Source organism: Lolium rigidum, chromosome 7 (genome assembly GCF_022539505.1).
Source record: "Lolium rigidum isolate FL_2022 chromosome 7, APGP_CSIRO_Lrig_0.1, whole genome shotgun sequence".
Lineage (NCBI taxonomy): Eukaryota > Viridiplantae > Streptophyta > Magnoliopsida > Poales > Poaceae > Lolium > Lolium rigidum.
Genome location: NC_061514.1, coordinates 243,708,185 through 243,779,325, shown reverse-complemented (window position 1 = coordinate 243,779,325; position 71,141 = coordinate 243,708,185). Strand labels below are relative to the sequence as shown.

At 42.7% G+C, this 71,141-nt stretch overlaps 4 protein-coding genes across 4 annotated transcripts; 3 read left to right on the top strand and 1 right to left on the bottom strand.

Moving 5' to 3' along the window:
• The first annotated feature begins 30,498 nt into the window (after positions 1-30,498).
• Positions 30,499-37,296, top strand: LOC124674768 (protein FLX-like 1). The gene is made up of 5 exons (XM_047210824.1): positions 30,499-31,013; positions 33,227-33,459; positions 36,378-36,541; positions 36,837-36,913; positions 37,008-37,296. Exons 1-5 carry the CDS (start codon positions 30,534-30,536, stop codon positions 37,101-37,103), a joined length of 1,050 nt encoding a protein of 349 aa, XP_047066780.1. The 5' UTR covers positions 30,499-30,533; the 3' UTR covers positions 37,104-37,296.
• A 588-nt stretch (positions 37,297-37,884) lies between these two features.
• LOC124676575 (protein LURP-one-related 7-like) lies at positions 37,885-39,469 on the top strand. Its single transcript, XM_047212618.1, has 3 exons — positions 37,885-38,351; positions 38,902-39,114; positions 39,198-39,469. Exons 1-3 carry the CDS (start codon positions 38,115-38,117, stop codon positions 39,321-39,323), a joined length of 576 nt encoding a protein of 191 aa, XP_047068574.1. The 5' UTR covers positions 37,885-38,114; the 3' UTR covers positions 39,324-39,469.
• Positions 39,470-41,053: 1,584 nt separating this feature from the next.
• Positions 41,054-46,121, bottom strand: LOC124675022 (SH3 domain-containing protein 3-like). The gene is made up of 10 exons (XM_047211083.1): positions 45,948-46,121; positions 44,639-44,761; positions 44,326-44,395; positions 43,445-43,593; positions 42,508-42,609; positions 42,221-42,418; positions 42,065-42,127; positions 41,900-41,989; positions 41,745-41,819; positions 41,054-41,457 (listed from the first exon to the last, which is right to left on the bottom strand). Exons 1-10 carry the CDS (start codon positions 46,005-46,007, stop codon positions 41,341-41,343), a joined length of 1,047 nt encoding a protein of 348 aa, XP_047067039.1. The 5' UTR covers positions 46,008-46,121; the 3' UTR covers positions 41,054-41,340.
• Positions 46,122-46,293: 172 nt separating this feature from the next.
• On the top strand, positions 46,294-55,874 carry LOC124675385 (mitotic checkpoint serine/threonine-protein kinase BUB1-like). Its single transcript, XM_047211459.1, has 14 exons — positions 46,294-46,430; positions 47,201-47,360; positions 47,451-47,608; positions 47,699-47,792; positions 49,818-49,928; positions 50,009-50,096; positions 50,314-50,417; positions 50,498-50,569; positions 50,681-50,770; positions 50,925-51,082; positions 54,980-55,034; positions 55,119-55,253; positions 55,345-55,466; positions 55,578-55,874. The coding sequence occupies exons 1-14, from the start codon at positions 46,309-46,311 to the stop codon at positions 55,765-55,767; spliced, it is 1,659 nt and encodes a 552-aa protein (XP_047067415.1). The 5' UTR covers positions 46,294-46,308; the 3' UTR covers positions 55,768-55,874.
• Positions 55,875-71,141: the final 15,267 nt, after the last annotated feature.

Sequence of the window (71,141 nt, the reverse complement as noted above, 5' to 3'; positions counted from 1 at the left end):
AGCTTGACGCGCGAGCATCTTCCTCGCCATGATGTTCGCCTTGGTCTCCTTGCACCACGCCAGTTGATCCTCGTCCATGTCCTCGGTGCGCATCATCATGATCTCCCTGTCCTCGTCCAAGAGCTCCTTCATTGCCTTGGCTTCTTTGAGTGCGATTATCCTCGATTCCAGTTTAGCCTTCACCTTGGCATCTTCCCACCTTGCTTTCACCATGGCAAGCTTCACCTCCTTCTTCTTCTCGGTGATGAGGAGTTTGGTCTTCAATGTCTTCATCGTCAATGTCTCCTTGGACTTCATGAGTTGATCCAACTTCTACTTGAAGCTAGTTGCTTCGCCTTCTACCTTCATCCTGATAGAGCAAATGTGTCTGATCTTTCGATGAGATGAAGATAGATCGATTTGTTGGTGGAGTTCGTGCTTGACGATCCGACTACACGTGCAAAGCTCGTGCGCCAATGCAATCGCTAGGACAATCTCCGGGAGTTACTGATCTTGCAGGAGCACGATCAGCCTAACCAGAAGGTCTTAATTCCTACCTGAAATCCAGAACAAGTAAGAACTAAAGATGCAATCAGAATATTATGAATAGAGATGAAAGCTTGATTGATAATGGTGAGATTCTGAATAGTCGGTCTTGTTCTAGACGTTGGCCTCAAAAGAAGTACACGAAGTTGCAGCAATTGGCTAACTTTTAATCTAATCAAAATCCGAGTTGTAATGACGGCTACAGATGGATATATATGGGGGAAGTGAAGATATTTTCGTCCAACCAGCTAGGGTTGGCCAAAAACACACCTAAATGGGCCTTCCTCCACTTATATGGCCTCTTAAAATCCCCTAAAATACCTAATCCAAAAATACATGGGTCTGGCCATTAAATAAGGTGACACAGCACCAAAAATAACTCTTTGGACGAATTTATGATGGGGTAACTTGTAGAATTCTTCCAAGCATCATTGCTTCATTATGGTGGCTTCAATATTCTGAAATCCTCGCTTGCAACGCCATCCTGAATCCTTGCAGGCATGCTGCCATCTCCATGCACGTTCCTAATCCAATGCTTAGCATCCATGCTAGATCCATTCCTAAATAATATAAATACATTTGATTTAGGCAGCGTCATATTCTCATATATATTAGGAAGGATTCCTAGTAACGAAGGTACCTGATAATTTAGTTGAAACAAACAAGCTCTAGTGAGAGGTCCTTGTATTTGAAGTTGAATGGATCGTAGCGAACAAGAGGGGGTGGGGGGAATGGCCGCTATGCAATTTTTGTCCTTTTTCAATTTTAGTGTGATGCGGAAGTAAAGGTGATAGCTTTGATGTTAGAGGTGATCCTAGTATAGTGCAACAAGCAAAGGAACCAAGCATGATAGTAAAGATAAGGAGCGGGACAACGGGGGGGGGGCGGAGACGAGGCAAGGTTTGTTTCCCGTAGTTCCTCCCACAAAAGCGAGTACGTCTGCGTTGAGGAGGTGCTAGCCTCACACAAGAGGCTAGACGGCCACACCCCGAAGGAAGGCCTCACCTTCTTCCTCAAGAGAGCTCCAGAAGGGGGCTCCCCCTTCTCCACTAAGACACCGGTCGAGGCGGTGGTTCCTTCACAAGGTTGGGGCGGTATTGATGAATACTCTCTTGGTAGATCAATAGATCGGGGCCTCCTCCACCACTCCTCCAAATTTGGGCAAGATTGATTGGGTAGGTGGGGAAACAGCCGCGGAGGCAGCAGTACCCGTCGAAGCAGAGCCGGAGGAGGCAACGAGACGCTGAAGTCTCGCTATATCCTGCTTAGTGAAACCGGTGGTGACATGCGCTGAAGGTGAAGCACGAGGAGGCACACCCCGCTGCTTCTGATAGCAGTCAGACTCAAGGTGACCAGGCCTCCGACAGTGAGTGCAGAACCGAGGAGGACGAGGGTGAACCCCACCGCGAGAAGGGCGGGCTCCTCCAGAAGCAACAGGCGCTGGTGTGGGTAGAAGCGGCGGTGCAGGTGCAGTGGGAACTCGAGCAGCAAGAGCAGAAGGTGTCTCAAGCAGTCCAGCACCGCGCAAACGAGTCTCCTCAGCACGAAGCTCAATCAACACCTCTGAGATAGGAACACGGCCTCGAGCAAACAACTGAGCACGACGGGGCTCAAACTTTGGACGAAGTCGAGACAGGAACTCATGGATCCTCTTAAAGCCCATATCTGAACGTAATATCCGGCAACACTAGAAAGTACCACATACAACACTGCGAAGGGAGTCAAGCTGGCGCCAGATCGCCGCACTCTGGGTGTAGAACTCATCAACAGTAGAGTCACCCTGCTGAAGATCATGCTCCTGACGCAACACAGACAAGTACAGAGAATGCCCAAGGCTGATAGAGCTGACGAAGGTGAGACCACATCTCAGCAACAGTAGCGAGGCCCATAAACTCAGAAGCAAACTGTGGCTGAACACTCTGCGAAAGAACAACGACAGCTCTAGCATCCTCATCACACCACTGAGTAAAAGTAGCCAGACTATCACGTTAGGAGCCAAGAGCCTCTGAATAGGCAAGTACCTGCTCCTCATATGCCTCATCAGCAGCAGTCTCGGCAGACTTAGCTGCGTCCCGATCAGCCTGAGTAGCATCCTCAGCAAGGGCCCGTGGCACGGACGGCGGGGTAGGAGGCACATGAGAAGTGGGGTGCGGCGGACAAGAGACCTCGCCGGTAAGAACACCCCACAGCCGAAGACCACGCATGTGAAGGCGCATAAAGGCAACAAACTCCCCATAGTTGGTGTCGTCAAAGATCACTGGACACCGAGGAATACTGACATTGCCAGACGCGGAGGACGCCATGATTTTTTTTGAACCAGATCTAGATCTGGCCAAACTGGGCAGAGTCAGCACCAGCTGCAGCGAGATCAGCCACGGGCGGGGCGAGCCGGGGCGGAGCAGGGCCGACTGGAGGTGGGTGATACGTCCATTTTGCATCACTATTTTATATCATAATTTACTGTTATTCATTGATATATTTCATATTTAGAGATGATACTTATGTTATTTCACCTTTTTGCATGTTTCATGATTATTGAAAAATCACTCACCGGAGTCAGGATTCTGCTGGAAAAAGCGCCGTCAGAATGCAATATTTCTGAAGATCAACAATTGACGGAAATTACACCAAAGATCTTATTTTTTCAGAAGAATAAGCCATCCAGAAGGAGGAGCCGAGGAGGGCCGCCATGGGCCCCCCCATAGGTCGGCGCGGGCCCTGGCCTGGCCGCGCCGCCTGGTGGGGAGGGGGCCCACAGCCCCCTTCGGCCGCCTCTCTTTCGCGTACTTCTTCTCCCCGAAAACCTAAGCTCCAGAGAATAATCGCGAGGAGACATAGCCGCCTCTGCGGGGCGGAAAACACCAGAGAGAAAAGAGCTCTCCGGCAGGCTGAAATCCGCCGGGGAAATTCCCTCCCGGAGGGGGAAATCGACGCCATCGTCACCGCCATCGAGCTGGACTTCATTGGGATCATCATCACCATCATCTCCACCACCGTCACCGTCATCTCCACCGCTGCACCTTGTCACCGCTGTAACATCTAGGGTTGAATCTTGATTGTTTGGTAGGGGAAACTCTCCCGGTATTGATTACTCCTTGTTATTGATGCTATTGAGTGAAACCATTGAACCAAGATTTATGTTCAGATTGTTATTCATCATCATATCACCTCTGATCATGTTCCATATGATGTCTCGTGAGTAGTTCGTTTAGTTCTTGAGGACATGGGTGAAGTCTAAATGTTAGTAGTGAACTATGTTGAGTAATATTCAATGGTTTGATATTTAAGTTGTGGTGTTATTCTTCTAGTGGTGTCATGTGAACGTCGAGTACATGATACTTCACCTTTATGGGCCTAGGGGAGTACATCTTGTATTCGTTTGCTAATCGTGGGGTTGCCGCATTGACAACAACCTGAACCCCCGTTGGTATGTCGATGCAGGAGGGATAGCAGGATCTCAGAGTTTAAGGCTGTGGTTAGATTTATCTTAATTACTTTCTTGTAGTTGCGGACGCTTGCAAGGGGTATAATCACAAGTATGTATTAGTCCTTGGAAGGGCGGTGCATTAGCATAGGTTCACCCACACAACACTTATCAAAACAATGAAGATTAATCAACTATATGAAGCGAAAGCACTAGACTAAATTCCCGTGTGTCCTCAAGAACGTTTGGTCATTATAAGTAAACAAACCGGCTTGTCCTTTGTGCTAAAAAGGATTGGGCCACTCGCTGCAATTATTACTCTCGCATTTTACTTACTTGTATTTTACTTATCTGCTATATCAAAACCCCCTGAACACTTGTCTGTGAGCATTTACGATGAATCCTTCATCGAAACTGCTTGTCAACACCTTCTGCTCCTCGTTGGGTTCGACACTTATTTATCGAAAGTACTACGATACACCCCCTATACTTGTGGGTCATCAAGACTATTTTCTGGCGCCGTTGCCGGGGAGTGAAGCGTTATTGGTAAGTGGAATTGTTTTTATTTCTGCCTGCTGCTATAATTCATTATGGAGAGGTCTTCTCTTGAATTCCTCTTTGGAAAATCTACTACTACTGCAAAGGTAGTGGATGAGGCGCCAGGTGAGAAAGAGGTTCCATACAAAATACCTATGAAAATTATTGAACGTGTTGTGGATAACCGCTATGAAGGGGATGGAACTGTCCATCCCGGAGATCATTTACTTGTTTTTACATGAATTATGCGGGTTATTCAAATGTGCAGGTATTGCTATGGATGAAGTTAGGAAGAAACTATTCTCTATATCGCTGTCTGGTAAAGCAGCGCATTGGTATAAATTGCTAAAGAATAGGGATTCTCTTGATTGGGAGGATATTGTGCCTTTATTTTATTCTAAATTCTATCCTCCAAGTGAAATTCACAAAGATCGGAACTGCATATATAATTTCTGGCCTCATGATGGAGAGAGTATTGTCCAAGCATGGGGGAGATTGAAGTCTTTAATGCTCAAATGCCCCATTCATGAGCTTCCTGGTAATATCATCATTGATAATTTCTATGCAAGACTGTCTTTTCAAGATAAAACCTTGTTGGATACTACTTGTTCTGGATCATTTACACGCAACAAAGAAGAGTTTAAAAGGGACCTTCTTGATCGGATTCTGGAGAATATTGAAGGATGGGAGAACGACAAAGATAGAGAGTCAGGTATAAACTATGATTATAAATGCATTGAAATTTTTATGGATACTGATAAATTTCGTAATATGAGTGCTACTTATGGTCTTGACCCTCAAGTTGTTGCAAATTTTTATAAAGCTTTTGCCTCTCATTTTGAATTGCCTAGGAAGAATTTTGATAAGTATCATGAACCATACAAAGATAAAACTGATTCATTTATAAATAAATGTGCTGTAATTGAAACTGTTGATCATATTCTTCCTGAAGCTTATATTGAAAAAACTCCTTTCCCTGCTAAAATGAAGGAGTATTCTGTTATAACTAGTGCGGTTAATAAAAGTGCAAAGAAACCTATAGAACTCGGAGAACAAATAAAGGTTGAACCTCGCTATTGCAATAGTTAAAGATCTTGTGACTGAAAATGTAGAAGATGGTCATATTATTTTCACGTGAAGATGCTTCTAATATTGTTTCGCATCCTAATAAGTCTAGGAAAGCCGAGTGTTCCTATGCTCTCTGTTAGAATTGGTGATCATTCTTATTATGGTTTATGCGATATTGGTGCAAGTATTAGTGCCATTCCTTATGAGCTTTATACGGAGATCATGCATGAAATTGGTTCTTGTGAACTAAAAGATATTGATGTGGTTATTCGGCTAGCTAATAGAGAAACTATCTCTCCTATTGGTATTGTTCGAGATGTGGAAGTTCTATGTGGTAAGATTAAATATCCTGCTGACTTTTTGGTACTTGGTTCTCGTTGCTAGTAAGTCTTGTCCTATTATTTTTGGTAAACCTTTTCTAAATACTTGTGGAGCTGTTATAGATTGCAAGAAGGAGAAAATTGTGACTAAATTTGTCTGGTGAATCTTATGAGTTTAATTTCTCTAAATTTGCCAAAACTCCTTATAAAGCTGATTTGCCTAATAATGATTTTAGAGTTGAACAGTGTGCGTCTATTGCTCTTGCTCCTAATAATCCTTTGCAGCAACATATGGAGGATAGTGAGAGTGAAGTCTTTAGGGAAGAAAGGAATGAGCTTGATGAAATTTTCCTTCGTCAACCTATTCTTAAACATGACTTGCCGGTTGAAGATTTAGGTACAACACCACCACCAAAGGAATATCTTGTTTTTGATTTAAAACCGTTGCCTGATAATTGGCTACACTCTTGATGATTTGAAGGGGATTTCTCCCTCTATTTGCCAACATGCTATCAACATGGAAGATGATGCAAAGCCTGTTGTTGAACATCGGCGTCGTCTAATTCCTAAGATGAAGGATATGGTAAGGAATGAGGTATTAAAACTTCTTGAAGCTGGTATTATATATCCTATTGCCGATAGTAGATGGGTTAGTCCTGTGCATTGTGTTCCTAAGAAAGGAGGAATGACTGTTGTGCCTAATGATAATGATGAGCTCATCCCTCAAAGAGTAGTTGTAGGGTATAGAATGTGCATTGATTATCGAAAAGTTAATAAAGTTACTAAGAAAGATCATTACCCTTTACCCTTTATTGATCAAATGTTAGAAAGGTTGTCTAAAAATACTTATTTTTGCTTTCTTGATGATTATTCTGGGTTTTCACAAATTGCTGTTAAAACTAAAGATCAAGAGAAAACCACTTTCACTTGTCCCTATGGAACTTATGCTTATAGACGTATGCCTTTTGGTTTATGTAATGCTCCTGCTTCTTTTCAAAGATGCATGTCTGCTATTTTTCATGGCTTTTGTGAGAATATTGTGGAGGTATTCATGGATGATTTTTCTGTCTATGGGAATTCTTTTGATAATTGCTTGCGAAACCTTGATAAAGTTTTGCATAGATGTGAAGAAACTAACCTTGTTCTTAATTGGGAGAAATGCCACTTTATGGTTAATGAAGGAATTGTATTGGGACATAAAGTTTCCGAGAGAGGTATTGAAGTTGATAGAGCTAAAGTTGAAGCAATTGAGAAGATGCCCTATCCTATGGATGTTAAAGGTATTCGTAGTGTTCTTGGTCATGCTGGATTTTATAGGAGATTTATTAAAGATTTCTCCAAGATTTCAAAGCCTCTTACTAATCTTTTTCAAAAAGATGTACCTTTTGTTTTTGATGATGATTGTAAGGAAGCTTTTGAAACTCTAAAGAAAGCCTTAACGACTGCTCCTGTAGTTGAACCTCCTGATTGGAATTTACCTTTTGAAATTATGTGTGATGCTAGTGATTTTGCTGTAGGCGCTGTTCTTGGACAGCGAGTAGATAAAAAATTGAATGTTATTCATTACGCTAGCAAAACTCTTGACGCTGCTCAAAGAAATTATGCTACAACTAAAAAAGAATTATTAGCTGTAGTTTTTGCTTGTGACAAGTTTAGATCCTATATTGTTGATTCAAAAGTTACAATCCATACTGATCATGCTGCAATTAGGTACCTTATGGAAAAGAAAGATGCTAAGCCAAGGCTTATTAGATGGGTGCTTCTTTTGCAAGAATTTGATTTACATATTATAGATAGGAAAGGTGCTGATAATCCTGTTGCTTGATAATTTATCTAGATTGGAAAATATTGCTTATGATCCTGTTCTCGTTAATGATAGTTTTCCAAATGAACAATTGGCTGTAATAAAGGTGAGCTCGCGAGATAGTCCTTGGTACGTTGATTATGCTAACTTTATTGTTTCCAAGTACTTGCCTCCGACCTTTTCATCTCAGCAAAGGAGGAAATTCTTTCATGACTTAAGGCATTCTTTTTGGGATGACCCACACTTATATAAAGAATGAGTGGATGGTATTCTGCGAAGATGTGTTCCCGAATATGAACAACAAGAGATATTGAGTAAGTGTCATGGTAGTGCTTATGGAGGACATCACGCCGGAGATAGAACCGCGCAAAAGGTTCTACAATCAGGTTTCTATTGGCCAACTCTCTTCAAAGAGCAAGAAAGTTTATTTTATCTTGTGATGAATGTCAAAGGGTTGGTAATATCTCCAGACGCAATGAAATGCCTATGAATTATACTCTTGTTATTGAACCATTCGATTGTTGGGGATTTGACTTCATGGGTCCTTTCCCTTCTTCGAAGGTAAGACTCATATACTTGTCGCTGTTGATTATGTTACTAAATGGGTGGAAGCCATACCCACAAAAAGTGCTCGATGGTGAGACCTCTTTAAGAATGCTTTTAGATATTATTTTTCCTAGATTTGGAGTTCCTAGATATCTTATGACTGATGGAGGTTCTCATTTTATTCATGGTGGTTTTAGAAAAAACTCTTGCTAAATATGGTATTAATCATAGGATTGCTTCCGCTTATCATCCTCAAACTAGTTGGCAAGTAGAATTATCAAATAGAGAGATTAAATCTATCTTGCAAAAGACTGTTAATAAATCTAGAAAGAACTGGGCTAGTAAATTGAAGGAAGCACTATGGGCTTATAGAACTGCTTATAAAAATCCTATGGGTATGTCACCGTATAAAATGGTTTATGGGAAAGCTTGTCATTTACCTTTAGAACTAGAGCACAAAGCTTATTGGGCTGTAAGAGAACTAAATAAAGATCCTAAACTCGCCGGTAAGAAGAGATTGCTACAATTGAGTTCTCTAGATGAATGGAAAAGTGAAGCTTATGAAAATGCTAAACTCTTTAAAGAGAAAGTGAAGAAATGGCATGATAGAAGAATTATCAAAAGAGACTTTAATGTTGGGGATAAAGTCCTATTGTATCGGTCTCGTCTCAGATTTTTTGCAGGGAAATTACTCTCAAAATGGGAAGGACCATAAGTCATTGTCGAGGTGTATCGTTCAGGGGCAATTAAAATTAGTTCTCTGCAAGGCAATGCCACACAAGTGGTGAATGGACAAAGACTCAAGCATTATATCTCTGGTGATTCTTATAATGAAGATGTTGATGTTATTCGAGTGGTGACTCCGGAAGCTTTCATCAAAGGTCAAATTGACAGTTCTGCAGAGTTCGACTTTGAATAGGTAACAGTACTGGTAATAAAAAGTCCGCGTTTAACTTTCCGAACAATGTTTTTGCTATTTTTGGAAAATATGAAAAATTACGAGATCGAAACGGAGTGGAGGAGACGCACGAGGGCGTGCCCCCATAGGCCGGCGCGGGCCCCAGCCTGGCCGCGCCGCCCTATGAGGACGACCCCTCGGTGTCCCTCTCCGACTCTGGTTCGACCTGGTACTTTCCTTCTATCGTGAAAATTTCTGCTATATAATCCCCCGGACCCCTGGAGGTCCGTATATCGTTTTCTCGTCGCGTTTTGTTTCGAGCTGTTTTCTGCCAGGATCTGCTTCGGATCTAGAGCCAGCATGTCTTCGTCGGGAACTCCGAAAGATAGCTTCTTTGAGGACGTCGTTAATCCATACATGAACGAGCTGAAGATGCACCCCAAGGAATTGCTACTCGTAGATGGAGAATTGCAGATTGAAGATGTCCGGGGTCCTAAAGGAGAAGGAAGTTTGGAGGATAGGATGGAGAAATTAGAACAAGAGGTCTTCAACTACAAGAAGATGGCTGAGCGTGAAGTGGACATCTTCCACAAAATTGTGTCTGAACTTATTGATGGACACAAGAAGGAGACTGCAAAGCTGTGAGACGATATCTTCTCGCTTCACGACACTACCAACAAACTCCAAGCTCAACTCTATGATGTTCAGAATCAAAACTGTGAGTATGAAAACAGGTTTAAACACATAAGTTATGCTGCTAGTTTCAGGATTCCGGAGACCAAGATGTCGTTTGTTGATGGAGAGCCTCTTCCTTGGAATTCTGATGATGGAAAGAATTCACCACCGCCGAAGGAGTAATTCATCATTGGTATTGGCACCCCCTTGGTTTGTTCCAAGCTTGGGGGGAGTGCCGCGGTATCACATCATCACTACCTTTTACCTTTTTACTATCAAGTAGTGTCATATCATGAGTAGGGAAGTTATCATATAAGATGTGTTGCAATATGGAAGTATCTCTCTTTTAGTTGGTTACCTATGTATCCCTTGGTGTGAGTTATCGTTATGGAATATTAATGAGAAGTTTTATCATTTACATTTTGCACACCTTATTTTAGTTTGCAATCTCTATTATATGATTGATCTTGTTGTTAAGTATTGGTATCACTTTGGGAGCATTGAGTAAATCTATTTGGTTTTGGCAAACTTAGCATTGGTCAATAGCAACAACACTTTGAGTTTAAGTAGAAAAGAGGAAATACATGTAGATATGTTATTTCATGATCTTTCTTTCTTGTTAGCTCCTAGCTTAGTATTCTGGAGTTAAAATTGTTTGTGCTTACTAGGAAGATGCATGATTGTTTCTATCACATGTATATTTGTTTGTTTCCCTCAACTCTTATGCTTGCTAATCAACCTTGCTAGTCAAAGACTCATACTTGAGAGGGAATGCTTCTCGTGCATCCAAACCCTTAAACCAAACCTATGCCATCAGTGTCCACCATAACTACCTACTATGTGGTATTTCCCTGCCATTCCAAGTAAATACTTCATGTGCTACCTTTAAACAATTCAAAAGTTATCATCCCTTATTTGTGTCAATGTTTTATATCTCATGAGGAAGTATGTGGTGTTTTATCTTTCAATCTTGTTGGGCAGCTTTCACTAATGGACTAGTGGCTTCATCCACTTATCCTATAATTTTGCAAAAAGAGCTGGCAACGGGGTTCCCAGCCCCAATTAATTAACTCTCATTAATAATCTTCTTCACATGTTTTGCTCGATTCATCGGTAAGCAACTTAATTTTGCAATAGACACTCCTCCATGGTATGTGAAATGTTGGAAGGCACCCGAGGATTCGGTTAGCCATGGCTTGAGAAAGCAAAGGTTTGGAGGAGTGTCATCCTTAAATAAACTAAAGTACATGTGTAAACAAAAGAGAAGGGGGACGATCTACCTTGCTGGTAGAGATAACGTCCTTCATGGGAGCTGCTCTTTGGAAGTCTGTTTGGCAAGGGGGTTAGAGTACCCACTACCATTCGTTGACAACAACAAACACCTCTCAAACTTTACTTTTATGCTCTCTATATGATTTCAAAAACTTAAAAAGCTCTAGCACATGATTTAATCCCTGCTTCCCCCTGCGAAGGGCCTATCTTTTACTTTATGTTGAGTCAGTACACCTATTTCCCTCTATCTTAAGCAAGCAATTGAGTTGTTGTTATCAAACCATTTATACTGTGATCTACTTAATCATGCCTTTTATTCTTCCTTGTTTAGTACAAGTTTTATCTGAATGAATATAGCTTTGAAGGTTATCGATGATTATGAGGAAATTATTATGATTGACTATGCAAGTTTTGCCATATAAGCTTTAATATAAGAGCGCTGCTCGATAAATAAGTACAATCTGTCAATTGTTCTCTGACCAAGAACGAAGTTTGCCATCACCAATTATGATCTCCTATGCACCTTTATTTGTGATTTCCTTCTACTTGTTTCAAGATGAATTATATGAGGAGGTTCTGAATTGGAATGTTTTGTGTGAATTTATATGATGCTTCTTGTCTGTATTTTATTTATCGACTCTTCACTCCATAAACATGTGGTCTTGTTTACTGAGCTCAGTTTCGCTTGGGGACAAGCGAAGTCTAAGCTTGGGGGGAGTTGATACGTCCATTTTGCATCACTATTTTATATCATAATTTACTGTTATTCATTGATATATTTCATATTTAGAGATGATACTTATGTTATTTCACCTATTTTGCATGTTTCATGATTATTGGAGAATCACTCACCGGAGTCAGGATTCTGCTGGAAAAAGCGTCGTCAGAATGCAATATTTTTGAAGATCAACAATTGACGGAAATTACACCGAAGATCTTATTTTTTCAGAAGAATAAGCCAGCCAGAAGGAGGAGACGAGGAGGGCCGCCATGCCCCCCCCCCATAGGCCTGCGTGGGCCCTAGCCTGGCCGCGCCTCCTGGTGGGGAGGGGGCCCACAGCCCCCTTCGGCCGCCTCTCTTTCGCGTACTTCTTCTCCCCGAAAACCTAAGCTCCAGAGAATAATCACGAGGAGACACAGCCGCCTCTCCGGGGCGGAAAACACCAGAGAGAAAAGAGCTCTCCGGCAGGCTGAAATCCGCCGGGGAAATTCCCTCCTGGAGGGGGAAATCGACGCCATCGTCACCGCCATCGAGCTGGACTTCATTGGGATCATCATCACCATCATCTCCACCACCGTCACCGTCATCTCCACCGCTGCACCTCGTCACCGCTGTAACATCTAGGGTTGAATCTTGATTGTTTGGTAGGGGAAACTCTCCCGGTATTTATTACTCCTTGTTATTGATGCTATTGAGTGAAACCATTGAACCAAGATTTATGTTCAGATTGTTATTCATCATCATATCACCTCTGATCATGTTCCATATGATGTCTCGTGAGTAGTTCGTTTAGTTCTTGAGGACATGGGTGAAGTCTAAATGTTAGTAGTGAACTATGTTGAGTAATATTCAATGGTTTGATATTTAAGTTGTGGTGTTATTCTTCTAGTGGTGTCATGTGAACGTCGACTACATGATACTTCACCTTTATGGGCCTAGGGGAGTACATCTTGTATTCCTTTGCTAATCGTGGGGTTGCCGGAGTGACAGCAACCTGAACCCTCGTTGGTATATCGATGCAGGAGGGATATCAGGATCTCGTAGTTTAAGGCTGTGGTTAGATTTATCTTAATTACTTTCTTGTAGTTGCGGATGCTTGCAAGGGGTATAATCACAAGTATGTATTAGTCCTAGGAAGGGCGGTGCATTAGCATTGGTTCACCCACACAACACTTATCAAAACAATGAAGATTAATCAACTATATGAAGCGAAAGCACTAGACTAAATTCCCGTGTGTCCTCAAGAACGTTTGGTCATTATAAGTAAACAAACCGGCTTGTCCTTTGTGCTAAAAAGGATTGGGCCACTCGCTGCAATTATTACTCTCACATTTTACTTACTTGTATTTTACTTATCTGCTATATCAAAACCCCCTGAACACTTGTCTGTGAGCATTTACAGTGAATCCTTCATCGAAACTGCTTGTCAACACCTTCTGCTCCTCGTTGGGTTCGACACTCTTATTTATCGAAAGTACAACGATACACCCCCTATACTTGTCTATGTTCGGAAAGTTAAACGCAGACTTTTTATTACCAGTATTGTTACCTATTCAAAGTCGAACTCTGCAGAACTGTCAATTTGACCTTTGATGAAAGCTTCCGGACTCACCACTCGAATAACATCAACATCTTCATTATAAGAATCACCAGAGATATAATGCTTGAGTCTTTGTCCATTCACCACTTGTGTGGCATCACTTTGCAGAGAACTAATTTTAATTGCCCCTAAACGATACACCTCCACAATGACATATGGTCCTTCCCATTTTGAGAGCAATTTCCCTGCAAAAAATCTCAGACGAGACCGATACAATAGGACTTTATCTCCAACATTAAATTCTCTTTTGATAATTCTTCTATCATGCCATTTCTTAACTTTCTCTTTAAAGAGTTTAGCATTTTCATAAGCTTCACTTCTCCATTCATCTAGAGAACTCAATTGTAGCAATCTCTTCTTACCTAGCAAGTTTAGGATCTTTATTTAGTTCTCTCACAACCCAATAAGCTTTGTGCTCTAGTTCTAAAGGTAAATGACAAGCTTTCCCATAAACCATTTTATAAGGTGACATACCCATGGGATTTTTATAAGCAGTTCTATAAGCCCATAGTGCTTCCTTCAATTTACTAGCCCAGCTTCTTTCTAGATTTATTAACAGTCTTTTGCAAGATAGATTTAATCTCTCTATTTGATAATTCTACTTGCCCACTAGTTTGAGGATGATAAGCGGAAGCAATTCTATGATTAATACCATATTTAGCAAGATTTTTTCTAAAACCACCATGAATAAAATGAGAACCTCCATCAGTCATAAGATATCTAGGAACTCCAAATCTATGAAAAATAATATCTAAAAGCATTCTTAAAGAGGTCTCACCATCAAGCACTTTTTGTGGGTATGGCTTCCACCCATTTAGTAACATAATCAACAACGACAAGTATATGAGTGTTACCTTCTGAAGAAGGGAAAGGACCCATGAAGTCAAATCCCCAACAATCGAATGGTTCAATAACAAGAGTATAATTCATAGGCATTTCATTGCGTGTGGAGATATTACCAACTGATGTCTACGCACGCTTCTATTCCTGTAGACAGTGTTGGGCCTCCAAGAGCAGAGGTTTGCTGCTGCAGCAAGTTTCCCTTAAGTGAATCACCCAAGGTTTATCGAACTCAGGGAGAAAGAGGTCAAAGATATCCCTCTCAAGCAACCCTGCAATTACGATACAAGAAGTCTCTTGTGTCCCCAACACACCTAATACACTTGTCAGATGTATATGTGCACTAGTTCGGCGAAGAGATAGTGAAATACAAGTGATATGGATGAATATGAGTGGTAATAGCAATCTGAAATAAAGATGGCAGCAAGCAAATATGTAACAGAACTTGTTGGAAACGGTGTTTCAATGCTTAGAAACAAGGCTTAGGGATCATACTTTCACTAGTGGACACTCTCAATAATGATCACATAAATAAATAAGTTCTCTTCTCTTATGCTACTTCAAACACTCTCTTGTTGGATAACAAACACCATTCATTGTGTAGGGCTACAAGAGCTCCCTCAAGCCGGAGTAAACAAGCTCCACAACATTCGAATTCATATTTAACTAACCTCTAGAGTGCATAATAGACCGTTGCAATTTAGACCGAGTACTAACATAGCATACACACTCGTCACCTTTAAGCTATGAAAGGGGGAATAGATCACATCAATACTATCATAGTAATAGTTAACTCCATAATCTACAAGAGATTACAATCATAACCTACGCCAAGTACTACATGATGCACACACTGTCAACATTACATCATGAAGGAGGAATAGACTACTTTAATAACATCACTAGATGGCGGTGGTGTCGATGGAGATGCCTTCCGGGGGCAATTCCCTATCCCGGCGGCGTGCCGGAACAGAGACTTCTGTCCCCCGAATATTGGCTTTGCGATGGCGGCGGCTCTGGAACTTTTCTCGTATCGTGGCTTATTGTCTTAGGGTTTTCGAGGCGGAGAGAATATATAGGCGGAAGGGCAGCCTCGGAGGAGTCCTGGGGCAGCCAGACCATAGGGCCCCCCCCCTTGGCCGCGCCGCCAGGTGGGGTGGGGCCCCGGTGGCTCCCCTCCGGTCCCTCTGCGGCTCTCCGGAAGCTTCCGTGAAATAAGACCCCGGGCGTTGATTTCGTCCAATTCCGAGAATATTTCCTTTGTAGGATTTCCGAAACCAAAAACAAGCACAAAACAGAACCGGCACTTCGGCATCTCGTCAATAGGTTAGTTCCGGAAAATGCATCAAAACGATATAAAGTGTGAACAAAACTTGTAGGTATTGTCATAAAACTAGCATGGAACATCTGAAATTATAGATACGTTGGAGACGTATCAAGCATCCCCAAGCTTAGTTCCTACTCGCCCTCGAGTAGGTAAACGATAACAAGGATAATTTCTGAAGTGACATGCTACTTACATAATCTTGATCATACTATTGCAAAGCATATGAGATGAATGAAGTGATTCAAAGCAATGGTAAAGACAATGACTAAACAACTGAATCATACAACAAAGACTTTTCATGAATAGTACTTTCAAGACAAGCATCAATAAGTCTTGCATAAGAGTTAACTTGTAAAGCAATAGATTCTTAGTAGAAGGTTTTGAAGCAACACAAAGGATGATTAAGTTTCAGCAATTGCTTTCAACTTGTAACATGTATATCTCATGGATAGTTGTCATCATAAAGCAATATAACAAGTGCAATAGGTAAACATGTAAGAATCAATGCACAGTTGATACAAGTGTTTGCTTCTAAGATAGAAAGAAGTAGGTAAACTGACTCAACATAAAGTAAAAGAAAGGCCCTTCGCAGAGGGAAGCATGGATTACTATTTTTGTGCTAGAGCTTTTCATTTTGAAAACATAGAAACAATTTTGTCAACGGTAGTAATTAATCATATGTGTTATGTATAAGACATCCTATAAGTTGCAAGTCTCATGCATAGATTACCAATAGTGCTCGCACCTTGTCCTAATTAGCTTGGATTTACATGGATTATCATTGCATAACATATGTTTCAACCAAGTGTCACACGAGGGTACCTCTATGCCGCTCGTACAAAGGTCTAAGGAGAAAGATTGCATTTGATTTCTCGTTTTTGATTATTCTCAACTTAGACATCCATACCGGGACAACATAGACAACAGCTTAATGGACTCCTCTTTAATGCATAAGCATTCAACAACGGATAATATTCTCATAAGAGATTGAGGATTGATGTCCAAAGCTGAAACTTCCACCATGATTCATGGCTTTAGTTAGCGGCCCAATGTTCTTCTCTAACAATATGCATACTCAAACCATTTGATCATGATAAATCACCCTTACTTCAGACAAGACGAACATGCATAACAACTCACATGATATTCAACAAAGGTGTAATAGTTGGTGGCGTACCCAGAAACATGGTTACTGCTCAACAAGCAACTTATAAGAAATAAGACACATAAGCTACATATTCAATACCACAATAGTTTTTAAGGCTATTTTCCCATGAGCTATGTATTGCAAAGACAAGGAATGAAATTTTAAAGGTAGCACTCAAGTAATTTACTTTGGAATGGCAGAGAAATACCATGTAGTAGGTAGGTATGGTGGACACAAATGGCATAGTTTTTTGCTCAAGGATTTGGATGCACGAGAAGTAATCCCTCTCAATACAAGGCTTAGGCTAGCAAGGTTGTTTGAAGCAAACTCAAGTATAAACCGGTACAGCAAAACTTACATAAGAACATATTGCAAGCATTATAAGACTCTACACTGTCTTCCTTGTTGTTCAAACACTTCACCAAAAAATATCTAAACTTTAGAGAGACCAATCATGCAAACCAAATTTCAACAAGCTCTATGGTAGTTCTTCATTAATGGGTACAAAGTACATGATGCAAGAGCTTAAACATGATCTATTTGAGCACAACAATTGCCAAGTATCAAATTATTCAAGACATTATACCAATTACCACATGAAGCATTTTCTCGTTTCCAACCAAATAACAATGAACGAAGCAGTTTCAACCTTCGCCATGAACATTAAAAGTAAAGCTAAGAACACCAGTGTTCATATGAATGAGCGGAGCGTGTCTCTCTCCCACACAAGCATGAATTTATTCAGAGAATGAAAATAAGAAAACGAAAATAAAAGCACACAGACGCTCCAAGTAAAGCACATAAGATGTGACGGAATAAAAATATAGTTTCACTAGAGGTGACCTGATAAGTTGTTGATGAAGAAGGGGATGCCCAAGGCATCCCCAAGCTTAAATGCTTGAGTATTCTTGAAATATGTAGGGATGAACCACGGGGGCATCCCCAAGCTTAGACTTTTCACTCTTCTTGATCATATTGTATCATCCTCCTCTCTTGACCCTTGAAAACTTCCTCCACACCAAACTCAAAACAAACTCATTAGAGGGTTAGTACATAATCAAAAATTCACATATTCAGAGGTGACACAATCATTCTTAACACTTCTGGACATTGCACAAAGCTACTGAAAGTTAATGGAACAAAGAAATCCATTCAACATAGCAAAAGAGGCAATGCGAAATAAAAGGTAGAATCTGTCAAAACAGAACACTCCGTAAAGACGAATTTTTCAGGGGCACTTAACTTGCTCAGATGAAAAAGCTCAAATTGAATGAAAGTTGCGTACATATTTGAGGATCACGCACGTAAATTGGCAGATTTTTCTGAGTTACCTACAGACGGGGCTGTTAAATTTCGTGACAGTAAGAAATCTGTTTCTGCGCAGTAATCCAAATCTAGTATCAACCTTACTATCAAAGACTTTACTTGGCACAACAATGCAATAAAATAAAGATAAGGAGAGGTTGCTACAGTATTAACAACTTCCAAGACACAACAAAACAGTAGCAAAATAAAACATGGGTTATCTCCCAAGAAGTACTTTCTTTACAGCCATTAAGATGGGTCAGCAATTTTAATGATGCACTCGCAAGAAATAAGAGTTGAAGCAAAAGAGAGCATCAAAAAGCAAGTATGAAACAAATTTAAGCCTAACCCACTTTCTATGAAAAGGAATCTTGTACACAAATAAATTCATGTCGAACAAAGTGACAAGCATAGGAAGATAAAACACAAGTAACTTCAAAATTTTCAGCATATAGAGAGGTGTTTTAGTACCATGAAATTTTTTACAACCATATTTTCCTCTCTCATAATAATTTACAGTAGCATCATGAACAAGCTCAACAATATAACATAAATCATTCTTATTCACATGCATAAAAGTATCATTACTCTCCACATAAGCATAATCAATTTTATTAGTAATAGTGGGAGTAAAACTATCACAACCATCATTGTAATCATCATAAATTGCAGGCATGGTATAATCATAATAAACTTTATCCTCCATAATAGGTGGCACCAAAATACCACTATCATTATAATCATCATAAATGGGAGACAAAGTATCATCACAACCAGCTTCCCCAAGCTTAAATTCTTCCATAGCATTAGCAATAATAGTGTTCAAAGAGTTCATGCTAATAACATTGCTACAACTATTTTGCAAACAAAATTCCATGGGTTTTTTAATTCTCTCTTCAAACACATCATGTCCTAGTTCAATATAAAGTTCATAAAGATCTCTAATTTTGTTGTTGTTTTCCATTAAGCCTCACTATTGTAAACAAGAAACAAAAAGATGCAATTGTAGGATCTAAAGGAAATAGCTTCGAGCACTCACACACCGGCAACAGTGCTAGGAAATAGCTTAGTAGTTGGAGGATGTGAATACCTTTTACCTTACCTCCCCGGCAACGGCGCCAGAAAATAGCTTGATGTCTACACACGCTTCTATTCCTGTAGACAGTGTTGGGCCTCCAAGAGCAAGAGGTTTGTAGAACAGCAGCAAGTTTCCCTTAAGTGAATCACCCAAGGTTTATCGAACTCAGGGAGGAAGAGGTCAAAGATATCCCTCTCAAGCAACCCTGCAATTACAATACAAGAAGTCTCTTGTGTCCCCAACACACCTAATACACTTGTCAGATGTATAGGTGCACTAGTTCGGCGAAGAGATAGTGAAATACAAGTGATATGGATGAATATGAGTGGTAATAGCAATCTGAAATAAAGATGGCAGCAAGCAAACATGTAACAGAACTTGTTGGAAACGGTGTTTCAATGCTTAGAAACAAGGCCTCGGGATCATACTTTCACTAGTGGACACTCTCAACAATGATCACATAAATAAATAAGTTCTCTTCTCTTATGCTACTTCAAACACTCTCTTGTTGGATAACAAACACCATTCGTTGTGTAGGGCTACAAGATCTCCCTCAAGCCGGAGTAAACAAGCTCCACAACATTCGGAATTCATATTTAAGTAACCTCTAGAGTGCATAATAGACCGTTGCAATTTAGACCGAGTACTAACATAGCATACACACTATCACCTTTAAGCTATGAAAGGGGGAATAGATCACATCAATACTATCATAGTAATAGTTAACTCCATAATCTACAAGAGATTACAATCATAACCTACGCCAAGTACTACATGATGCACACTCTGTCAACATTACATCATGAAGGAGGAATAGACTACTTTAATAACATCACTAGAGTAGCACATAGATTAATAACGATACAAAGCTCATGATCACATAAAGATCACACCATGGGAGAGAGAGATGAACTACATAGCTACGGTAGAGCCCTCAGCCTCGGGGGAGAACTACTCCCTCCTCATCATAGGAGACATCAATGGCGATGAAGATGGCGGTGGTGTCGATGGAGATGCCTTCCGGGGCAATTCCTGTCCCGGCGGCGTGCCGGAACAGAGACTTCTGTCCCCCGAATCTTGGCTTCGCGATGGCGGCGGCTCTGGAACTTTTCTCGTATCGTGGCTTATTGTCTTAGGGTTTTCGAGGCGGAGAGAATATATAGGCGGAAGGGCAGCCTTGGAGGAGTCCTGGGGCAGCCAGACCATAGGGGGCGCCCCCCCCTTGGCCGCGCCGCCAGGTGGGGTGGGGCCCCCAGGGCTCCCCTCTGGTCCCTCTCTGGCTCTCTGGAAGCTTCCCTGAAATATAAGACCCTGGCGTTGATTTCGTCCAATTTCGAGAATATTTCCTTTGTAGGATTTCTGAAACCAAAAACAGCACAAAACATGAAGTGTCACTTCGGCATCTCGTTAATAGGTTAGTTCCAGAAAATGCATCAAAACGATAAAAATTGTGAACAAAACATGTAGGTATTGTCATAAAACTAGCATGAAACATCAGAAATTATAGATACGTTGGAGACGTATCACCAACCCTTTGACATTCATCACAAGATAAAATAAACTTTCTTGCATCTTTGAAGAGAGTTGGCCAATAGAAACCTGATTGTAGAACCTTTTGCGCGGTTCTATCTCCGGCGTGATGTCCTCCATAAGCACTACCATGACACTTACTCAATATCTCTTGTTGTTCATATTCGGGAACACATCTTCGCAGAATACCATCCACTCCTTCTTTATATAAGTGTGGGTCATCCCAAAAATAATGCCTCAAGTCATAAAAGAATTTCCTCCTTTGTCTGAAGTCGAAAAGGTTGGAGGCAAGTACTTGGAAACAATAAAGTTAGCATAATCAGTGTACCAAGGACTATCTCGCGAGCTCACCTTTATTACAGCCAATTGTTCATTTGGAAAACTATCATTAACAGGAACATGATCATAAGCAATATTTTCCAATCTAGACAAATTATCAGCAAAATGATTATCAGCACCTTTCCTATCTATAGTATGTAAATCAAATTCTTGCAAAAGAAGCACCCATCTAATAAGCCTTGGCTTAACATCTTTCTTTTCCATAAGGTACCTAATTGCAGCATGATCAGTATGGATTGTAACTTTTGAATCAACAATATAGGATCTAAACTTGTCACAAGCAAACACTACAGACTAATAACTCTTTTTCAGCTTGTAGCATAATTTCTTTGAGCAGCATCAAGAGTTTTGCTAGCATAATGAATAACATTCAATTTTTTATCTACTCGCTATCCAAGAACAAGTGCCTACAAGCAAAATCACTAGCATCACACATAATTTCAAAAGGTAAATTCCAATCGGGAGGTTCAACTACAGGAGCAGCTTGTTAAGGCTTTCTTTAGAGTTTCAAAAGCTTCCTTACAATCATCATCAAAAACAAAAGGTACATCTTTTTGAAGAAGATTAGTAAGAGGCTTTGAAATCTTGGAGAAATCTTTAATAAATCTCCTATAAAACCCCAGCATGACCAAGAACACTACGAATACCTTTAACATCCCTAGGATAGGGCAACTTCTCAATTGCTTCAACTTTAGCTCTATCAACTTCAATACCTCTCTCGGAAATTTTATGTCCCAATACAATTCCTTCATTAACCATAAAGTGGCATTTCTCCCAATTAAGAACAAGGTTAGTTTCTTCACATCTCTGCAAGACTTTATCAAGGTTTCGCAAGCAATTATCAAAAGAATTCTCATAGATAGAAAAATCATCCATGAATACCTCTACAATATTCTCACAAAAGCCATGAAAAATAGCAGACATGCATCTTTGAAAAGTAGCAGGAGCATTACATAAACCAAAAGGCATACGTCTATAAGCATAAGTTCCATAGGGACAAGTGAAAGTGGTTTTCTCTTGATCTTTAGTTTTAACAACAATTTGTGAAGTCCAGAATAACCATCAAGAAAGCAAAAATGAGTATTTTTAGACAACCTTTCTAACATTTGATCAATAAAGGGTAAAGGGTAATGATCTTTCTTAGTAACCTTATTAACTTTTCGATAATCAGTGCACATTCTATACCCTACAACTACTCTTTGAGGGATTAGCTCATCATTATCATTAGGCACAACAGTCATTCCTCCTTTCATATGAACACAATGCACAAGATTAACCCATCTACTACCAGCAATAGGATATATAATACCAGCTTCAAGACGTTTTAATACCTCATTCCTTACCACATCCTTCATCTTAGGAATTAGACGACACTGATGTTCAACAACAGGCTTTGCATCATCTTCCATGTTGATAGCATGTTGGCAAATAGAGGGAGAAATCCCCTTCAAGTCATCGAGAGTGTAGCCAATAGCTCCTCGGTGTTTCTTCAATATTTCCAATAACCTTTCTTCCTCAAAATCTGCAAGCTTGGAACTAATAATAACAAGATATATTTTCTTATCATCAATATGAGCATACTTAAGATTATCAGGCAACGGTTTTAAATCAAAAATAGGATCTTCCTTTGGTGGTGGTGTTGTACCTAAATCTTCAACCGGCAAGTCATATTTAAGAATAGGTTGACGAAGGAAAATTTCATCAAGCTCATTCCTTTCTTCCCTAAAGACTTCACTCTCACTATCCTCCAAATGTTGCTGCAAAGGATTATTAGGAGCAAGAGCAATAGACGCACACTGTTCAACTCTAAAATCATTATTAGGCAAATCAGCTTTATAAGGAGTTTTGGCAAATTTAGAGAAATTAAACTCATAAGATTCACCAGAAAATTTAGTCACAATGTTTTCCTTCTTGCAATCTACAATAGGTCCACAAGTATTTAGGAAAGGTCTACCAAAAATAATAGGACAAGACTTACTAGCAGCAGAACCAAGTACCAAAAAGTCAGCAGGATATTTAATCTTACCACATAGAACTTCCACATCTCGAACAATACCAATAGGAGAGATAGTTTCTCTATTAGCTAGCCGAATAACCACATCAATATCTTCAAGTTCACAAGAACCAATTTCATGCATGATCTCCGTATAAAGCTCATAAGGAATGGCACTAATACTTGCACCAATGTCGCATAAACCATAATAACAATGATCACCAATTCTAACGAGAGCATAGGAACACCGGCTTTCCTAGACTTATTAGGATGCGAAACAATATTAGAAGCATCTTCACGAGAAAATAATATGACCATCTTCTACATTTTCAGTCACAAGATCTTTAACTATTGCAATAGCACGTTCAACCTTTATTTGTTCTTCAGGTTCTATAGGTTTCTTTGCACTTTTATTAACCGCACTAGTTATAACAGAATATTCCTTCATTTTAGCAGGGAAAGGAGTTTTTTCAATATAAGCTTCAGGAAGAATATGACCAACAGTTTCAGTTACAGCACATTTACTTATAGATGAATCAGTTTTATCTTTGTACGGTTCATGATACTTATCAAAATTCTTCCTAGGCAATTCAAAATGAGAGGCAAAAGCTTTATAAAAATTTGCAACAACTTGAGGGTCAAGACCATAAGTAGCACTCATATTACGAAATTTATCAGTATCCATAAAAATTTCAATGTATTTATAATCATAGTTTATACCGACTCTCTATCTTTGTCGTTCTCCCATCCTTCAGTATTCTCCCGAATCCGATCAAGAAGGTCCCTTTTAAACTCTTCTTTGTTGCGTGTAAATGATCCGGAACAAGTAGTATCCAGCAAGGTTTTATCTTGAAAAGACAGTCTTGCATAGAAATTATGAATGATGATATTACCAGGAAGCTCATGAATGGGGCATTTGAGAATTAAAGACTTCAATCTCCCCCATGCTTGGGCAATACTCTCTCCATCATGAGGCCAGAAATTATATATGCGGTTCCGATCTTTGTGAATTTCACTTGGAGGATAGAATTTAGAATAAAATAAAGGCACAATATCCTCCCAATCAAGAGAATCCCTATCCTTCAACAATTTATACCAATGCGCTGCTTTACCAGACAACGATATAGAGAATAGTTTCTTCCTAACTTCATCCATAGCAATACCTGCACATTTGAATAACCCGCATAATTCATGTAAAAACAGTAAATGATCTCCAGGATGGACAGTTCCATCCCCTTCATAGCGGTTATCCACAACACGTTCAATAATTTTCATAGGTATTTTGTATGGAACCTCTTTCTCACCTGGCGCCTCATCCACTACCTTTGCAGTAGTAGTAGATTTTCCAAATAGGAATTCAAGAGGAGATCTCTCCATAATGAATTATAGCAGCATGCAGAAATAAAATCAGCACGTACAGTAAAGGTTTCCCTTACCAATACCACTTACCAATAGCGCTTCACTCCCCGGAAACGGCGCCAGAAAATAGTCTTGATGACCCACAAGTATAGGGGGTGTATCGTAGTACTTTCGATAAATAAGAGTGTCGAACCCAACGAGGAGCAGAAGGTGTTGACAAGCAGTTTCGATGAAGGATTCACTGTAAATGCTCACAGACAAGTATTCAGGGGGTTTTGATATAGCAGATGAATAAAGTACAAGTAAGTAAAATGCGAGAGTAGTAATTGCAGCGAGTGGCCCAATCCTTTTTAGGACAAAGGACAAGCCGGTTTGTTTACTTATGATGACCAAACGTTCTTGAGGACACACGGGAATTTAGTCTAGTGCTTTCGCTTCATATAGTTGATTAATCTTCATTGTTTTGATAAGTGTTGTGTGGGTGAACCAATGCTAATGCACCGCCCTTCCTAGGACTAATACATACTTGTGATTATATCCCTTGCAAGCATCCACAAATACAAGAAAGTAATTAAGATAAATCTAACCACAGCCTTAAACTCGAGATCCCGCTATCCCTCCCGCATCGATATACCAACGGGGTTCGAGTTGTTGTCACTCCGGCAACCCAACAATTAGCAAACGAATACAAGATGTATTCCCCTAGGCCCATAAAGGTGAAGTATCATGTAGTCGCCGTTCACATGACACCACTAGAAGAATAACACCACAACTTAAATATCAAACCATTGAATATTACTCAACATAGTTCACTACTAACATTTAGACTTCACCCATGTCCTCAAGAACTAAACGAACTACTCACGAGACATCATATGGAACATGATCAGAGGTGATATGATGATGAATAACAATCTGAACATAAACCTTGGTTCAATAGTTTCACTCAATAGCATCAATAACAAGGAGTAATCAATACCGGGAGAGTTTCCCCTACCAAACAATCAAGATTCAACCCTAGATGTTACAGCGGTGACGAGGTGCAGCGGTGGAGATGACGGTGACGGTGGTGGAGATGATGGTGATGATGATCCCAATGAAGTCCAGCTCGATGGCGGTGACGATGGCGTCGATTCCCTCCTCCGGGAGGGAATTTCCCCGGCGGATTTCAGCCTGCCGGAGAGCTCTTTTCTCTCTGGTGTTTTCCGCCCCGCAGAGGCGGCTGTGTCTCCTCGCGATTATTCCCTGGAGCTTAGGTTTTCGGGGAGAAGAAGTACGCGAAGGAGAGGCGGCCGAAGGGGGCTGTGGGCCCCCTCCCCACAAGGCGGCGCGGCCAGGCCAGGGCCCGCGCCGGCCTATGGGGGGGCCCATGGCGGCCCTCCTCGGCTCCTCCTTTTGGCTAGCTCAATCTTCTGGAAAAATAAGATCTTCGGTGTAATTTCCGTCAATTGTTGATCTCCAGAAATATTGCATTCTGACGGTGCTTTTTCCAGCAGAATCCTGACTCCGGTGGATGATCCTCCAATAATCATGAAACATGCAAAATAGATGAAATAACATAAGTATCACCTCTAAATATGAAATATATCAATGAATAACAGTAAATTATGATATAAAATAGTGATGCAAAATGGACGTATCATCTATACATCACTAACAACCGCCACATAACCCCTTCCGAACTGCGAGCATAAAGGGCGGAAACGCCTGAACAGAAGGCGATACAAAAACCTAGTGGGAAATTCCTTTTCGTAGTGTTTAGATGCAGCGAATTGAGCTCCGAATTCGGGAACTAGAATTAGGGCATATATGATTCTAACGTTTGGATGCGTGTTGAATTTAGTCCGTGGAAACTGACGAATTCCACCCCACCCTGTACGAAGATTTTTTCTCGAAGGCATGATTCGGAGGATCGACCCTCCGTATTGGCTTGGAATTATCTCTCCCCGCATACCGCTTCGCATATGAGAAGCCTCCCGACGCATGACTCCATATGGCAACGGGGACACTAACCACTGGTTATTGCTCAACCATAACCATCCATGTGCATGAAAATTTACTCCGTCCCCATCCCCACTAACTGTCATGGGGCCAGTTCTTTTACCATCCCCATCCCCATCGGTAAACAAATAACCATCAGTTAACCATCCCCGCTTTAACTAGTAACTATGAGCCCAAAATAAAATGACAACATGGTAGAATGACAGGGCTGGCTAGATCAGGAATTTAGGAAGGAGAGGCGAGTGTTTGGGAGTTGGGATTTGGGGACTACAGCGGTTGGATGCGAGAGGGGAAATTGAGCATAATAGGATTGGGGTTTTCTCTTATCTATACATACCTATCTTGTACCCTAGTGCCACATGTCATGTGCCTAACGGGGATTTCATGGCTATCGGGTATGGATAGTGGTAACACAGACCCATCCCCATCTTACCTAATGGGGAAAGTTTGCCTTTAATAAAATCTCCACGGAGATGAAGTACTAACCAAAACCGTCCCCTAATAGATGAATTAACCACCGGAATCGGGGAATGAGCCCCATTGCCAAATTGACGCATGACTGGCTCGACTCCGTCTCCTTCAACCTGGGCTTCTGACTGGGGATAGGCAGCGATTGTTTCTGGCCGGTGCGTGCCCTGTTTCTGGCCGGATCGGTCATGGAAGTCCATGATGGACTAGTACACACCAGATTTCCAGCCGAGTATTCATGGCGTACACCAAACTGAGACATGATTTGTTTTGTTTCTTAATTGCAGGTTGCTTTGGTATCAAGTAGCAGCTGAGGCCACTCAGGTATAAGTGTTCAATTATGTCTCAGGCTCTCAGCTCCCCGAAGAAATTAAGAAGTCATGGCTCTTGACATAGTCTTGATGGTTGCTGAGATGAGCGGTGGATGTTATAAACTAGTATCAACTTTTTTTTTCTGAAGTAGGAACACAAAATATTGAGCAGCAAGTCGCCTCACTAAAAACCTTTCAGCCCCCTTAGGTACCCTGGTAAGGAAAAAAGTGCGTAAGAAACTTGCTGCTTCGAGATTACATAGTGTTCATACAGTCTACGGCAATCAGGTCCCGAACGCAGTCAGGAGCTGAATCACGACTAATGTCTGACATACCAGACTTGCCTAATTGAGCTAGAACATGAGCTACTCCATTGTTAACACGATCCACCTTGGCCACAGTAATATCATAGTATATTTTAAGCATCTCTCGTGCCTCCAAGATCGCTGCCCAGCTCGCAGACTGCTCCTCCTTATCACTTGTTATTGCATGCACAACTCGAAGACAGTCAGACTCCAAAGTAGCAGGCCACCGTCGAAGTAGGATCAAGTGACCGTAGCCCTTCAAGACAGGCAATAACCTCGGCCTCCTCAGCGCTTCCACAAAACGGAAGGAACTTCCATTCAACAAGGAGAGTATGACCCAGATGATCACGAATAATAATTCCCACCCCCGCATTCTTCGTAGTAGAATCCCAGCCAGCGTCGACATTAGCCTTGACTGACCCCAACATTGGCGCCACCCATGAAGTTAAATGTGCTTTGTCACTGCCACCTGATCTTATCGTCGTGAAAGAATTATGATAACCGACAAGGTATGGAACAGAGGCAGAAATAGAGGCTTTCCCATCACCATGAACAACATTGTTTCTGTGATGCCAGACGCGCTAAAGAAGGAAGATAATCTTTGGCCGAGTGTCACGAGACGCATTATGCAGAAGATGAAACAACCACTCACCTTCCTTAGCTAGGAATTGCTCCTCTGCGGGCAATGTCCAATGAGATCTTAACTTATGTGCTATGTGTGAGAGACATGAACTATAACTTTGTGCTATTTGTCAGACAAACAACTATTTTATCCATGTTTGACTGTTGTTGGTACTTGACAACTATTTTGTGTCATGTTATATTGTTATTTCCGCCATATTTCGTTTATTTTACGTTTTAATATGTGTGCAAAATAATATATACATTGTAATATACATATGCTACAGTACAGCCAAGTTTATAATGTGCAACTCAAAAAAACATCAGATTTTATAGTTTGTACATCCAAACAAGAATTAGAATTGGGTACATCCTTTAATCACAACAACAAATTCTAAACGCACCCAAACGACATAATTTGAATTCAAAACCAATTCATTTCCATCTTGGATTTGGAATTTCTAGTCTAATTCAATTCTACATCCAATTCACTGCATCCAAACAAAGCGAGCTTCTTCGAATTCTAACCTTCAAACGGTTAACCGAAGTACCAACGAAGACTGCAACAACCGGTTTACTCTAAAGGGTCTGGAACACATCTTCTCCATCAAAAGCGATTGCTCTCTCTCCCAGAGAATCAGGGTGGTTTCATAGCCACTATAAGTAGAAATGGAAATTAGCAAATAGCTCACACTTAAAAATTATGACCTGACCTATGACACTTGAAAATTCTAACTAACCAGAAGTTACTCTTTCATACCATTAGAGATCAGCAAGCATATTTATAATCGACATTTATTACATCTTGATTCTTCACTCCTGATGATACTGAATCCAACATTGTAATTATGCCCGTGTGAATATTGTTCTTTCAAGTACTCAAACCGAGGCCACCAAAAATAAGAATCAGCTTATATGCAAAACAATGAACTATCGAAAAATTTGTATGATCGATATACAATAGCTTGCAATATAGAACACAGATCAGTGAAAATGGTTACATTGTTGCAGCTTGGTGGAAAGAAGGGATAAGATACGGAGGACTGGAGACATGCTCGAGTGAAGCAGAATAGAAAATAACATCGATAGAAAGGAGGAAACAAAGAGGATTTATGCTACTTGCCGGCAGCAACCTCCACAAAAGGAAGCATGGATTCAGCTGACACTAATTGGTATGTTATCTTTCTGTGTGACACCATGGGAGCCTTGTTTCTGTCCACTGTAGATACCTAAGAGAAGAAGAAGGGACATATCCGTGGCCGATGGCCTGCTCGGGCACAACTGGGCTCGCGACATCCACGACGTCCTTGGCCTACGCGAAATTGGGCAGTACCTCATGCTCTGGCATAGGATTGAAGGCACTCAGCTCACCACTGAACCGGACAAGCTGATGTGGAAATGGACCTCGAGCGGCAGCTACTCTGCTCGCTCCGCCTACCTCGCCACTTTCCTGCCTGTCCGGCTTGAAAGCACATTTGGAAGAACTGGGCGTCCCCTCACGTCAAATTCTTCCATTGGCTTGCCTTCCAAAATCGTTGTTGGACATCTGACAGACTCACCAGGAGAGGTCTGCAGCACCACCCTCACCGTATGCTATGCGATCAAGCGCCGAAACCATGCACCACCTGCTCATCGAATGCCCATTCGTAAAGCAAATTTGGCATGACACATTGGCCTAGCTGCGCCTCCTGTCGCATACCGCAGGACTCCGACGATTCCATTTTCACCTGGCTCACGCGAAGCAGGCAACGCCCAAGCCACTGCGCAAGGGTCTCGGGTTGATGGCACTACTGCTCCCTTGGATACTCTGGAAGCACAGAAACGACTGCGTGTTTGAGGGCACTCGCCCCTCTATCACCAACCTGATGATCAAGATCAAAGATGAAGCGTCCCTATGGGCTCAAGCTGGTGCCATAGGCCTGCGTGATGCCCCGCCGACGACATGGGATGTCCACTAGTTTTCCGGTTTAGACTTTCTGTAACCCACCTCCTAGGAGGCTTGTAAAAACCCTATCTTTTCAATGAAATGAGACGTAAAGGTCCTTTGCGTTTTCTATAAAAAAAAGTCCTGATAGACATGGAAAGAAGGAAAGCGGGGATTGTGTTTTGATAGACGCCGGACGATTCAGATGAGCTAGATGTTTGGCGTTAAACGTTGAGGAGATGATTTGACGGTTGGGATCTTCTGATGTCAAAGTGACATCATCCTCAACCTCAATATAATACGGAGTAGTAAATATTAGCTAGCTAGCTGAGACCTAGGTTCGTGCTCAGTCAAGTTTTACACCATTTGATTTGCTTTGTGATTCGTGCTAGTCATGAGTTACAACTAAAATTTGTTAACATCAGACTGAGAATATCGACTGAGAAATAGTGACTCCCTTATCACTATTAAGGTAGTACTGTAGCTCTAAATATGCGGGCGTAGTTGGAATATAATTTACTCGTTGTTAGGTGCAAAGTATCTGTTCGTCGGAGTCCCTTGTACCACCCAGTCGTTAGGGTTCCGGCGACTCCGGATGGACGGTCGTCACCGTAACCCGCTGCCCTCCTCCTTCTCCCGAGGCGGCGGCGGCGGCGGGAACCACCCGCACCCTCCTCCGCTTCATCACCCCCACGCCCACCTCCCGCCTCACCACCTCGACGAATTCCGGGAGCCGCCGCGCCTGCCCCCGCACCACCTCGATGACTTCCGAGACCCGCGCCGCCTGCCCCCTGGCCACCCCGACAACTTCCGCGAGCATCCTCCGCTCCCGCGCCACCACTTCGAGGGCCACGGTGGCGCCCCCCTGCCCCCCGCCTCGCACATGGCCGCCGCGCTGGAGGAGCGCATCGGCGTGGAGATCGAGGAGGCGCACGTTCTGCTCGAGCAGAACCAGCGCCTCGCTGCCACGCACGTCGCGCTAGTGCAGGAGGTCTCCGCCGTGCGGCACGACCTTGGCCACACTGCTCGCGCCGTCGGCGCTGCCCAGCAAGAGGGAGATCTCCGTATTCGTGAGGTGCCCTCCAGTGCGCTGAATGAATCTACTCTCTGTGTATTGCAAATTCGGTGCAAATATACTCATCCCTTCTTAAAGCAAACTGCAACATTTAACCCATACAGTCCTAAATTCATCCAGGAGTTGTAGATTCTGGGATATGTTCGACTTTCTAAACCAATAATTTATGATGCATACAAGGTCTATTTGTAACTGCCATACAAATCTTTTAACTTAACATCGCTTATTTTCTTTTCTACTATAGTTCTCTGCCATGTGTTAATTTTACATAGGGGAAATATAGGTGTATTGGACAAGCTTCAACAAGTTTGAAAGCTGGCACCTGTTTGTTCTTTAGAATGCCTGTCGTGTGGGAATGACACAAACATGCGCGGGAGCCAGTATTATACAAATTTGGCTTCCTGCATCAGTGTCTGCTGCAGATAAGAGAAAAGATAACAGCATTGATTATGAAGAAGCCCGCTTCATTTTTCTTATAGGATTGGACAGAAGCGAGGGAAGTCACTTTCGGTCCTCATTTTCTTTCTCTTGGTAGTCTAGGGTTAGTCTCCTCCTTTATCCACCTCACATTCTTCCCATCCTCCTTTCTGTTACCGATGCTCGGATCTTGGGGGCACCAGTGTTATCTGTAATGATAGCAGGAGGTATGCGAGAAACCATTGATGTAGAATCCTAGGTTTGTATTTCTCTCGTGTGGGATGTAAAGTTGGCCTGGCCAGTTTTGTAGATGGGACAAGCTTTTCTTGTGTCCTAGGGTTCCCGGGTTTGAATCAGCCTCCTTGCATAATAAAAAGCAAGGGAAAGGCTGCCTAGAAATACCTTCCCCAGACCCAACAATGTGTGGGAGCTTTCAGCGCTGGGGTCCTTCTCACAAGTACATGAACAATGGAGTCAAGGCAGGGATGGAGAAAAATAATGGTTGAGGATTTGGATGGGAGGATGGGGATGAGAGATAATGGGAACTGTGAGAACACGGGTAGCTAGCTACATATGCCAGGTCTTTTTAGGCTGTAACGGCCACACCCCCCGTACCCCACATCCATTAGGTGCCACGTTAGCACATATTTTTGTCTACAAACGGCAAGAGTGTCACTTCGCCCATGCAAATGTAATATACAGGCCTACAATAGATTACGCTCTTCTACTTCCTCTGTCCATAAAAGGATGTCTTAGATTTGTCTAAATTTAGACGTATCTATACACTAAACAGTGTCTACATACATCCATCTTTAGCTAAATCTAAGACATTCTTTTATGGACAGAGGGAGTATATTTATTTGGGCCGTTATCTAAGCATTTCTCAGTTGGTGGGGGTGCGTGCGCACCAACCTGCCCCACAGGGTTCGATTCCTGTTGGGTGGAATCATTCAACAGACTGCCTGGTGTCTTGGTCATTCTTCTTCAAATATGTCACTAGGTTCTATTGCCTGATTGGTTGAATTTATTTTAATACTTGAGCTACTTCCCTCGCAGTTTGTGGGTTAGTGTGCCAATAGCAGAAATGTTGAATTCCAGTCTTGCTGTACCACATATCTAAGTGATAACGTGATATTTGGATGCAACGTAACTGCTGCCTCTGCCTCCATAGAGATCCGAAAGCCTCCTGTGCACGAACTCTTTGTCCATAAGTAAGAGATTTATGAGCACGAGATTTTGCTTATTCAACTTGAACTTTGTAATATTTGTTGTGTAACCTTTTAGCTTGAAGCATTATACTACATGGATACTTCTTATTTGAAATTTTACGTTCACTCGTTTCTAATGTTTTCTCAATCCCACTGTTGAATTTCAAACTGCTCTATCCATTACATATAGCTCACTTACAAAACTAACCCAGGTTTTTTACTTGCTTACAATTTGTACATTTTGCATGGCATATTATACTTCTGCATCAGTTACTGGTTTGAAACTGTGTAACCTGCAGTACTATTTTTTTATTCTTTGTTCTCAAGATACCCCATTATATGCCAGTGTTTTTAAATATAGCCCAACTTTGGACATTATTACTCCCTGTGATCCAAATTAATTGACTCAAGTTTGTCGTATCTAGACGTGTTTGTTGACTGGATACATCTATGTCTAGATAAAATTGAGTCAATTAATATGAATTGGAGGGAGTATTAAATTCGCTTCTCTTTATTGTAATATGCCTGAATGAGTTTATTAGGTTATTTTTGTCGTATAAAATTAACTTGCCGTTCTTCGTGTTATAGGCCTATGAGAGGTTAATGAAAATGGAAACAGAGCTCCGAGCAGTAGAGGAGATGAGAGCGGAGGTTGCGCATGTTCGTATGGACATTCAACAGCTGGATGCAGCAAGGCAGGAACTCATGGGCCAGATCCAGGGATACACACAAGATTTGGCTCGTTCAGCAGTGGAGTTGCAGCAGGTGGCTGCAGTGAAAGCTGAGATGCAAGAACTCAGGCATGAAACACAGCATTTAAGGTCGGCCCTATTAATCTTGCATGTACTCTTTCTGTTTGAAGCGGGGGATTCTTAGCTGTCATTGAGAAATATGGTATAAGTAACAAAATAGAATGCCAAAATTGGCTTTGAAAAATGCAAAGGGGTACTATATCGAACGATAGTATAGTAGGTTTTCTGAAACTATGGATAGAGTGTATATCAAACATGTGGACTTTTGATTATCAACAGTATATCTTTATTATTTAAGAGTGTCAATTTTAATTATACACCGTTACACTATATTGAATAGGTTAGAGAATAAAGAAGAGGAAATGTTGAGAATAAAGAAAAGGAGCTAGTAAATATTTCATTCATTGAAATCCATGTGCCGGAATCTTAGTTTACTTTTTTTTTATCTCTCCTTGTTTTGGGTTTCCTTATGTTTCCGTTTGGTTTCATATCTTGCCTACCCCAACTTGCTTTGGCTAAAGGCTTGATGATGATGATAATGGAAAACATAAATAAGATAAATCCATGTTAAATATTGCACTGGGAAAACTAAGTGAAACCTCAGCTACCACAAAATACCACTTCTTGCCTAATATCTGCTTGGATTGTAAAAGCACATCCTGCAAAGGTATACCTGAAATTAATTTATGAAAACTCAATATATAGTATCATGTTTAAATTGCCGGTAAATGCATCAGGTATTTATTGGACAAAAATCAGGCATCACGATCCACCATATATAGATTGTAAATAGAAGACGTGAAGGATTGTAGCCATATAAGCTAGCTTGGGCTAGCACCGTAGTAGGAGATGGTCTATTGCAAATATATAGAGATGATATCTGCTGCAGTACATTCAGTTAACCGTACTTGTAAGTGATGCCTATCTGGAAAAGGAAATAAGTAATGCTATTATAATTTAATTTGGTTGGATCAGCAGTGATGGCCTGCCTCCAAACAACACATGAATAACAGCACAATTTTACAGAAATCTAGTTATCCGAACATATATCAAACCTGATTGAGAAAATAGAGCTGGTCAGATCAGTGTGAGAGGACTGGCTTAGGGCTTGTTCCAGAAATTCTTACCATCACCCACTGTGCAGTTTGGACTTTGCATGAACAGGAACAACAGCGTATCCCTGTAGCTCGTAGTTGCTGTAAAAAAATAATCAGTGTTCTTTTCCAGATAGGCATCAATCCAATAGCAATTAGGTGCAGACGAAAGTTTGATCACTTCCTCGAATTAATTCTAAGCACCTGTAATCCGGTATATGAAAAAAATCGAACGGGCAGAGCAAAATTCCATGCTAATATCGATCGGGCAGAGATACCGGAGTGAGGATACCTAATAAACTAGGAAGGTGTACCCATCGAGTGATGTGGATTTGCCAAATAGGTGGTGACAACGGTCATGGTGATTGTTCTGGCGTCGTGTCGTCGAACATGCATAGTACCAACATGAGATGGGAGTCGATGATAGGTAATTTAAATCACACTGATTTTCCGTAAAAAACACGTGGAATGATCCAGAATTTACAATAATGGTAGAAGCCGATCAGCTCCAAGAGTTGTGGCTCGGTTGACTTGTCGTTAAGGCGCCACCATGCTGCAACGAAGCTGGTGCTTTCTCTGTCCCAAAATAGGAACGAAATACCCTTTCATACGCATAGACGCCATTTTATTCTCTGCTGATGCCCGCCAGCGGCCCGGCCATGCCCCAAAGTCACCGTTGTCATGGTAGCAAGAGCTCTCTGTATTGCAGCACGGAAAACTGAAACCTAAGCCACAGCTGAGCCTTGACGGGAGAGACGATGGGTCGAGGATGCACTGCTGCTACTTGAAGCGCTGCTGGGAAGCTGCATGGGCACCGCTGGGAATTAACATCCATGTTCATCGACAATAAATACAGGAGTCCAAGAATCAGGGGATAGAGAGAAATTACGATGCTGGAGCAGTACGGGCGTGGGGCCTCATTGTCAACATATGACTATGACTTCTTGCGCGAGTGTTGGTTTGTTGTACACCGCTGGAAGCCATTAACTAATCTACATCGCTGATTTGCAATCCAATGTTCAGGATAATTAGGATGACGTGGCTGCACCAGGAATGAGCTTGCAAACATTAAATGCATCTTAGTGGGGATGAACTTTATGGATATTATAGATTTTTGAAACAAGGTATTCATAACTTAGCAAAGTTTTCCTCCACCGTCTCAGCACTAACAAGGAAACATTCTCTTGGTCCTGTAGTGGTATAACCTCTTTATATGGTGTGATGAAAGTATACCTGCAATTTGAATGAAGTTGGATCCACCCCCAAACTTGTGGAAGTCAAATTAACCCCCTGGGCTAACCCCGAACTTTAAATACTGGACCACTAACCCACTTTAGTAGTTTCAAAGGTGGTTTTGCCATGGTGGATATGAGTTGGCATCTCTGCTAGAAAAAGGCCGCACTAGCCAAATTTCTCTACCCCCACCCTATTGAGCACACACGTCTATGGCAGCTGGGAGGCTCCGCCCACGACCTACGTGGTCCCTGAATTACCTCTACTTGGATGTTTCAAGCCGACCTGTCAGTCACATTATGTCCACTGGCAAAAACTGCCTCCAAAACCACCCGGCGGCGAAGTGCTATGTTATCAGAAGTCCAGGTTGACGAATAACCAGCTTTGTTTTTATGGGGGTTAGATGGATAAAATGGGTTTATTCAGTTCAAACTGAAACCTCCGATCCAGATTACTTGCCACTAAAATGGATGTATCTACAATTAAGATGTGTCTAGATACATCTATATTAGTGTCAAGTAATATGAATCGGAGGTAGTAATATATTAGATGAACTCAGTTGCATCTTAAATGACTCTGAAGTAACCGAGAGAAAGGTGAAGTTACAAGAAAACCTTTGTTGTATTTTGCAAACTTACATACTTATGAATTGACTTGCAGATCTGGTATCGAGCTTGAGAAGAAAGGATATGCAGAGAGTTATGAGCAGGGACAAGAGATGCAGAAGAAATTGGTTTCAGTTGCTTCTGAAGTGGAGAAACTACGTGCCGAGGTTGCTAATGCCGAGAAGAGGTCACGAGCTGCTGTGTCTGCAGGAAATCAAGGTTTGTTTTCCCATTACATTGCTTTGGCTCCAGATAGTAGTTCTCATCTGTACCGCTAGGGGGCGGGGTATTATTAACAATAGAACTAGCTCTGTATTAAGATGATTTAAATTGGACACACTAAATAAATTTCTTTCTGTGGCCAAAATACTTGATAAACTACCGTCCTGTGCTATCCATAGTTGTAAAATTTTGGGCTATTCAGTTAGGGGCTGAATAAATGAGGCTAACCATATAGGTCAATTTGTGTGTACGTCAAATGTGGATTATACTTCATGGCGCACTCATCCTGCAGGTTATGTTGGAAGCTATGGAAATCCTACTGCCAATTACCCTGTAAATCCTTACAATGCTGGATACAACATGAATCAAGTATGTCTTCTGTTTTATTTTTGAAGAAGCCATGTTCACATACTCTTTTGTATCGTTATATCAAGCTGCTTCTGAAAGCACATATTTGTTCCAGGCAAACGCTGCTGATTCTGGTTCCCAGTATGGAGCTGCTCCAACACACAGTTCCTGGGGCGTCTACGACATGCAAAGAGCTCCGGGACGGAGATGAATGCCGGCATTATATTTTTTCCTGGTCCTCTTAGTGAAATACAAAACATTGGTTTCTGGCACAACCTATGTGTAATGTTGATGTATTATCTGTCAGATATGAATGGTATATTTGTTGGCCCTAATCTTAGTTATATACAAACAAGTGTAGCACATGTTAAATTAATAAACTTTTAATAATGCTATTAGGATAATGCAGAATTGCAGTTTGTGCGCACATTTGCCTTTTCAATTGCAGTTGTCATTACTTTGTTTAGAAACATCGTCTCCCAGGTGTCGCCATTACTTTTGATCTGACGTAGTACTAGACTAGGCATAGAACAAGAATCCGGGTGATGATTTGACCCATCGTCTTTTTGAGTAATGACACTCAAATGCAACATTTGCAGTTCAGTTTGTGGAAATAAAGTCTATAGGCCTTACATTTCCAACTGGAGGGAGTATCACTTACAAACGATTTACGGTCTTACTACATACCAAACGATCGATTGGTCGATTCATGATCGAACTTTACCTCTACATAGTACATATACTTAATTAGACAATTAGTACTACCATGTACAGACTATAAAGCATTACTTCTTACAAACAATACAATATGATGTTCTATGACAAATCGAAGAAGATTAAAGATGTTTTTCACGCAAACACCTCACTAGTTCTTCTAAAGCTGTGTTGTTTGTATTTTACCATTTGTTCGTCGACAGAGGTGCTAAAAGGCATCTGATTCCGCTGAAAGAATAATAATCAGCCATCGCCGTCAGCTGGTTTGTTCGGCTCCGCTAAACACAAGAACCCAAATACTAACTTGCAACCACTCTCCAGCAATTTTTCAGCATCCTCTTCCCCTTCCTCTTCCCTTCTTCGCTTCTTCCACTCTCCTTGAATCCGTCGCCTTTCCTTCCTACCGCAGCCGACCGGCCAGCAGCACCTCCGTCTCCCCTCAGACCTGTACCTTCTCCCCAAGAAACACCTTGCTTGCTCTTCACTTGGTATTTGCTTCTTTGATTCCATGGACCAGACAGAAGCCGCAGTCGCCGCTGTCCCGCCGCCGGTGCCCACGGCGGCCCCCGTCGTGCCGGTCGATCTCACGGTCGTCAAGAAACGCCTCGGTGGCGGCGGCGACATGGCGGTGCACGACTCATCTGGCAGCCTCGCGTTCCGCGTCACGGCGGCGGACGCTGGTGGCAGAGGCAGGGCGCTCCTCGACGCCTCCGGCAGCACCCTGGTCACCGCGAGGAGCATCGAGGTGATGATTCCAGCTTGGGAATTTGGTTTGAGTTATTCCGAAACATCATGAATACAGTTAACCTGGCTTCTTAATTTGGTCAATTCTGGGCTCGGTTAGAAAAAAAAGGGTATCTAATTAGGCTGCGTGTTTTCGGTACAATTATGCTATATTAGGCAATACACTGTAATTCTAATGAAATAGAGTATGTTGCTTCAGTACATTCTCCTCACTTGATTCTTCTTAACTCTACTCTATTGCTGTAAGACAGAATACAAACACTTTTGATAGCACTCATACCTGATAGTAATAAACTTAAATAGACAGGTGCCAGGCAAAAAACAATAGGCATACTAGAAATGTGCTACAACAGGCCATCCATGCATGCAGCAATGTTGATGTGCAATACTTCACATATGTTTATGGATTGCACTTTGATCGAGCTCTTTGAAGACCAAACACGATGCTCCCATTTGTAATGCTCCCGTTAATAATTCTTCATACGTCTCACGTGGGTTACGCATAATGCATATTGTAAACCATGTCACTAAGTGGCATAACTATTTTCTAGGGTGTGTGGCAAGCATTCAGAGGAGTTAGTTCGGAACAGAAAGACGCCATTTTTTCTGCAAAGGTAATGTCCGCTTCTTCGAAGCGAAAGGAGGTACATGTCCTTGTACCACCGAGAAGCTCGTTCGAAGATCCGAAACCAAGCTATATACTCGTAGGAAATCCATTTCAAAGAGCATGCACAGTTATAAACGGCAACTCCATTGTTGCTCAGGTAATACTGAAACTTTCCTGTTGTCTAGTGTACAAGTAGATTTGTTGGACTGTCTCTGAAACGATCAATCACTTTTTGCGCAGGCAAATCTCCCGTACAAATTAAACAAGCCCGTCTATTCAAGACGCAAGTTTAGAGTGACCATTTACCCAGGAAATGATAACATTTTGATCATGGCAATGATTATGACCTTCCTTGTACAAAAATAACAGAAATGATGAGTCACACGTTGCTTTCAGAAAATTCCGAGGACGATGTAGCTCCTCCTTCTCCCACTGACCAATTGCTCTTACTGAACGGACTGATCTTGTAAATATTTCTTTGTTGTTCAGATTATTTTCTTGGTTGGTTCTTATATTGCTAGTTCAGATTTAATGAACATAGCCTCACTGGCTAAGTGGTTACGGAAATTGGAGAGTGATGAAACAATCTGGCAGAGAGTTGTCCTCAATAAATATGTGAAATCACAGTGCTTTGCTGGGATTAAACATAAACCTGGAGACTCCAATTTTAGTCTGTATTAATGGGTATTGAACACCTCTTTTACCCTCATTGTAAAAGAAATGTGGGGGAATGGACAAAAAACTAGATTCTGGCAGGATTGTATCATAGATTATATAGCATCTGCTTTGACAAGGGCATTTGTGTGGCAGATGCTTTTGTCAGGGGATGGGGAGGATTTCAATATAGAAGAATGTTTTGGGGTGGCCCTCTTGACCTGTGGAACAGTATAATAACAACTTGTTGCATGCACTCATTAAGTGCGAGCATGCACGGAGATTCTGGGAGGAAGCTCAGTTCTGGATGAAGTTTGTGCAACCAAATTTTCATCCTCATACCTGGCCGCGGGACATAACTAGTGATGCAAGGTTTTCTCATTCGGATCGAGCCAATATAATTACTGTAATGTGGGCGATCTGGAATCCTCGAAATAGTTGGACACATGATAAGGGGAGTTTTGATCCTGTTCAGTCAGTGAAAATGGCCAAAGAAGCTCTCGCTGTCATTCAAATCCCGAAGAAAGATGCAGTGATCTTACCAGGCTACGGATGGCGACCACCAGACGGCGATAAGATCAAGATTAATATAGATGGTGGCCTGTCGATGGAAGCTCGCAAGGGAGGAGCAGGGGTGTTGCACGTTCATCTTCGACTTACCTTGGAGCGTGGAGTAAACCTCATCCGGGTATCACTGATCCTCTTATCGCCGAAGCTTTAGCACTACAAGATGGTGTTATTTTTGCCAAGCTGCGAGGTTATCCTGATGTGGTGATGGACACTGACTGTGTGGAAATGTTGATCTCTAGAACACTCGTCATGATTGTCGTTCGATCGTGGCACCAGTTTTACAAGAAGTTGGAGAGCTAGTTGGTAGCTTTAAATTTTTTTCTTATTCAGCATATCCCTAGGTCGGCTAATATTTCGGCTCATCTTTGTGCTAAATTAGCTTGCACTCTGATGGTGACTAATACTACGTAGCTGGCTAGATTGTATTCCAGACTTTCTGGTGGTCAGCCTCCAAGCTGATCATTCAGGTTCTGTTTCAGCTGAATAAAACTCTCCGAATTCCCTGCAAAAAAAAAAGAACTTGTTTGGAGATTATTCTGAACGATCAAGATGAAAAAATTAGATGGACGCATTCCAGTCAGTTCCATGTGTAGGAAGCTGGTGATGCAACATACAGTACTAACTTTCCTCGTAAATATGTGTGGAATGTAAAGGTTCCTTTGAAGATCTCTGGCCACTAAAGATAACCTTTTGAGAAGAGGATGAAAGGGGAGAAACAATGGCAATTTTGTGGGAGAGATGTATTGATCTTCTCTTTCCAGCCCAGGTTCGTGTATTAGGCAGTGCTGGCCCAGGCCTCGGAAGGCCCGTTCACAGCAAGAAGCAAAACTAATCAATCAAGTACTCACAAAGCCTCAAAAGTATTTGTCAAGATTCAAATGTATCTACGGACTAAAACGCCTAGACAAATCAGCGTCGATTAATTTGGAAGAAAGGAAAGTACTTCAGTAGCATATTAGCAAAATATTCTGCTAGTATACTAGCAAAATACTGGAGTAGTAACTTACATTCGAAATGAATCAGCCCACATGCAACTGGCGCTCTGAGCCAGTGTGGAAGGTACATGATATACAACTAGAGATATACAACAACTCCCAAGTGCGCAGAAAACGCAGAGACCTCGGTGCAGCCAAAATAGCCAACTGCACTGATCAGCAGCTTATGCTTGCGGAAAGACTTTATTTGGCGGGATATTCTCCCGCCTCTCGACATAGCCGGCCGGAAACCACCCTGCCTTCCCTCTGCATTCGCCCTCGGCCCAACCGTTCGGAGCAATCTGGTGCAGGCACGGAAAAGAGCAAGAAGTTAGGTAGTGAATTCTGGCTTCGGTGCTACTGCCCTAGACAAGCCAACAGTTCAAGTTTCTTTCGGTTGGACAGATTGATCCATCCCTAATTTGCTTTCTCCCTCCTGTATCAACAAAGATCCTCACGACAACCCAAGAGTCAGTCACAAAGTTAGCGCCACATGGGAACAAAGTTTTTATTAATGCTTCCGCAGGGCAGCTATTATAATCATGTGATAACTTTGCCTGACAAAAAGAATGATTATCAGCACACTGACCTGACGAACAACAACATAATCACCAACGATTAAGCTCAGCTCCTTTTCCGTGGTACCATTGAAGTTATGCACTGCCTGCAGCAACAAAAAGGAAGGGCTGATAAATACGGAATTATGAGGTGCTGGTTCTGTGCTGTCAGTTGCTCATATTTCACCTCAGCAAGGAAGTACTGGGCCTTCTCGGCACGCTTATGGGAGGGAATAATAGGAGGTGCAGATTCTCTCTTTTGCTTCTCGGATGACATCTATGAAGAACAATAAATAATGGTTAGAACCACAAGATATGACAGCTTAACATAATAAGCTGGGAGAAACTCTACCTCAGCTTCAACATCATCAAGTATAGACGCTAGCCTCAAATAGAACAACTTCTCTGCTTCTACCTTCAACAGGGTGAGTGACCAAGTATAAGAGAAAATTAAATCGAACGAACCAATGCAAATAGATGAGCCATAGCTAGAGGAAAATAATCTTACCATGCCAACCAGGCGCTGAAGAGTTACCCTCTTTTGCTGAGATTCAACAGCAGCAAGCGCAGCAACAGCCTCCTTTCCTAACACAGCCATGGTTGCTTTGAGCTCTATCATTCTAGATTCGGAGTGTTGAAGTTTTGTAGTGTTCTCGGCAGTTGGAGCTTCTCTTACTCGTGCCTTCCTTCTAGCAATTTCAGCAGACTGTTGGCCAAACAGAACAGGGTAAAGTACTGTATTATGCATAGCAATACTAATTCTGGACATGCTGCAAGGAACAAGATGCTACATACAAGGATCTCAGCTTCCTGTCTCATCCGGCTATAACGCTGTGCAAGGCCACGAGCATCTTCCAGGGGAACACACGCAGCCATCGCCTTCAATGGATCTATGGTCTGAAATGCCAAATACTTATAAATTAGATCAAAGCACCTTACAACAGTATGCCCATTAACTCTTATATTTCTAACTATATTTTCAAAACTTGTTGTGAAAGGTATAAGATGCTGCGAACATGGGACGAACAGTTGTGCACTGTGTAAGAGACACCAATACCATTTGGTTTAAGTGCACACACATGTTTGCATTTACAGGATGAAACTTTAGATAGCTCATCTAAAAAGTATTTTCATTAATTCAGATAAGCTGGGCTATTGTTCAGATCTCGGGTGGCACCATTTCCAATGTACATTACATCTATATATGGATGGAATCTTATGGAGTTTTATCATAAAGAAATAAATCTCAGAAGATGGAAAACCAGGGTTGAGCCAGAAATTTTATCTGCAGTTTCAGCATTTCATATTTCACGAGGGTTTATTGTTCTGCTGCATTGGAGGGCTCAATCAGATCTCTATGCAAAATCTGAGGGACTTAAATACACCTGTTTCAATATTTCAGCCAAGTTGCAGGGCTATATGTATATCTGCATTATTTTGGTGCAATACAACAGAAGCCACAGTTCATATGTTATACCCAGAGATATACTGACACCTGGCAATTGGAGAGACGAAACTATCTACTAAGCATTTAAGCCATACAAGTAAGAACTAGGAAGGATGGTAAAACATATCATATACTATTCACTAAGAGAAACTACCGATTGACAACATGTTATACAGGGCAAGTAGAAAGTAGAAACACATATTGCTGCTGATGCCTAATGCTATAAAAAGCCAAAATATTTCATCTGCATGGAAAATTATCTCAAAACACGGTAGATAGATTTACCTGAGAACATAAAGTTCTATTGAAATCTTCATACTCTTTCTCAACATTTCTCAAAGCACCCCCATAGAGTGATGCAGCTTTTGTAAGGGCTTCATCATCACCGATATTTTCACCTCCATATCTAAAGCAGTCCTCAGAAAATTTTGTTCCTGTGATCAAATGAAAGAAAAGGTGCACGTGCATCACCCACCAGATGTTGAATTTCGAGAATAGGATAAACAAGGAGTGTTACTGTAAGAAAATATGACCCACTAATAGTTTTTTACCATCATGCTGTCAGCAAGCGAAAGGTAACAGACACAAGTTTAAAGTTTTTTTGGTCAAATGAAATGCATTACTTAGCCTTTAATTCTGCAAGTGGAGAGAGCAGTCTCAAAAGACCCTTCATAATAGTTGCTAGCAACAGCAACCTAAAATCTGCGGCGAGCACTCTCATGCCAGCAAGAGACATGCCAATGTAGTCACTACACTAAGGAACCTTTCTTTAAAGAGCAGCATCGTTATAGGATGGGCTAGTCCTTTATCGGGCACCTTGATGATTCGTGGCAGGAACAAATTCCACGTTCTTCTATTGGCATTTTGGCCATGTGAAATGACATGATGGTGGATCGTGTCATTCCATTCCTCAACACCAAACAAGAAGGTACCTTTAAGAGTTAGGATCTGATGAATTTACAATCATCCTATACGCAACACATCATATATTCTGGAGGGCAGAACATTCTTCCTTCTAATCCACATTAATGGTACATTACAAACGCAATGAAAACTCAGAATCTTAATTCTCCTTTTTGTATTAAGAACCCCTTTCTCCTATTCTGAAAGAGAACTAAAGGATGACATAGTAAACCAACAAAGCATGGAGGACAAGAACTACATACCCACTTCAACATGCTTGCTTCCAATAGACACCAAGCCTTCAGCTGTTCGAACTATGTCCTTTTGAAAATCCTGTTGGGTTATATGCATAGGATAAGCTTACAAACTGACAAACTCAACAAAGCATGTAATGCATCAATGCAGTTGAGCGATAAGTTTCCCTAACTATCAACTTAAAAAAAGACGATCTAGTGAACTGAATGTAAGTTGAGAATGGTGGCCCGTTCTGCATAGAAACGATAGCAAATATGTGATTGCAATTTTAAATTTTGGCTTTCTGCCATGCATGATATGCTTCTATGTACCCTTTCTTACCCTTCCAGAACGAGTAGAACTGTACAATTTCTCAAGCCGTTGATGTTGCTGTAATTCAACTTCATCAATGACAACAGAATCTGAACGCTCGAAACCAGTACCACTAAATTGCTTTATCACAGCCTGAAAATTTAAATACATAAAATGTAAGCAAAGAAAGAATTAATCTAAGGCAGAGCACCTGCAGCCCTGGCAGAAACAAAAAAAGGAATGTAGTTTAGGGACAACAAAATAATCCTACAAGTGAAATTATCTGTCAAATAAATTGCCTTTTCGTTAAAAAAAATCTCTTCTCAAATTGAAGTTTTCGCGTATTATGTTTGCACTAGGACAGTTGTTGCCTCAACTGGATGATGTACACAAAAGAAGTAAACAACACAAACTCACATCGTAGACCATCATTACAGAAATGAAGTTCTTAGGCTCATTTACCAGAAAATTAAAAGAAAATGCTAATATGGTTATATCAATGCATGCTTTATGCTTCTTGTAAATAGCTTATGATGGGGTTAAAATGGAAACTCTGCATATGCCAAGAGGAATGCAAACAAAAAAAAACATCACACTGTAATCTGCATATCCAACGGAATATGCCGGAACAAGAACCTTTTGTCTTGATGTCATGACAGACAAGATAGCTCTCAGAATGCACTAAAATAGCAAATACTAAATTCAACCATGGAGAGACATTTTATGACATAAAAAATACAGTAACCAACCTAGGAATACATCTCAATGAATTGGCACCTTTCCTAAAAATGGCTACACAAATCTTGTTAGAGGATTCTACATGCATTTATGGAATATAAGCATATACATTGGCCATTTCCAGCACAATTTGATCTCCCAAAGTCCTCATATGGTTGGACAAGCAGAAGAAGCTAAAACTTAAAGAACTTTTCTTGAAGCAAGTAATAATGAACTTTCTCTTCCATCAAATCTATTTACAAAATACCAGCATTTCGGCTTCACAGTTCACACTGCAGCACGAGCAGTCTATAATGTAAATCACTAACAGTTTAGCATGCGATAAAATCAGGAAACTAAACCCTAAGAAGAGAAATTTCGCGGTGGGCTACGAGATCCAAGAACCAGCAAGGATAGCCCGTGGTGGTTCCCAGAACCTGCCGCAAGCGACCTTTCCTCATTTCCATGGCGGCTTCCACGCACAGCGCATCAAATCATGCCAAAGCGAAATCTCGCCCCATTTGTTGAGTTCCAAGGAAATTACTGGTTACGCCTGGAGGCCTGGACCAAAGACTAAACAGAAGAGAGAGACAGGAATAATGAGATCTGGGACCGTCCGAACCTGCTGCTGCTTGGCGACCTGCTCCTTGAACTTGTTGGCCTGCTTCCTGAACGCCTCCATCCCTGCTCTGCTTCCCGAATTCGATCTTGACCGTTTGACCAGAGCACTGAGACTGAGAAACCAGGGGCATATTGGACTTTTACCGCAGCTGGCAGCAACGAATGGGCTCGGCCCACGCGAGCCCATTTCAGGCCCGTATTTCTGAAGCCTCGCGTGCCTGTCCGAGCTCTCACAGACAGAATTCAAAAACTTTTCCCCATTCTCCTCTCTCTCCACACGCTCGGTCCGCAGCGGAGCTCGTCGCCATCTCGCCTCCGGCGGTTGCTATAGGGATCCAGAAGCTTCAGCCCCGCCGCCGAGGATGGTTATGATCGAGCGGACGCCGGGAGGGGCGGCCGCCCTCTCCAGTCCGCTCGGGAGGTCCACTCCTAGGGTTTCGCGGGAGGGGTCGCCGCCCTCCGACCCCATCCTCCCTTACCTCAGGTACCACCGGATTGCCCCTTGAGATACACCTTCACGCCTGCAACTATTGCTTCCACCTAGACCTAATTTATCAGATTTTCGTGCAATTTCGACTCAGTTCTGTCCGTGTGTGTCTCTGTGTGTTTGAGCTTACCACTCTTTTATGTAAGGGAGATGTGCTTCTAGTGCGCCTCTTCGTTGCTTACTAAGTGCATACGGTTACTGCGTCTAACTTAGTTCGTCCCACTCCACCTCTATGATTCTCTATATACTAGTTGCTACTTGCTAACCTCTAACTATGGGTCAAGTGGGGTTGAGCTCTTGCTAAGTTAGGCTAACATAGTCGTTGGATCTAAAACAAGAGGCCAAGAACATGTACTGTAATGAAACACGGTGGACTTTGTACTGTAGCTAAACCACTGTGGAGCAGCGCTGGCCGTAACGACTATGTTAGCCTAACTTAGCAAGAGCTAAGTTAGAGGAGCTCGTTCCCCTACCCACCCCCTGAACTTTTGGAGATTATTTTCTGGCATTATGATTATGCACAAAAATCCCAGGAAAATTATGAGTGTAGTATATTACTCAATCTCACACAAAAATAGGAGGACACACAAATAGGATGTAACACAAACAAAAGGAACAAGTGCCAACAAATATATATGAATATAAAATTAATAGATTCTTCCCCTTTTTCTTTCTCCCAAACAGAAAAAAACATATCAAATGAAACTTTACAGATCTACCATCTATGTGTGCCATTTGCTTAGATCCGATTCTCTCCTCATTATCAGGTCTATCAGCAAGGCCATGCAGGAGCTCAGGACAAACCCAGAGTTTTGTCAAGCTGCGATTGAGCAGTTAAAGGTTTACGTTACGGAATGCATTGACAAGTATGGGGACGATTACCAGTACTCCACTGATCCCCGCCTTCTGAAGATCTGGATCCTTTATGTAACTCCGTTGCTTTTTAAATGTCAATTCTGGTTTTACCCATCTGGATTCTTTTGCTTTAATCAGTTTCTGTGGTTTGTGCAATTTTAGGCGGATGCAATTTGTGATTTCGACAAGGTGTATAAGCAGTTGGAGGAGAAAAGGTTGTTTTTGGAGCATGCACTGCTCTACGAAGCATATGCACTGTTTTTATTTGCTAAGGGCAGAGTGCTGGAGGCTGATAAGGTGTATGGAATTGGCATTGCCAGGTTAGAGTTGAAAATAATTTTCCTTCATATGCATCTACAACCTTATGTTGCTGTGTTGATATGATGACCTATGGTCTGTTGCTTAACCAGAAAAGCTGAGCCCATCGATCATTTGAAGAAGATGCATATTGAATTTTTGAAACAATTGGAGAGTGCTGTAGAAGAATCCAATGATGATGCACAGGTATGAAAACACCCACTGAATTGACATATTGCTGTGTGTGGATACATTGAGCATGCACTTTCTAATTTTCATATTGCTGCACATGAGTTCTTTTGTAGGAATCGAATATCAGGGCCTTGCAATAGATCAATGCTATGCATTACATTAGTAGCATCATTAAGAAAAAAATGCATCAGAGGTTTTTCTTACCGAGTTGCGTGCTAGTTCATCCAATGTAAAAGTAACAAATTGAAGGATTAGCAGTAACATCCAGGATCTGGTGGGTTCTGTTCAACAACCCAAGGACTTTCCTCACATTTTTGTTCCTGCCACTCGACAACTAGGAAGAAACGAACCTCGTATTTAACTGCAATATTATATGCAGTATTTTGTTACTGTGTTCTAGACTTGTAGTATTTGAGATATATAACTTTTATGAACCATAGGTGTGGGCCCCTCTGTTCTTTATGAGTACAAGACGCAAGAAACTCTATTGATATTCGTCCCCTGTAGTATTTGAGATATAATCACCAGGTTGACTGATTTGTCTGATCACTGAATTTTCACTACTGTTCAGCATCCATATGCTGGAAACACTGGTTTCTACCTAGACAAGTTTATAATTACATTTAAAAAAAAAATACTGTCCTTGCCTTAATGTCACATAACTTATATCGAGTTCTTTGCAGTGTCGAGTTCATACGAACCTTTGGAGTTGCTTGCTGCAGTGAATAACTTATATCGAGTTCTTTGCAGTGACGAGTTCATACGAACCATTACTACATAACAGAGATAAATGCAGTACACTAACTCTTTTCTTTATTATGTGAATTAGCTACTGGTCATCAGTAATTCAAAATGCTTTATTTCGTGAACATATTATGGTATAGTTATAGGTGTGCTTCAGCATAGTTTAAGCTTTAGAAGCTTATAGTTCCTAGCAATGTTAACTAAAACTAGTGTCGGGGTGGAATATTGCTTTTTCTTGCGAGTTGGGCTTAACTCTTAACTTAAGCTCCCTTCTGTAGGGAATTTCGAACCAACTAGTGCTGTTCTGGGGTTTATAAATACAACTACTTATTTTGTTGGGTTAACTCAAAATGTTCTAAGGATTATTTGATAAGTTTGCCTATGGGGCTTATAAGATATAAGTCCAGTCACCAGTGGGCTAGCTTTCTGGACAAGCCTAAGATAACTCAAATTAGCCATCTATGTCATTTGTATCTTCCAATCATCATCACAGACAAGCACATAAAGGCTTCTTTTACTGTTCCTTTTTTTGTCATCATGTGGTTGTTTTTCCACAAAATGGTCACTTGGCTAGTAAAATGTTAGGACTTGAATATGATATGTATGTTTCAGTGCTTGCCATTTGTCTCCTTCCAGCTTGTTTAATTTACTTCGGCCATGTATCCCTTTGTCGCTTGATACTTGATAGTTCAAACAGTATAACTTGGAGACTAACACATTGATATGTATGTTTTATTGGTTGCCCAATGCTGGGCTTACATCCTTACCATATATTTCCACTTAGATCAATGATAATTAGCTCAAAGTTTGTATTAAATCTTAATGAAACAAGTTCTATCCTGTCATTTATGTATACACCTGATTTAAGATTTTAGGAAAAACATTTTAAAATGATTATCCTGGTTATTATGTTGTGGGTCGAGAGATACTTTTGGTTCAGATAAGCATAGTTCAGAATGACACCACTTCTTTTGGTTCTATCTGTTCATGTGTTCAATGTAGTATTAGAAGTAAACTGATATGTTCAGAGAAAAAAGGTTTTAGTATATGGTAGGAGAGCTTTCGCATAGCTTTACTAGACCGAGCATTTTTATCATGTGAGTTGCAAAAGTATATTTCTCCATAAGGCAGTGAAGTGATTTGTGGAACACATTGTTGTCCTGTTTAACTTACACATCCTCTAAATTAAATTGTCATCACTGTCCAATATTTTACATCATCATTTCGTGCATTGTTCACTTAATCTAATGCCTATCATCCCAGAGGATAATCAATTGGTGTTTGGTCTTGTCTTAGCCCAAACCGTCTAAAATACAAAAGGAGCGTAATGTGGTCGATCCATGGTCTGAGTCTACTATGGACAGTTTAATGACGAAAATTAATGGTGGTGGCCTCAAGAAGTTCACTGTAAGTTAAATTAGTGGGTATGGTTCTCTTGAGTTTTTCTTTGCTCTCATCTTTGTGTGCTACATTCAAATCCTTCACAGGGCTATTATAAGAGCAGCAAGGTCTACTCAGGAAAGGTGCCCTTAACTTCCTCGCTGAATGCTGTAAAAAACAAATTCATCGAGTTAGGTATAAACTTTAGTTATATTGTCTTACATCCTTGCTTTATGTTGTTGTACATTCTGAATCAGTGTCCTAGTTTGGCTACTTGATTTTCAACACTCGCAGGCTGCAAGGAGTCATAATTTTCTCACTGAAATATGCCTTTGTTTTGTGATTTAAACGATCTGATACCTATCATTGATATCACAAAGTTTAATTATTTCATAACTTTTGTTGCACCAAGGTGGCAGGAAGTATCAGATCAAAGGCTTTTGTGGTACTGGTGCTTTTGCTAAATTATACAAAGCTAGTATTGATGGCAACTCGGAAGAAACAGTTGCCTTGAAGGTGAAAGATGTCTCCATTATAAAAATAAAACCTGGCTTTTGCGTTTGATTCTGATGTTAAATTTTACTCCTTGCATGCAGGTTCAAAAGCCTGCATTTCCTTGGGAATTTTACATGTACCGCCAGCTTGATTTGAGGATATCTGATATTCAGGTTAACTTTCTGTTCTTAGAATCAGCCTCTAAAAAATAATTTCTGTTTAGGAACACCATAGCGTTCATAGTTGTAAAGTTACTCATATTTCATTTTTTTTTTTGTTTCCAGAGACCAAGCTATGGCTATGCACATGAAGTGCATGTATTTGCTGATGTCAGTTTGTTGGTTTGTGATTACCTGCCATATGGAACTCTTCTGGTAATTGCTTCATATTATTATCAAGAAGTTCAGTGAAAACATGATATAGAGAAACAGCTTTTGTTTGTCAGGATAATATATGTTGTTGATCAGACGTAACTGTAGATATTCCATGTTTCTAAATGTGATAACAGACAATACGAACCTCTGGCAGGATGCTATAAATTCCAACTTAGTTGTTGGTCACCAAATGGATGAAGTTCTGTGCATATATTACACTATAGAGATGCTGCACATGCTTGAAACTCTGCACAGTGTTGGCATAATCCACGGCGATTTCAAACCTGACAATATGCTTGTCTGCTACCCAAGGTAACTAACCAACTTACCAGCCTGGAGGAGCTACCTCCCTCCATATCTGGCTTTTCTAGACGAAATATAGGCAAAACAGGAAAACAATCTAGCATCACTGAATTTAGCATTGTATCGACAGATACTCCTCTTTATAATGCACTTAGCTGTTCTTCTTCCTGCATTTGCGCAACCTTTTCTTTGTGCTATATCTGTGCTCCATAGTAAGTTGGTAACTTTTCAGTAATAGTAAGCCTAGCAAACTTGCGAATGCTCAAATATGAAGCCCTCAAAGGAACATTCTATTTCTATAAGTCGGTGTCTTACTACTCCCTCCCTTAAGAAATACAACTTGTATTTTACTTGAATACGATCCGCAATTGTAATATCTAGAAAGAGAATGTTTTTTTTTGAAATGAAGACAAAAGCTTTGCCTTATCCATTAATTAAGAATAAAGCTCCTAGTTAATTACAGGGAAATCGCGCGAAAACCGGAACACACAGGGCCAATTCCACCCAAACAACAACACAACAGGGCCACACCCACTCTCCGCCGACGATACATCAGAGACCACAAAAGGACGCCAACCACACAAACACAACCAACGGTGACCCGCTCCACCAAACTAGCTGATCTCCCACTGTTGTCAGAGAGAAGAAGCTGCACCTGCTATGGGAGGAGCAGACGCGGGACGCTCCCACAAAGGTGAATAAGCTTGCATCAACAAGATCATGCGCCAGAAGTGGTGCCCAACACGCCAATGAACAACATCGAGAGCCACCTCATCGCCCACATGACACAAGGTTGAGCACCCTCAAAGTTGACGAACAACTGAAGTAACCGCTCTGATTTTCTGTTGCTCCGCCACGCCCTGCGCGGTCAATCAAGACCACCACCTTCTGGGGCCATCGCCCTGACATACCGCTGCTCGCTTTTGAGCTGCAATGCTGCCTGAACAGACAACCCCCGTGACCCAAACTACACAGAGCACCTGGTCCAGACCACGGCCATCACACCAACTCATCCGGGGCCGCCTCCCCGACATAAATGTCCGACTGCCCCCTCTAGGATGCATCGACTGAGCCGACCATACCGCCGCACAAGTGGCACAACATTGCCACACAAACCATGATGAGCCGCCTCGCGAGTCCACGCCTCCACGGCAAGATCCCTCACAACACCTTTGGCAGCGAGGGCGCCCACCGGCACCGCGACGATGGCCAGCGGTAGCGGCGGCCAAGGGTGGCCCGAGCTTGGGGAGCCCTGGCGGCGGCTACGGCGCCGGGGCGACGCGGGGGTCGAGTCTGAGAAGGGAAAACTAATGAAATTATTTTCGCAGAGTCAATCTATGCATGTTTTATATTACCTGTTAAAGTTTCAATCAGACAATCTACCCGCCCGCTGCACCAGCTTGGAACCCCGTGAGTCCTTCTCAAACTTGACCTGGCGCGCGCATTCGACTCACTGTTGTGGCCATTCCTCTTTGAGGTGCTACGGCGTTACGGGTTCACTGAGAGGTTCCTAGGCTGGCTTGCCATCCTACTTTCCTCGGCAAGCACAAGAGTGCTGCTGAACGGTGACCCTGGGCCGCCAATCTGGCATCGACGAGGGCTGCGTCAAGGTGACCCGTTATCGCCGAAACTGTTCGTGCTCGCTGTGGATGTGCTTGGCAGATTGATCAAGCGTGCCGTCGACAGCGGCATCCTGCAACAGCTGCACCCAAGGCGCACAATTCCTTCCGCCTCACTGTACACGGACGACGTCATCTTGTTCTGCCACCCCTCGATCGAGGACGCCATGGCGGTCAAAGGGATCCTGGAGGTGTTTGGGCAAAGTTCTGGGCTTGCCGTCAATTATGCCAAAAGCTCTGCTACCTTGATATGCTGCGTCAATGTCAACACCACGGCGACTATCCAGCTCTTGGGCTGCCAGGTGGCTGAGTTCCCCTCTCCTATCTGGGCATCCCTCTCACGATCAGGAGACCGACCGCAGCCCAGCTGCAACCGCTCGTCGATAAGATGGCTGGGAAGCTACCTTGCTGGAAATCCAGGATCATGCAGAAACCAGGCAGACTTGCCTTGGCGAAGTCGGTTCTTGGGGCAATTCCTCTGCACCAGCTGCTCGTGCTCACGCCACCGAAGACGATCTTGAAGATGGAGAAAATCGAGCGAGGCTTCCTCTGGGAGGGACGTGCCGCTGCCAATGGCGGCAGCTGCCACGTGAATTGGAGGCGCGTGTGCTGGCCAACCTCCCTTGGTGGCCTCGGCATCCAGGACCTCGAGCGCAATGGGCTGGTGCTGCGCTTGCGGTGGCAATGGCTTAGCAGAACCGACAGAAACAGGGGCATGGATTGGTCTTGACCTCAAATTTTCGGCCGAGGAAAAAGACCTCTTCTTCGCATCCACTACAATGGCTCTCGGCAACAGCCAATCTGTCAAATTATGGGAGGATCGCTGGATCAACGGCTGGTATGTGCGCGAACTCGCACCACAACTGTACGCGGTACGCCTGCGTCCCTAAACGGCGACGCAATGATTTGTACGGTTGCTGAAGGCCTTGATGCCCACCACTGGGCCAGAGACATCCATGGCACCCTCGGTGTTCATGAGGTGGGGCAGCACATCCACCTTTGGCAGGCGATCGAGCACACACAGCAATGCGCCTCACGACGAGAACAGCCTGGTCGACTGGTGGCATACGGCCAAGCAGAACACTCCCAAGGCGATGCAAAAAGGACTGGCATCCGCGACGATGTTGGTGCCCTGGATGTTCTGGAAACAGCGCAATGCCTGTGTCTTCGAAGGAGAGGTGCCTTCCGTCTGTGACCTCTGTGCCAAGATCAAAGAAGACACAAGATCATGGGCCACGGCAGGAGCAAAGGGGCTCAGGGATGTTTTGCCTACAACCTGGGATGTTCATTGATTTCAGTTTCTGTAACATTCCTTCGGTGTAAACCTCTTAGGAGGCGTGTAACAACTCTATCTTTTCAATGAAATGAAACGCAAAGATTCCTTTGCGTTTTCTAGAAAGAAAAAAAACTGCATGATGCATCCTGGGATGACTTAACATTTCTCAACGGAGGTAGTATGTATTTTTGGACTGATCATGTTTTTGTGGGTAAAGGTAGGACTATTGGAAAGCAGGTTTACCCTAACCAGTTAAACTCGTTGCAGTACAAAAGTTTGCACCGGCTAACCACCTGCAGTGCAAATTAGTGCAAATTACTATAGGCGTCTAATTTCCAGTTTTAAGACAGTTTGTACAAACCGTTTGTCGACATCCCTAGTGATGGTGTGACTTTCCTGTACATGTTTCATTCGAAGCTTCGCAAATACCTCTAAACTGGTTATAACTAGGTCAGGTATTATACATTGCAGTTAAGAACATAAGTTTTGATGGAAAATATTTGAAGTGGTTGGTCATAAAAGCAAGCATGGAGGTTGATAGGAGGTCCATTCGTTGGCCCCATATGTTGGGTTTGGTGGGCGCAAAGATCTTGGATGATTTCCTGCTCTTTTTATTACTCATGAATGGTAACTGGAATCTGTATGATCACGCTCCATGCTTCTGCTGAGATGTTGATGTTCTGATCTTTTGTCGTTCTTCTTGTTGAGCATTTGTTTCTATTAATTCTGCTTTGGTTATGAAGCGATCCATAAGAAAATGGTAGTGCTGAAGCAGGCTCTTCTATTAATAATAAGAATCTCATCTGTGTCAAGACTCACCTGGCAAAAAATATTCCGGATAGTCCATTCATGCATGCTCTTTTAATAAAGTAAACATAACATGTATTGCCCCCTGTTCCTCAACTTGTTTTTCCAAAATTCCCAGTTCAGTTTGTAGCACTTGTCAACTCCTTCAGTTTGATATCAATTGCCCGCTCACCTATGTGCTTGTTTCCTTTGTGGTCTGTACAGCGAAGAAATCACAGATGATACCTTCAGAAGCGAAACGAGAACTGTGCGGAGTCAGGTCAGCATATGAAGTTTTAACATGCTAGGTAGCTTCATTAGAGGTATTGGGGGATTTCTGATGCCTATGAAACATCCGTTCCAGGGTATTTGTCTTGTTGACTGGGGCCGGGGCATTGATCTAAATCTATTCCCAGCCGGCACGGAGTTCCTTGGTGATTGTCGAACGTCAGGGTTCAGCTGTATCGAGATGCAAGAGGACAGAACCTGGACGTATCAGGTCTGTACCCTTCAAAGTTACTACTGAAATCATGTTAGCCATCACTGAAGGCAACTATCTGATGCATCGACTTTGGTTTGGTCTCTCGCAGGTCGACACTTTCGGTCTGTGCGTCATTGCACACATGATGCTACACGGGGTAGCCTTGAGCATCGAGAAGGTGAAAAGGGCTGATGGAAGCTACATGTACAAGCCAAAATCGCCGCTCAAAAGGTTTCGGTCATCTTGAATTACTTTCATTCTGCATATGGCTGCCTATAATCGCACTGAACAAAGCTTGGGATGATGATCAAGACGCATGATCCGTAACTGCTCCCGTAGCAGGTACTGGAACGTTGAGCTGTGGAAGAACCTCTTTGCCACGCTGCTCAACACGCCGTCCAGCGGGAGCGACGTGGCCCTTCTGAGGAGCCTCCGGAGATCGTTCCAGGAGTACATGTGCAGCAACTGGCAGCTGGTCGCGAAGCTGAACCAACTGCTGGCGAAGCAGAAGGCCTCCCTGTGCTCATCCTGAGGTGTGCATTCCGTGGCCAAGATATTTATGTACCTGTATGTGTTTACCTTGCCGCATCTCGTGGCCACAGTGTCATCTGAAAATGAGAATACACACCCGCGTCATAATCTTCAGCTGTCATGAAACATCTATCCCGTCGCACTCAGGGTGTGTCCCGGTGAGAAGCAATAATTACTGTCGTCGATAGGCGCGCGTACGTACAGGTTGTCCGTTTCCGTAGGACAAGCGAGATCAGACGGAACGGATGAGTGGTTGCTGTCGCGAACCAACGGCGGCCAAAGTCAAAGGGTCTGGGGTTTTAGATAGGGGGAAGCAGTAATGGCGCCCGTGACCCGTCTTGGGCTAGGCTGTGATGGGGGCTACGGCTGGCCGGCATTCTTGGACATGTCACGTTTGTGCTAGGACCATCAGCAGCAACGATCAGCCAACGGTATTGTCACTTTCGTCCTGTGGTGATCGCGCAGGGCCGAGGGCATCGCATGTGTCCTCGCCATCGTCCGTCTAGGCGATATGCACTTGAAGAGGCATAGAGCCTCTCGAACGCTGTGTTTGTGTGTTGCTAGTAGCGTAACGCCAAGCGGTCAGTGTGTGTACTCGTCGCGTTCACGTCGATGTCACCGATCGATCTCTCGGATCGAGACGGAGGGGGAGATCGAGTGAGATGTGCAAGTATGTCGGGTCGACCTCTACTTATTGGACGGGTTGTGTGGTGTGGCTCCATCGGCGCAGTTTTGGTGACAAGTCATTCTTACGCTACGCACTCGCATAATGTCTGGACGGGCATGCATGCATGATCTCAGTGCCTGGTCCCCTGCTAGTGCTAGCTGCCCACGGCGCATCAGAATATCCTGGGTTTGTCAGGTCGAGGGCCTGGATTATGGGCAGGGATCTGTCTTGGGTCTTCCCCTGTCGTTGCTCTGTGACTGGCAGCTTGGTTGTGGGCTCCTCGCAAGAAAAAATAGTTTGGTCGTCGTTGTCAGGGCTGAAATAAGGAGCAGACCCTCTTGGACCGCTTCTGCCATACCTATACTGCAACATATTATTCTTCATAAACACTTTGCAGAGCAAAGTTTTTGTAATTTTTACACCTGATCAAAACGATAGGTTCCTGTCTATTAATAATCATCAACAACAATGCAAAGAGCACCTGGTTTATCGAGTGAAGACAGATCAAATTAGCTATGTTTGAAAAACTCCTCTAATTTTCTTGTTGTTACGCCGCTCTCTAGTCTTGCCCATCCCGCCGCTGTGTGCACGACCATCTAGGAGAGCAGACCTCCGAAATCCCATTAGTTGAGATTCTGCCTGGAAAATAGGTGATAAGGTTTTTATGGAGCGTCTCGACGCGACTACTCGCCTTTGTTCAAGATCTTCCTCGCCATGTTGCATCGACAACACCATGGCCGGCGCCAACAATAGAGATGATGTGGTGGAGGCCTTCCCAGGCACGATGTATGTGCTTCCCTTCTCACATTTAACACTAGTACTTGTTCTACTTGCAGAGCCGCTAGATATGCTTGCTTGTCTACACGCGATTAAATTTGCTAGTGCTTATGTGATAGTGATCGGTAATTAAAATCACTCAAAAATTCTTAATAACCTAACAATGCAAAAACCTTATTTGTTTAGGCTATTTTCGCCATCTTGTTTTCTTGCTGACCTTGTTCACGTGTTCGCATTTCAAGAGATGGCAAACCAAAACCATATAATGGCTCACTGCTATGGGTGTGCAATGGGTTGCGGCTGTTACTCTTAGAGGTTCGATTTCTCCTGATGAGGATATATAAAGCGTTCATAGATGCCATTGTATTCTTTGAGGGTGATGTCCTAAGTGTGCTCAGAGACAAGGGATGCACTTGACTCTAAGTTTGGTGCGGTTGATGCCGGTGGTTGAAAATTGCTCTGTAGCAGAACAAGCTCATGAGATACACTTGACTCTAAGTTGTTCTATTTGCTATATATGCTTGTTTATTTAGTAAATGGGTTAAAATTGCTAGTTCTTACGTGATGATGATCTCGGTAATTTAACTGTTGAAATATTGGGCCCACTTTTAGTGGCCCATACTAGATTTCAGATTTCTCTATAAATCTCAAAGCTCATATAGTGGCAGCCTTATGAGTTTGAGCCCACATTGGTGGCAGCTCACTAGGGAGTGGCAAGAGGTGGGAAGTTTAGTCCCACATGGAAAGTTGGGAGGAAGTTAGACCACCTTATAAGGTGGGTTGTTCCACCACTAGTAAGTGAGTGAGAATAGGAGTGCTACACGCGCGCGCTCCTCCTCCTCCTCGCTCGCTCGTCTCGACTTGACACGTCACGTCACGTCACGTCACGACGTGCGCCGCACTCGTGGTGAGTGGATTGAGCCTCGAGCCGAGACTTTCCTTACTTTTTGCAGCTCAGGAAAACGAACAGAGTCATAGACGGATGAGTCATAGTTAGTCGGTTCGGGTCGCTCCCGGACCGTGGGCTATCTGTAACCGACTCGAAACGTGTGTGCGACGTGGGCGTGCCCCACGTTGCCTAGGGTTTCCTGAGCCTATATAATCTCCTGCCCGGCTACCGCAGAATCACATCGAATACACGAGTTAGGGTTTCCACCTCTCTCTGCTTGCGCCGCCATCGTAGCCTACTCCATCCCGCGCGCCGACGTGCATCGGTGAACGGGAGAGCAGGTCTCCAGAACCACTCGTCCTTGCGATCCTGTATGGGAGAGGGCGAATTAGGTTTTTGGGAAGCGCTCTGCGCGACTGCTCAAGCTCTTCATCACGGGCCGCCTTCCGTCCAAGTCGGGCGGTGCTGCCTACCGTCGTCTTCAATGCAGTCTACTTCGACCCGTCATCCCTGTCGTCAACAACGTTGTCATCAACAACGTTACTGCTGCGATATCATCTTCTACACCTCCACCGCCACCTCCACTAGATCGGTACGTGCGACATATCTCGATCTGTTTAGCGATGGATGCTTACCGTTTGTGCTGCTGCTACTCATGTTGATTAATGCATCTAGTATGTTCGAGTTTCACATGTTAGTAGTTCATGTCATCATGTTTTATATTCTGGAATTAATCATGGAAATTGTGCCTAATTATCCAACAATCCAAAAACCTTATTGTAGGCAATTTCCTGAGTTAACAATGGCTGGTTTTGCTAATGCACTGAGGCCGGATAAGTTTACCGGTGTGCACTTTAAGAGGTGGCAGGTTAAGGCCACGCTCGGCTTACTCATCCGAAAGTGTTTGAAGTTAGTGATGGTTTACCCGAAGGAACTATATCCGACCAAGATCGGAACAAGTTCAAGGAAAACAATACTCTCTTCCTCGGATGCGTTACGAGTATTCTTGCCGATCGTCCGTGTGATGTGTACATGCACATAACGGATGGTAAAGAGCTCCGGGATGCACCGAATGCTAAATTCGGTGCAACCGATGCGAGCAATGAACTCGTACATCATGGAGAGCTTCCATGACATCGGGATGGTAAACAATCGTTACGTAGTCGAACAAGCTCATGAGATACAGTGCATTGCGAAAGAGCTTGAACTCCTTAAGTGTGCCTTACCTGACAAGTTTGTGGCTGGATGCATCATTGCTAAGTTGCCCCCTTCATGGAGGAACTTTGCCACAACTCTCAAACACAAGAGACAGGAGATATCAGTTGAAAATCTGATAGCGTCTCTTGATGTTGAGGAGAAAGCTCGGGCTAAGGATAATACTGAGAAAGGAGAGGGTCAGTCTAGCGCCAACATGGTGCAGAAGAAACCCTACAGCAAGAACAAAGGGAATAACAAGCCCTCCTTCAATAAGCCTATGAGACTACAACCTTCAAGAAGAATTAGATGATAAATAAAGTAGATCTGAGCTGCTTTACCTGTGAGAGACTGACCACTTTTCTAAGGACTGTCTAGAGAGGGCAGACCGCAAGAAAAAGGCGAGGCAAGTCAACACGGTGACGGCTAGCAATGCTGATGGGTACGGTAATCTCTTTACTGTTCTTTCGGTATTTCAATCTCCATGTTGGTGGATTGATACGAGTGCTAATGTTCATGTGTGTGCTGACATCTCCATGTTCACTTCTTACCAGGTCGCCCGGGATTCTTCCTTCTTGATGGGGAATGGGTCACATGCTTCGTTCGTGGTGTTGGCACGGTAGATCTGAAGTTCACTTCGGGGAAGATCGTGCAGCTGAGGAACGTGCAACATGTCCCTACTATGAACAAGAATCTCGTTAGCGGCTCCCTTCTATGCAGAGATGGGTTTAAGGTTGTTTTAGAGTCGAATAAAGTAGTTGTTTCCAAGTTTGGACAATTTATTGGTAAAGGCTATGAGTGCGGAGGCTTGTTCCGCTTTTCGCTTTCGATTTCAGTAATAAGTCCGTGAACCATATTTGTGGCAATGTTAGTGATGATACCGGTGTTTGGCATTCTCGTTTATGTCACATTAATTTTGGTTTAATGTCTCGGCTATCCGAGTTTAAGTTTAATTCCGAATTTCACCATTGCCAAAGGTTCTAAGTGCCATAGTTGTGTGCAATCAAAGCAACCTCGGAAGCCTCACAAGGAGGCCGAGGAGAGAAACTTGGCACCTCTAGAACTCATACATTCTGATCTATGCGAGATGAATGGTGTGTTGACGAAAGGTGGAAAGAGATATTTCATGACATTGATTGATGATGCAACTAGATTTTGCTATGTTTATTTGTTGCGAACTAAAGATGAAGCTTTAGATTACTTTAAAATTTATAAGGCCGAAGTTGAAAATCAACTAGAGAGAAAGATCAAGCGTCTTAGGTCGGATCGTGGTGGTGAATATTTTCCTAAAATCTTTGATGAATTCTGTGAGGAACATGGCATTATTCATGAGAGAACGCCTCCCTATTCGCCCCAATCAAATGGGGTTGCCGAGAGGAAAAACCGCACGCTGAATGACTTGGTGAATTCCATGTTAGCCACTGCTCGTTTATCAAAGGCATGGTGGGGGGAGGCTTTATTGACTTCCTGTCATGTCCTGAATAGAGTTCCTAACAAGAATAAAGATAAAACCCCTTACGAGGAGTGGGCCGGGAGAAAACCATCACTTTTGTATTTGCGCACATGGGGATGTTGGCGAAAGTCAATATTCGAATCACTAAGAAGCGCAAACTCGGACCAAAGACAGTGGATTGTATCTTTCTAGGTTATGCTCGGCGGAGTGTAGGCTATAGATTTTTAGTAGTTCAATCCGAGGTACCTGATATGCATGTTATACTATTATGGAATCTCGTGATGCAACATTTTTTGAGAATATGTTTCCTATGAAAGATATGCATAGCATTGCTAGAATTTCTACTGAAATAATTCCTGAGTCTAGTCCATCTAATGAGTATTTTGAACAATCACATGAGAATGTTACTGAGAAGGATGACAATGAAGCTCCTAAACGGAGCAAGAGACGGAGGATTGAAAAATCCTTTGGTGATGATTTCATTGTGTACCTTGTGGATGATACTCCCACGTCCATTGCAGAGGCATATGCATCTCCAGATGCAGATGACTGGAAAGAAGCTGTCCATAATGAGATGGACTTGATTCTTTCTAATGGAACTTGGGAGCTATCAGAACGACCCCATGGATGCAAGTCTGTGGGCTGCAAATGGGTGTTCAAGAAGAAGCTAGACCTGATGGTACTATTGAGAAGTACAAGACGCGGCTTGTAGCTAAAGGCTACACACAGAGAGAAGGCGAAGATTACTTCGACACCTATTCACCTGTCGCTAGACTTACCACCATTCGAGTACTACTGTCCATGGCTGCCTCTTATGGTCTTATCGTTCATCAAATGGACGTATAGACAACTTTTCTTAATGGAGAGTTGGAAGAGGAAATCTATATGGACCAGCCTGATGAGTTTGTAGTAAAAGGTGAAGAAAGAAAGGTGTGCAAGCTGCTGAAATCTTTATATGGCCTGAAACAAGCACCTAAGCAATGGCATGAGAAGTTTGACAGAACTTTAACTTTTGTAGGCTTTGTTGTCAATGAGGCCGACAAGTGCGTTTACTATCGCCATGGTGGGGGCGAAGGTGTTATACTGTGTTTGTATGTGGATGATATTCTGATATTTGGTACAAACATGAAAGTAATACACGAGGTCAAGTCTTTCTTGTCAAAGTGCTTTGATATGAAAGACCTGGGAGAAGCTGATGTGATTCTGAACATCAAGCTTATTAAGAACGAGAGTGGGATTACTCTAATGCAATCCCATTATGTTGAGAAGATCTTGAGCCGTTTCGGCTATATTGATAGCAAGTCTTCTCCAACACCTTATGATCCCAGTGTGACATTGCGCAAGAACCGGAGGATTGCCGTAGATCAATTGAGATATTCTGAGATCGTTGGCTCACTCATGTACTTAGCGAGCGCGACTAGACCTGACATCTCTTTTGCTGTTAGCAAGTTGAGTAGGTTCATGTCAAACCCGGGTACTGATCATTGGCATGCACTTGATAGGGTCATGCGCTACCTATGTAGTACAATGAGTTATGGGATTCACTATTCAGGGCACCCAGTTGTGCTTGAAGGATATAGTGATTCAAATTGGATCTCTGATGTAGCTGATCTCTACGCCACTAGTGGGTATGTATTTACCTTTGGAGGTGGCGCAGTGTCATGGAGATCTTGCAAGCAAACCATATTGACGAGGTCAACTATGGAAGCAGAACTTACTGCTTTGGACACAACCACTGTTGAATCAGAATTGTTGCGTGAGCTCTTGATGGACTTGCCTGTGGTTGAAAAACCTGTACCGGCAATCCTTTTGAATTGTGACAATCAAAATGTAATTGTCAAAGTGAACAATTCTAAGGATAACGCGAAGTCATCAAGACACGTCAAGAGACGTTTGAAGTCTGTCAGGAAATTGCGAAACTCCGGAGTAATAACTGTTACATATATTCAAACAGACAAAAACCTGGTAGATCCCTTTACAAAGGGACTATCACGTAATGTGATAGAAAGTGCATCGAGGGAGATGGGTTTGAGACCCGTTGATGTTACACCATAGTGGTAACCCAACCTTTGTGATCGGAGATCCCGTGAATTAGGACCTGGGAAGAACAAACTAGTGGTTTAATTGAGGAGAGTATTATGTAACCCTTTCTATGTGAAGATGCACAACTCTCAATTGCTGTAAGGCAGGTTGGCAACAAGCCTTAATGTGTTTATGTTGGATATTATAGCAAAGATGTCTGTCCTACAGAGCATTCTTGAAATAACACACCTATATGAGTCCGATTGTTAAACGTCGCAATCTATGAGATTTGGGTGATCTCTAGTAAACTCATGAAGAGACCACGAAGTATGACGCATATGCTTCACCCGCGGGGTAGGCTACTAGCAGCCATGTACTGGTCATGACTTTGAGTGAAATCCTGTTCACGTAAAACTTGCAATTCAAGGCTTAGTCCATTGTTCAAGTGTGAATGGATGTAGCTTAAGGTTCTAGGCGGAAGTTCAACTTAACAGTCTCCGCTGAAACACTGGTATATAAACAAGCAGTGAGTATTGGTAAATCTCTAAATGGGGATTTGAGATCTGGTGGGGGATTGTTGAAATATTGGGCCCACTTTTAGTGGCCCATACTAGATTTCAGATTTCTCTATAAATCTCAAAGCCCATATAGTGGCAGCCTTGTGAGTTTGAGCCCACATTGGTGGCAGCTCACTAGGGAGTGGCAAGAGGTGGAAAGTTTAGTCCCACATGAAAAGTTGGGAGGAAGTTAGACCACCTTATAAGGTGGGTTGTTCCACCACTAGTAAGTGAGTGAGAATAGGAGTGCTACACGCGCGCGCTCCTCCTCCTCCTCGCTCACTCGTCTCGACTCGACTCGACACGTCACGTCACGTCACGCGCCGCGTGTAACGGCCCCGGGTAGTACCCCTATTAGATTTGTTTGCTCTTTTTATTTTGTGCATCATCATGCATCATGCTTGCATCTCACCCATGTTTTACAAAATAAAATTATTTTACTAAACCCTAATCCCCCTCTTGACCTTTCTTCTTCAAATCTTGGTCAAAGCCAAAACTCCAAATCCTAAACCTCTATCTATTTCTCTATTTTGCAATTAAGCTCTTCAGTAAATAATTTGGAAATAAAATGTGGTTTGTTTTGATTACAAATAAATTAATATTTTGGGAAATTATTTTTGGCTCACCTCATCCTCTTTTCAAATTCAAGTGGGTTTCTGAAATCAAATGGTTTTAAAACAAAAACAGAAAAAGAAAAGGTTTTGAAAATAAAAACAGGAAAGAAAAAGAAAACCTCCCCCTAACCAGGCCCTCCCTCTCTGGCTGCAGCCTTCCTCTCTTCCCCCCAGCCGATCCGGCCTACCTAGTTCCAGCCCACCCCGGCGGCCCATCCACTCTTCTCTCCTCCTTGGCCCGTACCCCTTCGTGGGAAAAGAATCTCCCCACCTTGTCGTCTCTCTCCTTCCACACGCAGAGAACGTGAAACCCCCCTGTCGCTGTCCTCCACCCACCGCGCCGTGGTCCTCCTGCTCACCTGCTCCCTCCCTCTCCTCCTTATCCTGGACCACGTCAACCTTCCTCCTCCCCCAAGTTTCTCCTCCTCCCCCTTTTCATCTTTCTCTGCAAGCAAACTAGACACGGGAGAAACCCCACGGTAGCCTCCTACCTCATCGTCGATCCGCCAACTCCGTCACCCCCTCGCTGCGCCACCGCCACCAATCGACGCGCCTCGCTTCCCTCTTCCTCCTGGCGCGAAGAATTGAGCCGGGGCCTCCTTAATCGAGCACCGCGTCGCCGTTTCTCTGCCACGGCCGTCGCCGTTCTTCTTCGTCTCCGTCGCCGTCCGACCTCCTCCGCCCTATCTGAGCACACCTCCACCCTCCTGGTAATCTCCTCGATCTCCTGGACACCTTCTCTTCTCCCCTTGCTTCCTGGTTCTTTTTCTCACGGGTTGCCGACCTCCGTCCGCCGCAGATGTCCATCGCCGGCGACGTCTGGTGCCTCCCTCCTCTCGGCGCCGCCTCCACACGTCTCGCACCGTCGAGGCGCACCCGGCGCACACCCGCAAGCATCCGGGGACGCCCCGCAACGCCCGCGCTTTTCCAAACAGAGCCGCGGTGACCACGCTGCAGAACGCGCGCGGCATGCCCCGTGCCGAACACTTTGCGCGCGTCCGCCTCCACGTCGCCAGCTCAGCATCCTCGTTAGCTTCCTGGACCCTGCCTGTCGGCCAGTCAGGCTAGCCCTGTCTCCGGTGAGAAAACCCTGTAAGATCCAGATCTAGAATTTTTGCAGAAAGGCCCCTTCCTGTTTCACCTATCTAACCCGCGGCCCCTGGCGCGGATGATATTCTCAAAAACCCCCTGGGACTCTTCAAAACCAACCCGGGGTCCCTCCCCTAGCCAGTTTTTGTTTTCGGTTCCTTCCCCAATTAAAAATAAACCTTTTTATCTATTTTAAATAACTAAACACTAATCTGTTAATAACTTTTAATTGGTAACTCGAAATTAAAAGTGTTGTATATGAAAGTTGCTCAGAGAAATGTGCTGAACATGATTATGCCATCCATGCTTGCTGTAGCCTTATGCATCATATAATTTCGTGCTAGTTTGCATTATCACATAATATGGAACATATGGAATATGTGGGATATTATATAAATGTTGTCCCGGTTCCATTTAATATTGATGTAGCTCACCCCTGCCATGTTTCTATGCTAATCCACCCTTAACTTTGACGGTAGAAATGCAACACCAACCTTAATTTGATTGTCCGGGGTTCCGACTCCGATTAATATGGATAAGTTGCATCGCACCATATTTGCCATGTCATGCATGCCTGCATCTTGATCATGCCGCTTCTTATTCCGTAGTTGTAAGATTTGCATCCGTTGTGTGTTCACTACAAGAAAAGTTGCCATGGCCGACGAAGTTGAAGTCGCGCCGTGGTTGCTGGTGTACCATGGCCGACGATTTTTGGTCCCTCCGTGGTGCATGTCAAAACTTTTTTTTCTCGTTTTTGAGGCCACCTAGCCCGACGAAAGCGGCCAAAACGTCGCGTATGGTGGCCCGGGACGTGGTGCATCTCGAAATCTCGGGTTCGCCGGCCGAGTCAACGCAAATCCGCACCGCCGAGGGATGTAGGGCCCGGATGGCAGCCTTCTCGGCATTGTTTTTTTCTCGATCGCGCCATCTCGTTCAACGTTCTCCGATCGAGCCGTTTACGATGCAGGATCATGGGTCCCGCATGTCATCCTCTATGAACCAAAATTCTTTTTATTCTTGGATTTTTTGACCCCCGATTTCTGGCTACTTCCTTTTTCTTTTGATCCCTTGCCGCCTTGGAAACGTTGAGACCGCTGGTGCTAAATGGGACCCGCATGTCATCCTCTATGTGCAATCAACTTTATTTTCTTGGAGTTTTTTTTGGCACCTCAAATTTGGTCACTTGCCTTTTTCTTTCGATCCCCTGCCGCCTCTCAAACGGTGATACCGCTGCCGCTAACTCGGGACCCGCATGTCATCCTCTATGTACTATAAAACTTTCTTTTCTTGAATTATTTTTGGCACCTCATATTTGGTCACTTACCTTTTTCTTTCGATCCCCTGCCGCCTCTCAAACGGTGATACCGCTGTTGCTAAATGGGACCCGCATGTCATCCTCTATGTACTATAAAACTTTCTTTTCTTGAATTATTTTTGGCTCCTCATATTTTTTCACTTGCCTTTTTCTTTCGATCCCCTGCCGCCTCTCAAACGGTGATACCGCTCCTGCTAAATGGGACCCGCATGTCATCCTCTATGTACTATAAAACTTTCTTTTCTTGGATTATTTTTGGCTCTCGATATTTGGTCACTTGCGTTTTTTTCTTTCGATTTCATGCCACGTTTGAAACGTTGAGGAACCTGCTCGGCTCATGGGACCCGCATGTCATCCTCTATGTGCTATAAAAGTTTATTTTCTAGGGATTTTTTTCACTCTCTCGATTTTTGTCTATTTCCTTTTTCTTTTGATGCCCCGCTCCTTGGAAACGTTGAGTAAGCTGCTTACTCATGGGACCCGCATGTCATCCTCTATGTACAATCAAGCTTTCTTTTCTTGAATTATTTTGGCACCTCGATATTTGGTCACTTGCCTTTTTCTTTCGATCCCATGCCACGCTCTGAAACGGTGAGTAACCGCCGATGCTCAATGGGACCCGCATGTCATCCTCTATGTACTATAAAAGTTTCTTTTCTTGGATTTTTTTGCACCCTCGATATTTGGCCATTTGCCTTTACTTTCGATCCCTGCCGCCTCTGAAACGGTGAGTAATGTCGCTGGCTACATGGGACCCGCATGTCAATCCTCTATGTACCATCAACTTTCTTTTCTTGGATTTTTTTGACCCCTCATTTCTAGCTCACTTTCTTTTTCTTTTGATCCCGCCGTGCCTTTCAAACATTGAGACCGCTGCTGCTAAATGGGACCCGCATGTCATCCTCTATGTACATCATATTACATCTTGGATTATTTTTGGCACCTCGATATTTGGTCACTTGCCTTTTTCTTTCGATCTCATGCCGCGTTTGAAACGTTGGAGGAAGCCGTCTGGCTCATGGGTCCCGCATGTCATCCTCTACGTAACAATAAAAGTTTCCTTTCTTGGAGTTATTTTTGACCCTTAATTTCTCGGCTATTTGCCTTTTTCTTTTGATCCCCGCCCCTTTGAAACGATGAGGACGTCATGGTAGTGTCGGTCCCACATGTCATCCTCTATGAACAATAAAGTTTCCTTTGTGATTTATTTTTTACCCCTACTAATTCTCTGGCTATTTCTTTTTTTCTTTGATCCCCGCCGCTTGAAACGTTAGGATGCCGCTGCCTCATGGGTCCCGCATGTCATCCTCTCGAACGATAAATGTTTTCTTTTCTTGGATTTTTTTACTAACTCGATTTTTAGTTTTTTATTTTATTTTCGATCCCCGCCGCCTTTGAAACGCTGACGACGCTCGCCGGCTCATGGGTCCCCGATGTCAGCCTCCACGTACAAGAAACATGTGATATCTTGATTATTTTCCTGATAATAAACAGCTGTATTTCGCTCCGAGCTATTGCAAACGGATAAATTAAATCTTCATTTTTACATAAACAAACTTATATGTTGAGTGTCCTCGTTTTTTGTTTTTGTAAGCATAGGACTTTCCCTGTTTTTTTTTGAGAAAACCGAACTTTCCTGTTTTGGAGTGGGCTGAAATTGTACTGAGTCAAAAGGCCCAAGAGATAGTTCGAAGGCCCGTATGTCCAGATGCGCCCAATTGAAATCTTTCTTTCTTGGATTTTTTTCACCTCTCGATTTCTCGGCTACTTCATTTTTCTTTTGGTCCTCGTGCAAAATGGGTCCCACATGTCATCCTCTATGTACAAGAAATTTCTTTCTTGGATTATTTTCTGCATCGATATTTGGTCACCTCGCCTTTTTCTTTCGATCTCATGCCGCCTTTGAAACGTTGAGGAAGTCGCCGGCGCTTGGGTCCCGCATGTCATCCTCTATGAACAATAAAAGTTTCTTTCTTGGAGTTATTTTTGACCCCTAATTTCTGGCTACTTCCTTTTCTTTTGATCCCCGCCGCCTTTGAAACGTTGAAAACTTTCTTTTCTTTGATTATTTTTGGCACCTCATATTTGGTCACTTGCCTTTTCTTTCGATCCCCCGCCGCTCTCAAACGGTGATATACCGTCGCAAAATGGGACCCGTATGTCATCCTCTATGTACTATAAAACTTTCTTTCTTGGATTTTTTGGCTCCTGATATTTGGTCACTTGCCTTTTTTCTTTTCGACCTCCCGCACGCATCTCAAACGTAGCTGATAGCCGAGTCATCGTCATGCTAAATGGGACTGCCGTCATGTCATCCTCATCCTATGTACACAAAGTCTTTTCTTGGATTATTTTTGGCTCCGATATTTGGTCACTTGCCTTTTTCTTTCGATCCCATGCCGCCTTTGAAACGTTGAGGAAGTCGTCGGCTCATGGGTCCCGCGATGTCATCCTTCTATGAACAATAAAAGTTTCCATTGTTGGAGTTATTTTTTACCCCTACTTTCGTGCTACTTCCTTTTCTTTTGATCCCCGTCGCCTTTGAACGCTTGGAAGAATCCGCCGCTAATGGGTCCCACATGTCACTTCTATGGACGATAAACCTTTCTTTTCTTGGAGTTATTTTGACCCCTAATTTCTCGGCTATTTTGCCTTTTTTGATCCTGTGTCGCCTTGGAAACGTTGGAGGATGCCGGCTGCACATGGGTCCCGCATGTCATCCTCTCGTAACGATAAATGTTTCTTTTCTTTGATTTTTTACTAACTCGATTTTTGATTTATTTTTTCTTTCGATCCCCTCGCCGCCTTTAAAACTTTGACGACGCTCGCTGGCTCATGGGTCCCGATGATCAGCCCTCCCTGTACAAGAAACATGTGATATCTCTGATTATTTTGCGGACAATAAAAAGTGTATTTCGCTTGAGCTATTGCAAACGGATAAATTAAATCTTTATTTTTACATAAACGAATCTAATATGAATCTCCTTGTTTTTGTTTTGTTTTGCGAAGCATAGGACTTTCTTGTTTTGGAGTGGAATGAAATTGCACGAGTCAAAAGATCGCAAGCGACATTAAGGCCTGATGGCTGTGCAGCACCCAATTTATATCTTCCTTATCTTGGATTATTTTTTGATCAAAAGGCCCAGAGAGGTGCAATCCTTTTTCTTTTGGTCCTGTGTGCCTTGGAAACGTTGAGGACGCCGTCGCTTCATGGGACCACGTGCATGTCATCCTCTATGAATCCATGGAACTCAAAAGTTTCTTTTTTCTTGATTTTTTTCACCCTCTGATTTTGGCTATTTCCTTTTCTTTGATTCCCTCGCCGCCTTGGGACCCGATGATGTCATCCTCTATGTACAAAAACTTCTTTCCTGGAGTTTTATTCTCTAATTTCGGGCTACTTTCGCTTTCTTGATCTCAGCCGCATTTGAAACGCTGAGACCGCTGGCCGCAAAGATGGGACCCACATGTCATCCTCTATGTGTAAATAAAGTTTCTTTCTTGGATTATTTTTCACCCTCTGCTTTTGGCTATTTCCTTTTTCTTTCGATCCCCCTCGTGCTAGAACGCTGAGGATGTTGCCGCCTCATGGCTTCCACATGTCATCCACTATGAATAATAAAAGTTTCTTTCTTCGATTGTTTTCACCTCTACTCTTTTTGGCTATTTCCTTTTCATTTGATCCCCTACGTCTTGGAAGCGTTGAGGATGCTTGAAATGTCATTGGGACCGCATGTCATACCTCTATGTACAATAAAGTTTCTTTCTAGGTTTTTGGCTCTCGATATTTGGTCACTTTGCCTTTTTCTTTCAATCTCATGCTCGATCTCAAAGGTACTAATAAAAGTTTCTTTTCTTGGATTATTTTTGCTCCTGATATTTGGTCACTTGCCTTTTTCTTTCGATCTCATGCCGTTCTTGAAGCGTTCGGATCGCTTGCTACAACATGGGACCTTATGTCATCCTCTATGTACAATGAAAGTTTCTTTTCATGGATTATTTTTGCCTCGATATTTGGTCTACTTTCCTTTTTCTTTCGATCTCATGCCTGCATCGGCCTCCTCAAACGACGAGTAAGTTGTTGGCTCATGGACCACGCATGTCATCCTCTATGTGACAATAAAGTTTTTTCTGGATTTTTTACCCCTGATTTTTTGGTCACTTTGCCTTTTTTCTTCGATCATGTGCCGCTTTGAAATTCAGACGCCATGCGGCTCATGGTCCCACATGCAGCCTCATGAACAATAATATTTTTTTCTTGGATTTTTTACCCGATTTTCGGCTATTTGCCTTTTCTTTGATCCCCAGCCCTTTGAAACGCATGAGGACCGCCGTCAGGCGCATAAGCCCTACATTGTCAGCCTCAAGAAACAATAAACATTTCTTCTTGGATTCTATCGTTGACCTCTAACTAATGGCTACTTGCCATCCCTAAGCCGCACGTTTAGAAACGTTGAGGACGTCATTGCTCATGCGGTCTCATATGACAGCCTCTATGAAAAGTAAAACATTTACTTTCTTGAGTTATATTTGACACTTTAATTAATGACTACTTGGTTCTTTCTTTTGATCCCGTGACGCCTTTGAAACGCTGAAGGCCCCGTCGGCTCATGGTCCAACATGTCAGCCTCTATGAACAATAAGAGTTTCTATTGTTGCGTTTATTTGACCCTAATTTGCTAGTTTGCCTTTTTTTCATTGCCTCACACCTTAGAAACGGCTGGAGGACGTCAAGGCTGGTCGATTCCACATGTCACTCTCTTTGTACCTGATAAAGTTTCTGCGGATTTATTTTTTG

What these genes read in the sequence shown, in the direction of transcription:
- LOC124674768 (XM_047210824.1), top strand. Translation starts at nt 30,534, where the DNA reads ATGGACGGTCGTCACCGTAACCCGCTGCCCTCCTCCTTCTCCCGAGGC. An exon ending in GAGATCTCCGTATTCGTGAG is followed by an intron (nt 31,014 to 33,226) that starts GTGCCCTCCAGT and finishes TTCGTGTTATAG; the next exon opens with GCCTATGAGAGGTTAATGAA. An exon ending in TGTGTCTGCAGGAAATCAAG is followed by an intron (nt 36,542 to 36,836) that starts GTTTGTTTTCCC and finishes CTCATCCTGCAG; the next exon opens with GTTATGTTGGAAGCTATGGA.
- LOC124676575 (XM_047212618.1), top strand. Translation starts at nt 38,115, where the DNA reads ATGGACCAGACAGAAGCCGCAGTCGCCGCTGTCCCGCCGCCGGTGCCC. An exon ending in TCACCGCGAGGAGCATCGAG is followed by an intron (nt 38,352 to 38,901) that starts GTGATGATTCCA and finishes ACTATTTTCTAG; the next exon opens with GGTGTGTGGCAAGCATTCAG. An exon ending in GCAACTCCATTGTTGCTCAG is followed by an intron (nt 39,115 to 39,197) that starts GTAATACTGAAA and finishes CTTTTTGCGCAG; the next exon opens with GCAAATCTCCCGTACAAATT.
- LOC124675022 (XM_047211083.1), bottom strand. Translation starts at nt 46,007, where the DNA reads ATGGAGGCGTTCAGGAAGCAGGCCAACAAGTTCAAGGAGCAGGTCGCC. An exon ending in AAGCAAGCATGTTGAAGTGG is followed by an intron (nt 43,594 to 44,325) that starts GTATGTAGTTCT and finishes ATTTGATCACAG; the next exon opens with GAACAAAATTTTCTGAGGAC. An exon ending in TTCAGCGCCTGGTTGGCATG is followed by an intron (nt 42,128 to 42,220) that starts GTAAGATTATTT and finishes ACCCTGTTGAAG; the next exon opens with GTAGAAGCAGAGAAGTTGTT.
- LOC124675385 (XM_047211459.1), top strand. Translation starts at nt 46,309, where the DNA reads ATGGTTATGATCGAGCGGACGCCGGGAGGGGCGGCCGCCCTCTCCAGT. An exon ending in AAGAAACAGTTGCCTTGAAG is followed by an intron (nt 50,418 to 50,497) that starts GTGAAAGATGTC and finishes CCTTGCATGCAG; the next exon opens with GTTCAAAAGCCTGCATTTCC. An exon ending in CGAGAACTGTGCGGAGTCAG is followed by an intron (nt 55,035 to 55,118) that starts GTCAGCATATGA and finishes CATCCGTTCCAG; the next exon opens with GGTATTTGTCTTGTTGACTG.